Source organism: Salvia splendens, chromosome 11 (genome assembly GCF_004379255.2).
Source record: "Salvia splendens isolate huo1 chromosome 11, SspV2, whole genome shotgun sequence".
NCBI classification, from domain to species: domain Eukaryota; kingdom Viridiplantae; phylum Streptophyta; class Magnoliopsida; order Lamiales; family Lamiaceae; genus Salvia; species Salvia splendens.
The window spans coordinates 16,965,157-17,037,245 of NC_056042.1; the positions used below are offsets into that span (position 1 = coordinate 16,965,157).

Consider the following 72,089-nt stretch of genomic DNA (forward strand, 5'->3'; position numbering starts at 1 on the left):
AATTGCCGCAGACTACTTATCACGAGCCCTGGGCAAGCTCATACTCGGCCAAACGGAGATGACCTTCAAAGCCTCCCGGAGATGCATCGAGATCAGCCACCTAGCCTATGCGGATGACTTAATTATATTTACACAAGCGGGGGCTTCACTAGAGGGGACTTCCCGTTCCTTTACTTGGGCGTCCCCATCTATCGCGGTGTAAAGTGCACGGACATGTTCCTATTCCTCCGTGAAAAGATTGCAAGAAGGGTTTCAGGGTGGGCGCACTGGCACTTATCTTTTAGAGGGAGGCTCACGCTTATTAAGAGCACTCTCGATGCGATCCCCATTCATATCTTCCAAGCCATCGAGCCTACCGCCGGCACTCTAAAACAACTTGATCAACAAATGGCCCGATTCTTTTGGGGCTCTACGAGTGAGAGGAAGCGGACACACTGGATTGGCTGGGATCAAATGTGCCTCCCCACCGATGAAGGGGGGCTTGGGATCCGCAAAACTAAGGAGGTTCTACGCGCCTTCAACATAAAACTTTGGTGGCGATTCCGGGAGCAAAACTCCCTGTGGGCGAAATATATGATGGCCAAATATTGCTCTAACTCCACACCTCTTACCGTGCGTACGCCGAGCAGGAGTAGCCCTACGTGGAGGAGGCTTTCTAGGGGTGGCTAGTGGGCCAAGGAAATATCTATTTTTGGGATGACATCTGGCTTGATAACGCCCCTCTTAGGGAACTCTGTCTCGAAGAAAGGGGGAGACCAACCACTGGGGTGTCGGAGTATTTTAGGAATGGCACTTGGGATGAACCCAAGCTCCAACTTCTTCATGATCAGGTCGGCCTCCCACAGCATATAATTGGTCGCATCCTCAACACCCCGATCCTTCAAGGCGCACAGGACATCCTGAGGTGGACCCTCTCTAAGCATGCAGAATTCACGGTGGCCTCGATGTGGGACACAATCCGAGGGCAGCATCCGCTCATTCAGGGACTGGGCGACGTCTGGAATGCGGGACTTACTACTTCCATATCCATCTTCATCTAGAGGCTACTCTCGAACCGGGTGCCGGTCGACACAAAACTCCAGTGGCGGGAGATTGAGCTAGCCTCCAAGTGCCAATGCTGCCCCCACCGACCGAGTATCGAGTCCCTCCAACACCTCTTCATCCAGGGGCATGGAGCCCGAAGAGTATGGAGTGAGTTTGACGCTTGGTTCACAGGCTTTTCCCCCCCGTCTCCATATCAATGACACAATCTCTACGAGGATTGAGGTCTGGGCGCGATGGTGCCAACAGTCGAACAAGAAGCATCTTAGCCGAGCCACCCCATACCTCATTCTTTGGTTTATCTGGTCGGAGAGAAATAGGAGTCGCCACCAAGGCACATAGTTTAAACCACACAACGTGGTATGGCAGGTCCACATGTTCATTCAGAACTCTATGGCCAATGGAAGCCTGAAGCCGAAGCATTGGAAGGAAGTTAAACTTGGAATCAGCATCCCTCAACAAGCGGAAGCTATTAGGGCGCTACCTCTAGCCATGGCGATCAAATGGAACCTCCCGGACCAACCATGGATAAAACTTAACACGGATGGCTCTTTCAATGAAGCGAACGACAAAGCAGGGGGAGAGGAATCGTACGAGATCATTGGGGCAAGATGCTCGTCGCCTTCAGCACGCCCCTCGAAGCACACTCGGCGTTAGAGGCAGAGCTTTTGGCCATGATCCATGGGCTGAACGTAGCCAAGGAATTCGGCCTACCAATCTGGATTGAGTCGGATGCAGAGCAAGCAATCAAATTGGTCAATGGAACAGGATGGGGCCCGGCACTTGTTCGGCAAGCGGTGGCGCAACTGATCTTGCACAAGCTCCAACTCAAATTTCAGGCCACGTTCATACACCGAGAGGGGAACAAAGCGGCGGATTTCCTTGCGAGAATGGGGCTAGAGCATGATAGCGGCCTACGAATGCAACATAATTCAGCACCGAGTGAGCTCTTGGACTTTATCCGATTGGACGAGATGGGAGTTCCACACATCCGAAACCTACACGGGGACGGATACTAGAGTCGGCAATGAGAAGATGGGAGACTATAGTGCCTTGTTTTTCGGTTGATTGTACTTTTGAAGGGAGTATGATGAGGTCCGAACCTTGTGGGATCGGACCGCATACTACTCTTGGCTTTTGTTATGGCACACCACTTTCGGGTGTGGCCGCGCTTTGTAATTATCTCATTTTGATATATAGGGAAAGGTGTTAAAAAATGGCACCGAAGACAAGACCATTTTTGTCAATAGGACCAGAAGAGCTAAAAACCGCACAGACTGCCCCAAGAATGCTCAATGCCATTGTCCGAATGGACGAGATGGGAATCCCCAACATTCGGGTGAGAGGAAGACCGTGAGTAACACAAGGGACGGGGAAGGACCCACTGATCTTGACCTCACTGGACACCGTAGAGTAAGCAGGTGTCGAGCCATTTCTGGCATGTCCCCTCCTTCCTCTTGTGGTGGAATTGTTCTAGAATGTTTTGCTTTTTTAATTTTATTCACCTAGACATAGATTGATGATCGGTCTTGTTGTAATCCTTAAATTGTAACCGCCTTTTGAGATGCAATATAGGGATGAGGGACCCACGAACCCTCCACCGTGAAGGTGTTTAATTAAAAAAAACATATTCTTGTTCAATATGAGGATATTGCGGATTATGCTCGGCTGCTTAGTGGTCCTAAAGGCACCTTGGTGTGGCTTGTTGATCGCCACCCTATGAGAGTTTTCAAATGGTCCCCGGATTTTGACGCATATTGTGAGTCCTCGATTGCGGAGATTTGGTTCAACCTAATTGGCCTCCCCATCCACCTATTTGACCAATCGGCTTTATTTCCCATTGGGAAACTCCTAGGCACACCGATCCAAGTCGATTGCGGTACAACCAACAAGACAAGACTATCCTTTGCACGTATTTGCATCGAGATCGACATTACAAAGCCACCCCCGAGGAGATCATTCTTGATATTTGCGGGCGCGAAACAATGCAACAAGTGACAGGGGATAAGATTCCAGCCTATTGCAACAAATGTAGGCATGTGGGGCACAAAAACGAGGTCTGCTATGCGGCGGGCAAGGCGGTGTGTCCCCCGAAAAGGAACTATAATTCTGCCACGCCGAAACAACCACAACATGGGGCTCAAGGATCGCATGGAGGAAATGACCTACCGAAACAAAACATGAACAACTAAGGTTTAAACACCTCTGCTTTAATTGCTGTTCGTGATAAAAGACACCTAGAAAAGGGTTAAACACCTCTGCTTTAATTGCTGTTCGTGATAAAAGACACCTAAGGTTTCATGATTCTTTATTAGGGATTGTAGAAACTAGTCTTTGTGCTGGACCAATTTATTTTAGTTGCTTTCCCAATTTTGTGTTGTCTTTAACAGACATGACCTTAATACATGCTTTATGCTTAGATATTAGAACCGAAGGGTTTAATATGGCTAGAGAAGCAAAAAATGTTATCCTTACATATAGGATACATTATAAGGTTAACAGCTGAGCTCATCCACCAGCAATCATGGGTATTTCTCGGGATTCTATGCACAAGAGGCGTGCTACTGGAGGCAAGAAGAAGGCATGGAGGAAGAAGCGAAAGTATGAGCTGGGAAGACAACCTGCAAACACGAAGTTGTCCAGTAACAAGACAGTTCGCAGGGTCAGGGTTCGCGGAGGCAATGTGAAGTGGCGTGCGTTGAGACTTGACACTGGAAATTACTCCTGGGGGAGTGAGGCTGTGACCAGAAAGACCCGAATTCTTGATGTTGTATACAATGCATCCAACAATGAGCTGGTCAGGACCCAGACTTTGGTGAAGGGTGCTATTGTTCAAGTGGATGCTGCACCATTCAAGCAGTGGTATCTTCAACATTATGGAGTTGAAATTAGTCGCAAGAAGAAGACAGCTGCAAAGAAGGAAGGAGAGGAAACTGAGACAACTGTGACTGAGGAGGCAAAGAAGAGTAACCATGTCCAGAGGAAACTAGAAAAACGTCAGCAGGACCGTAAGATTGACCAACATATCGAGGAACAATTTGGCGGTGGTCGCCTCTTAGATCGCCTCACGCCCTGTTAGATTGTCCAACTGTGAGTGAGGAGGCACAGAAGGAAGGAGAGGAAACTGAGACAGCTACAATCGCCTCTCGCCCTGGACAGTGTGGGCGATGTGATGGTTATATCTTGGAGGGCAAGGAGCTGGAGTTTTACATGAAGAAACTTTAGAAGAAGAAGGGAAAAGGTGCAAGCACCGCTTGAGTTTTGTAATGATAAACTAAAAAATTTCAGTCCAAATTTATCGATTTATTTTGATGTTGTTCTGAACAAATTTGTCAAGATGCTGTTTCTGCATCACAGTATCAAGTTCGTAGGACGGAGAGCTTTTTTGGTTATCTTTTTTAAAAAAAATTAAAAAAAAAGAAAAAGGATACATTATAAGGTTATGAATTCTATTTTCCCAAGATGTAACGAAATTCCTTACGAATCAGGAAAACATACTACTCTTTTTGTCACTAATTTAGAAAAGAGTAATGTTAAAATTCCCTAGACTATTACTTGGGATCAGGTTAAATTACCTGAAAATTGGCTCCTTGAAGAAGCCATAGAACCGGAAAAACCGGAACCAAGAAAACTTGAAGACATAATAGAACACTCAAATGGTGATGTCGAAATCAGGTTTTCTGATACAAGAGTCGCTCGTCTAAATATGAGACAGCCAAGTAGAGTTTCTACCTCTTCCGTTCCTTTGTCTAGCTTTGAAAAGGAAAACATAAAAGGAACGTGTTTTTCACCTTCAGGAATAAATCATCCTGAATATAAGGTAGAAATTCCTTCTTCTAGTAATACTAGAAGAACCTCTCCTACCCCCTCGTAAATGGGTTATAGCGATTTTTCTATCAATGTCTTAAGTAAAGGTGATAGAGATTTCGATTCCTTTTTTCGAATGAAAGTGATTTAAAAAGAAAATGGTTTTCTCTTAAAAGTGAAAAAAGTCAAAACAAATGGTTTTCTCTTTATAGAAAATTTTTGAGAAAAACTAACGGAGAAAATACTCTCGATTTCTTTGAATTTCTTAGGAAAATGTATGCTCTATAGAAAAGAGATTTTCCCGATTTCAAGGACGAAAGGGTCATCTCTACTCTTGAGACTTCACTCAATGATTTCAAAACTGTTTCTGGAAAAATTATCCATCCCCCAGAAATGAATCTTTCTATTAAAACATTAGAAGGGGAAATTCTTGCCTCTCCTTATAAAGGAAGCTCAGCAAGAAAATTCGAGGATATTGTTTCACAGAACAATTTTACAAATCTTTATCTCAAAACTTTAGGAGACCAGATGAATAGGATTGAAAAGGTATCTCAGAATACCGAAGTTGAAAACTTCTGTTTAAACTTCGGTCCCAAAAGGGATAGCAAGGTTTTATTCAAACCTATGCCTTCTGATAAGTTGGACATAAATTTATGTCCCAACGTCTCCTCTGAAATGATTGGAGAGATTGCAAAAAGGTTAAATAACCTAAAAATTAATGATTGCGCTCCTCTTAATAAAGGAGAAAAATCATGTGAATCGGAAGAGTCCGATGACTCATAAAATTCTGATCAAAGTTTGGGTGAACTCGAAAAACAATTCGAAAAAATGAGGATTGAGGATGATCCCTTAGAGGTCAATAAATTGTCTTCTTCCTATAAAAAGAAGATGGTTTATAATATCCCTGCAAAGCCCTATTATCATAGGCCTACTCCGGTAGATCTCCAATTAGAGCAGTTTAGTGAATATAATGCTTGCTCTTATGATGGGAAATCCATTAATGAATGGAATATTGATGGTCTTTCTGAATACCAAATACAAGCTGTCATAAATTATATGACAATGTATGCCTCGGCCCATAGGGTCAATGGCACTGCAGATCCTGTTATTGCAAGAGCCATAATTCAAGGCTTCACTGGCCAGCTTAAAGGTTGGTGGGATTTTTGCTTTAACGAAGAAGTAAAAAATCAAATCCTTAATGCTGTTAAGACAGAAAACAGGGACAATGTTATTACACAAGTCCCAGACAGTGTTAATACGCTATTATATATGATAGCAAAACACTTTATCGGAGAAGCATCATTGCATCTTGATAAAACTCAAGAGCAATTGATGAACCTTAGATGCCACAATTTATCTCAATATAAGTGGTATAAGGATGTCTTTCTCTCTAAAGTCTTTACTAGAGAAGATTGTTACCAACAATTTTCGAAAGAGAAGTTCTTATCAGGACTACCCCATTTCTTTGCTGAAAAGGTCCGTAATAGGATAAAGCAAAAAAACAATAGAGAAATTCCATACCATTTGTACACATATGGAGACCATTCTTCAGAAATTATTTCTGAAGGAATCCTCTCTCTCATCCCTTAGCCTTTCTTGAACGCTTGCTCCAACGGTCGGTGGAGGTCTCCCCGTCGGACTAGACGACCGGAACCACCCAGCCTTTTGCGGGGAGCTGGACGTCGACCATGGATGATTCGGCTGCCGATGAGAGTGATGCAACGAGGGCCTTGTTCCAATCCGCCGGCGATACCATTACAAGTGCGAAGGCGAGCTAAAAAGAGGCCCGTCGAAGTGTAGGAGACCGGCTGAAAATGAGGAAGTCCACTCCGAGGCCGACAACGAAAGGTAACGGGAGGAAAAGATACAATGCGTCTCCCTCCCCGACGACAAAACCGGAATTCAAGAAGGCTTTTGCCGAGGACGACGCCGGGGAGGAGATCCGTACAAGCGGCCTCAAGAAAAACCTTATTGAGGAGCTTGACATGGCGGCGGGAAGCGCGGAAAGACAAGGAAGAGAAGGTAGCCATGGCCGGTCAAAGGAGAAGGTACCGGAAGAAGTGATACCGATTTGCATAGAGAGTGTTGTCTTCTCCGAACTCCCAAAGGACGGAATTGGTGGTGAGGAAAGGCCTCTCGAGGTAAGTAAAACAGAATCCTGAGCGTTGGAACTACCCGAACAGCTGGAATCTTTGAATTCCGACTCCACATTGGCTTCGGTGGCGGCGCAACCCTCAGCCGGCGACGATATGACCGTTGCTATGGTGGCTGACAAGATGGTACACTCTAGGGAGCTAGCTTTCTTGATTGGAGTGGAAACAAGACAAACAAAAGGTACTATGGTCAACTTTCCGGATATGGCAATAAAGACAAGTTTCATTGGTGAAAGGCAATTGGTCTCATTCCCAAACCTTGACTCACGTGATTGCTGCATGGAAGAGTCACATGTGCAGCCAAAACAATCCCTTTTGCAACTAGCTAATCTCGATTCCGCCGAGGCCTTGGACTGGATTTCTTCACAACCCCTCCAACAAGTCGACGCTGACAACAGGCATGGTTCGGGTGGGCCTCAAGCAATTATTGGAGTCGAGTCTCATAACGCCGAACTAACCGCGGAGCAGGCTAGGAACCTTGGCCCGAACCAGGAGTATCTCGAGCACTTCCCCCCTCTCGAAAAGGGCCGAACCAAAAAACTTTGTATCTCGTTTGAAACAGGGGAGGCTTCACCATGGAAGGGAAGGCCAAACCACGGGCAAAGCTCGGTCGGTGGGGTTCAGCACGAGGTCCTGAACCCGGTGGAAAAGGCGCCTTGGGGGGAGCCTCATCCGACTAGAAAAGGCCCACATCTCAATCCGAGTAAGGACCGAGGGCCGCAACCACAACCGACGATGGCGGATATCCTTCGCAACTAACCGGACCCGAAAGGCCATCACATATTTGAGCCGGAGAAAATAAAAAACATGGGGTTCGCTTCGTCGAGCAATGGCGTCCCGACGATCTATTTTTCCGGAAGTGAGACACAACAATTGGCCGACACGTTGGGATTTGCTATTGTAGGTAAGTTTTCACATTCCATTCCGGCTTCAAGCCAAATTCATAAAGCCTTAGACAATATGAAGTTTGTTAGAGGTTGGAATTGGAAATATATTAACGCAAAGCATGTGCTAATACAACTAGATGATCTTAATGACTATGCGAGGTTGCTTAATGGTCCGAAGGATACCCCGGTGTGGTACGTGGATAGACACCTAATGCGAGTCTTTAAGTGGACTCCGAACTTCGACGTTTATTGCGAGTCACCGATAGCAGCCATATGGTGTAACCTTATTGGCCTTCCTATCCATCTCTATGATCATTCGGCCTTGTTTGCGATTGGAAAACTCTTAGGAAACCCGATCCAAATTGATCGTGCAACAGCTAATAAAATGGGACAAGATACCTGCGTTTTGTTTGGAGTGTCGGCACGTGGGCCATTCGGCCGTAACATGTTATGCCTCGGGTAAGAATGAGAAGCCTCCAAAGCGGAACTACAACATCCCGATGGCGAGGAGGAACTCGGAGACAAATCACAATACGGCTGGAAAATCGCTTCACCATAATGGAAACAAGGTAATCACGGAATGGCATCGTCCGGAAAAGGAGGAGGCAAGTATACAGCCCATTCCCACGGCCCTGGTTTCGGTAGTTCAAGAGGTCCCATCTTACTCAGACACATGCATTCCGGATGTTCTTGAGCCGAGACAATGGGGGGAGAGAGGTCCTCATAATGGGGCCGGTGGATCGAGTAATAAGGGGAATAGGTGTTGGCAACCTCGTGGACGCTCCGCACGCAAGGCCTCAAGCGGACCTTCATCTCCAATCAAACGAGGCACCCCGGCTAGGGGTCAAGAGGAGGATGGATCGATGGCATCCGAGGGGGACCTAGGAAACTTCATGAGCATTAATCAATACCATGCACACTCATGGAGAAAGAAGCCTATGAAACGGATCACCCCGAGGAAGATGAGGTGATTGGAATGGAAATTGTGGTGCAATCTATCCTGAACACGGGGGAGGATGTAACCTCTTGCCTCGGCGAGAATTCAAGGCACAAAAATGATCGGAAGATGGATGTAACAGGGCGGTCTTCATCCCGCTCGGGTAAGTCATCATCCAATTAATTATGTCTTGTAACCTTTTGTTTTGGAATGTGCGGGGTTGTGAAAACCTCGGCCCGCAACGTTATCAAAAGACTAATTGTTGTTCATAATATTTTCTTCATGGCAATAATGGAACCTCTCACCGCGCCAAACCCGGAGTTGTATTCAAAGCTTTTCGGACTCAACTTCAAAGGCGCTAACACGTCGGGGAAAATTTGGATCTTTACTAGAGAGGGAGTTCACTTTGATGTTATTGATGACTCCGAGCAAGCTCTCCACGATATTCTTCGCTTGGAGGCATGCAGCCAACCTGTGGCGGTCACGGCTATCTATGCTAAGTGTACTCGCGCGGAAAGATATCCACTCTGGGACAAATTGCGGGATCTTGCGGACAACTTGGAGAGTCGGTCGTGGATTATTGGAGGGGACTTAAACACCATTCTTAACCCACGAGATAGGTCCGGGAGCGAGTCTAATAGGCAAGCAGAGATGTTGGACTTTGCGGAATCAATCGAAGATTGTAGACTGGTCGATGTGGGCTTTGACGGTGCACCTTTCACTTGGGCAAAGAACAACCTATTTGAGAGGCTTGACAGAGTTTTTATAAATGAGCAGTGGACTAGCGTTTTCGAGGCAACAAGAATCACGAACCTGCCTCGCGTCGCCTCGGATCATGGTCTTATCCTGGTTCGATGCAAAACAGAGGTGACAGGGGAGCAAGGTAGGAACTTCCGATTCCAGAACATGTGGTTGAGACACGAGAGGTTTCGAGGAGTCGTGGAATCCAGTTGGAGCCAACCCACCAAGGCCGGAGGACTACTTAATTTGCAAATCAAGCTCGCAAGGCTTAAGAAAGTCCTTAAAGAGTGGAATAGAGCGACTTTTGGAAACCTCCAATCTAACCTTAAAGAGGCTGAGGCAGTTATCGTAGAGGCCCAGCAAGCCTTCAAAGCAGATGCATCCCCGACCAATAGATGCTGAGCAAATAAGGCTATTGCGGACTACATCCTCTTACTAAAAATGGAGGAGGATTTTTGGAGACAGAGGGCAGCGGTACGGTGGATCAAGGAGGGGGACAGAAATACGAAGTTCTATCAAAGTTGGGTCAAACAAAAGAGAGCTCGTCTTTGAATCCATGGCATACTAGCGGGAGACCGAACCATTACTGACGAAAGAGAGATCAAGGACTCGGTGTCTAACTTCTTTCAAGAGTTACTTGCACCATCGGCTCTCCCTCTGGCCGATCCAGATTTGAACTTGATTCGGCGACACCCACAGGCCTCGGACTTGGAGAGCCTCACTACTTCCCCCAATGAAGAGGAGATCAAATGGGCAGTATGGAGCATTTCGGCTGATAGCACACCGGGCCCCGACGGATTCACCGCGTCCTTCTATCATAGTTGTTGGGATATCATTGGTCGGGATGTGGGGGATGCGGTAATACAATTTTTAACGGGGCTTTTCTCCCACGGAGCATCACCCGCGACAATGATTGTTCTAATACCAAAGAAGGATAACCCGACATCTTGGTCGGACTATCGACCAATTAGTCTTTGCAAAGTTTCAAACAAGATCATCACAAAATTCCTTGCCTCAAGGCTGGCTCCCGTCCTCCCTAAGGTAATATCCCTGAACCAAAGTGGTTTTATTAAAGGGAGGCTTCTAAACGACAACGTCATCTTAGCCCAAGAAATGTTTCACGAGTTATATAGAAGGAGGCCCGCGTCAAACGTTGCAATCAAGATTGATATGGCAAAGGCTTATGATCGGGTACAATGGCCTTTCTTGATCCAAGTCATGCGCCGTATGGGATTCCCAGAGACATTTCTTAGTCTCATTGGAAGATGCATTGGATATTGTTGGTTCTCGGTGTTAATCAATGGAGCACCGGCTTGTTTCTTCAAATCCACTCATGGCTTGCGGCAAGGGGATCCTATCTCTCCTTCATTATTCATTATTGCAGCGGAATATCTATCAAGGGCGTTGGATGAGCTTATTTTGGGAAAGATGGAAATGACCTTCAAGTCTAACGCGCATGCTCCGAGGTTAGTCATTTGGCCTACGCTGATGATATTGTTATCTTTACGCAAGCGGCCAAGGAATCCATCCAACGGGTTAGAGCTTGTTTAGACGAATATTCGGCCGTCTCCGGGCAGAAGATCAATCTATCAAAGAGCAATTTTTACATTACCAAGACTAACGGTGACAGTGTGGGCACGGTGGAAACGGAGGGTGGTTTTACTAGAGGTACATTCCTCTTCCTCTATCTTGGCGTACCTATTTATAAAGGTGCCAAAAGGACCGACATGTTTCTCTTCCTCCGAGAGAAAATTTCAAGAAGAATTTCGGGGTGGGCACACAGACACCTATCATTTGGGGGCAGGTTGACCTTGATCAAGAGTACCCTCGAGGCCATCCCAATACATGTGTTCCAAGCGATCGAACCAGCAAAAGGAGCCCTTAAGCTCTTGGAGCAACAACTGGCAAGATTCTTCTGGGGCACTGTGGAGGGCAAACGACGTACACACTGGATTGCTTGGGAACAGATTTGCCTCCCCACTACGGAAGGAGGCCTAGGGATTAGGAAATTTGAGGATGTCCTGAAGGCCTTCAACGTCAAATTGTGGTGGCGCTTTAGAGAGCAAAACTTCTTATGGGCCTCGCACATGTATAGCAAATACTGTGCCTCAAAATCACCGTTGGCTCGACTGAACTCGGGTAGGAGCAGCCCGACGTGGCGACGACTCGCGGCCGCTTGGCCCCTGGCCCAGCCAAACATCCGTTGGATCATTGGTGATGGACGAGCCCTGTTTTGGGACAACATTTGGCTCGGGGATAGACCAATCAGAGATCTGTGCTTAGACACAAGGGGTGACCCCACGACAAGGGTTGCGGATTTTTGGATGAATGGACAGTGGGATGGGGCTAAGGTTGGCACCATATGCAACCAAACGGGTATGCCGCCTCACATGGCTGAGGCCATCATGAGCATCCCTATCCTCCCTGACAGCCCCGATGTCCCGAGGTGGACTTTGTCTCGAGGAGGAAATTTCTCTCTGTCCTCGGCATGGGACTCTAACAGAGCTAGGCGGCCCCGTATCCCGGCTCTTGGAGACATATGGCACGGTGGCATCTTAACAACTATCTCGGTTTTCATGTGGAGACTTATTTCGAATAGAATACCGGTTGACGTAAAACTACAATGGAGGAACATCTCCTTGGCATCTAAATGCTAATGTTGTCCTAGGCAGCCGGGGTTGGAATCCATTCAACACCTTTTTATTAATGGACAAGGGACGAGCATGGTTTGGAGACTTTTTGATGAATGGTTTGATGGTGCGAGCCATCCCCTTCGGCCATCGGACTCCATTCCATCTAGACTCGAATCTTGGGCTAAGAGAATCAACCGGTCCACACAGGACCACATGGCTCGGACCCTTCCTTGCATCATCCTTTGGTATTTGTGGGCGGAGAGGAACAACAGCCGACATAATGGGGTTTGCTTCAGGGCTTATAACGTGGTACGGCAAGTCAGGCTATATGTCCAGAAACTGGTGGAAAGTGGACGAGCACGGGCGAAGCACTTCAAGGATGTCCATTTTGAGGGGTTAACACTCCCCCCCCTCGGCCGAAGGAACCAACAAGAAGGGCCGTGGCTATCAAATGGCAACCCCCGGATGCTCCATGGCTCAAGTTAAACGTCATGGGCAGATACGATGTGTAACATCCCAAACTTTTGTGACCCTTTTGATACGTTATTGGAATTTTAGAAACGTTTGCTTCTATGTGATTTAAGTGACCTTACGTGGAATGAATTATCGTGTTTAATGTGATTGATGAGCTGGAGTTTTATACTTTTCCAATGAAGGGAAATAATTAATAAGATCATGCGTTTATTTCTTTCTCGAGTCGATTCATTGAAATATACGGCCTTCCTAATTATTGAAATAGTACTTCTTTTTGTGGATTTATTTAATTGTTTTGGGACTTTAATCCAAATTAAATCCAAACTAATGACCCCTAAATTGTACTACATGAAATTCGAACTCCATTTTATTTTTCCTTGGGAGTTTCGAAAATCTCCAATAGGAGATTGGATTATTTTCCTTTGATTTAATTGGTGCTATATTGACTTCCATCCTTTGAATTTAATCCAATTAAATCATGTGATAATTTATTTCTTCACCCAGAATAAATAGAGAGTTTGGATATTTCCTTGACTATTTAGCCTAGCAATTTTCTGCCCTCTCCAATAAATTTTGGAGAGTATTTTATTTGTTTCCTAATTTGTGGAATCCCTCTTTATTCAAATAAATTCCTATGCCAATTTAATTGGGGATGTGAATATTTTTCTACTACTTCCCTTCCATGTCACACGCCCCATACTATTATTTTCCTTGTGGGAATTTAATTGATTGTTACCTATTTTATGGGAGTCTTTTTCCATAAAAGAAATTACCAAATTTAAATCCTATTCTATTTAATTGGGGATTTAAATAATTTCCTTGTGCAAAGTCCTTGAAATTTTGGCCCCCACCATAATTTTCCTACTTGGAAATTTAATTTAATTGTTTCCTTGTATTCATTATTTTTATTTCCCAAATTGTGCATTTATTTCTCTCCAAGTAAGTATCAAATAATCCCTTATTAATTTGCAGCCATAATTTTCGAAAATTAGGCTCTTTATAATTGTGGGATTTTTATTCATTGGCCTATATTTTAATTCCCCACAATTTATTTATTTAATTCATTCATGGACTTAAACCTAGCAAATAAATACAAAGTTATCAAACCCTAGCCCCCATTCCCCAAAATTTTCGTCCACTTCACTCTCTCCCTCTCCCACACGGTTCTTCATCTCTCCCACTCTCCCCATCTCCAAAAATCCTCCATCCAACCCTTGTTCTTGCAATCCGTTGAAGTTATCTTCGAGAACCTCCGACGAATCGCTCCATTCTACGTTTCTACCGATTCGTTTTGTCAAAGGAAGGTATATTCGCACACTTTTCCTCCTCCTTCTCTTTTGAACCATGTTTTGAGGTCCTACATGCATGTAGAGAGTGTAGGTTTGATAGATCGCAAGTTTTAACGGGAGGGAAATTGTGTGTTCGTAAGAACTTGTTTGATTTTTTCATTGTTGGTTGAAATCATGGGTGTTGGATCGAAAAATTTGTGATTGATATGTGTTTGTATGCAAATATGTGAATGAGGAACGTGTGAGCATGAATGTGTGTTCTCGAGCATGAAGAATCGGTGTTTTGTTGTGGATGTTTTAAAAACCCTATTTTTGAACTTGAACCAGAAATCTGTGATGCACGACCAGTGACTTATGATCTGTGTTCGACCCATCAAACGAACGAATTTTGCTACGAAATTTATACTGAGTAAACTTCAAGGTGTTTTCTGTGTCTCGTGTGAATTTCAGCCTGTTTTAATCAAAAATTGAATTTTAAATAAATTTTTGAAGTTGACTGCGCAAATCTGCCAGAAACGTGAGTTCTCGCCATGAATGTTTCGTTTTCTGTTTGACTGACAAAATGACCTCCGATTGATGTGATTCTTGAACTATATGAAAATTTGAAGTGTCTTCTGAGTCGTGTTAATTTTCAGCCTTTTTGGGCATCGTATGAATTTATGGTGAATTTTTCAAATGAACTGCGCAATACTGTCAGAAATTGTATGTTCCGACCAGAGAGTTCAATATGTGATATGACTGACTAAATGACGTGATTTCGATATGAAAATTTTCATGGATGAACTTGAATGTGTCCTCTGTATCGTGACCAAAATTTAGGCATGTTTTGAGGTCAGATGAATTTAAAGTGATTTTTACAAAACGGTCGCGCAATTCTGGCCAGTTTTCTGCCTTGATTAAATGACACTTATTTCTTCAAGTTTAAAAGTATTGTATGATGCATGTATGTCCAAGGAATGTGCCTAAATGTTGAAATCACCTTGTGATAAGTTGAAATGTGTTACGTGTGTTTTACACCTTTGAGATGTATGTTGGGTTTGGGAAATTGAGGAAAACGATAGGACATGCATAGTAAATAATGTTGTGTGAGGCTGACTTGTTTGTCGTTGACAGGGTGTTGGGTACTCGTGAACTCGAGGATCGAGAGTTGCTAAGTTGGGTTGTGATTTGCTAAGAGAACGAGGTTGGGCTTTCTTTTCAAACCTCTTTACTTTTCCAAAAAATATTATGTGGAGATATAAGGGTGGTTTAACTGTTATGTCATGCCATGGACTGTTTTGTTATGAGATTGTGTGCCTGATGCCTAGTTCGTATGAGTTTACTCCGTTAGGCTATATGGCTGTTTTGTGAAACGAATTCGGGTCCGAGTAGGGCCGTAAACCCTATCGGGCTGTGTACAGACTGGTGGGATCGTGAGCCGCCCTTGCAAGTCGGCCGGTCTCGTGGGCGAATAGTGTGGCCACACTTTCGTCGCACCGTGATATGTGATATGATGATTGTGATTGATGGATTGATGTGAAAAGTGGGGAGATTATTTGACTGGCCAGTCTATGAAACATTTTTGGTGTTCTCGTGATAATTTCTTTACTTGCGTATAAAAACTCGAGATCACTGGTATGGATGACATAACTTGATAAATGTTTTCGGCATGAGCCCATTGAGTACAACAAGTACTCAGCCCTGCATTTTCTTTTAAAAATTTTGCAGGTTGAGCGGGATGTTGCGGTGGATGTTGAGCTGGCTAAAGACCCTAGGATACGTTGTGTCGTCATACATAGGCGTGATCCTTGACTCTCTTGAAACCTTATTTATCCGCTGCTATGTTTTAATTTATGTCTTAAGAGCTTAAGCTTTTCGTTTGGTGTTGGAACATGTATGGTGGTGTTAGGATTTAAACGTGCATCTACGTTGTCTTTTGAAAATGGTATTCTCCGAGATTTAAGTTAAGTGCTTGTTCTACTTTAGTTTTTAGTTATTATATTTCTTAAGTCTAATTTTTCCCATTGTCTTTTTTTAAAAGTATTTTATCTTATGTCTTTTCAAAAAAAAAATGACCTTAAAATCTTTAAACTAAGTTGTTTTCCTTTCTTCAAATTAATTAAGTTGTTCTTTTTAATTTGTAATCCATGCATGTCGGTCACGATCGCCGCGTTTGTGGTACCCCTTGCATGGGCGGTCGTGACAGAGTGGTATCAGAGCTTTGTTCTTTCGCTCTGGTCCGAGAGTCTTCTTTCACTTTAGGTCTAAGTTAGTGAACCCTTATTTGACTAGAAGTGTCACGAAGGCTCAACATCCAAGCATCACGCTCAACCGATGAAAGTGAGGTATGTTTAAATTGTTGAAAGTATGCAAGATAGATGCATGAAATGGATGATGATATGATATGACGTTGACAAGTTTATGCATGTGAATGAATGATATGCATAAGGATGAGTCGTAATGGAATGATTATATGAGCATGATCGGTAAGATAATTTAAGCATGCATTATGTGCGTAAATATGATGTTGTAATAGCATGATTGCGTGGAATACAAGTATGGTTGACATGACAATTAAGACATGTATTGTATGTACCAAATGTGATATCGAGATGGTATGAATACGTTAAGACAACAACAAATTTTCAAACCACGCGACAAACTTAACAACTTTTTCAAACAATAATACAATTTGGTGTTTTAAAAGAAAATTTTCGTCTCCACGTAGATGGTACGAACCAAACGAACCGCGCTTAAGAGCAGTCAGTATAGTGCCAGAATGCGACAAGCGATATACGATTACGACCACTATGAGAGAGAAGAAGGCAAAGCCTTGAGAGAGGTTGTTGCCCGTTTTGAGACCCTATGGCGAGATGTCTGCGGGTACCATGCAACGGCCTATGGGGGCATAAGAAGACTAATTGAGTTGATGCCCGACAATTGGGAGCCTTGGATGGAAACAACAGCCAGTCGGTTCACATGGTACGAACCAAGAAACCAGATGATGGCTGGCGACATGAAAGGTTTTCTAAAGGCCTTAACGTGTGCCTTGATCGACTCACGTTCCGAGCAACCACCATCGACAGAGAAAGAAGAAGATGAGACCTTTTGGGAAGACAAAGATGTGATCGAGGTTAAACCAACGGCAGTAAGAGAAGCCGTACCACAAGAAGGCATGGTCCCGGGTTTCAAAAATGACTACGTGGATGTTAACACGGATGATAGTATGGATGACGAAGAAGATCTCCGTATGATTGATGAGTACCACGTAGAAGAGGAAGAGGACCCGGAAGAGGAAGAAGACTCGGAGGAGGATATTAGCACTAGATAGATGGGTGATGTTGTTTCTTTTCCCTTAAGTTGTTAAGACGTTGGAAGTAGTACCCTTTTTTTTTCGAACGAATGCTTTTGTTTCCCTTTCCACGTTATTTATGGAAGTTCCCTTTTCACGTGCTTTTAAGTACTTGTGTTTTATCGTATCGTACGCGTGCATGAAAGCGATGATGTTTTATTAACGATGTACTCACAACGGTGCTAACCTGTGTTTTAGATCAACATGCCCCCAAGACGTAGACGTGGTCAGAATGTGGGGAACAATGTGGGGGAACAGACGGAAGGAAGTGTCGGGAATCCACCCCCGCCTCCACCACCACCTCTACCCCAACCAAACGAAAGGGAGTACATCAAAGCCTTTCGCAAAGAGAACCCACCCAAGTTGGATGGGTTGGGAGAGCCCCCGAAGGCGGAGGCATGGGTGCGCGACATTGTGCGTATCTTTGAGTTTATGGGATGCACGGACAGAGAACGCCTGGCTTGCGTGACCTATCAGCTGACAGGACCCGCTGACTTTTGGTGGGAAACAAAGAAGAGAACCATGGACCCCGCTCGCCGTGAGGCGCTTACTTGGGAGGATTTTAAGGAAGAGGTTTACAACAAGTATGTCCCGGAAAGTTATCGGCGGGCGAAGGTAGTGGAGTTCCACACGTTGAAGCAAGGAAGTATGACGGTCACAGAGTACGACCGCACCCTATGTGAGATGACGCGTTATGCACCAGAATTGGTGGATACAGACGAGAAGATGGCTGCGAAGTTCCATTCCGGCCTTAGGACAGAGATAAGGGTAGCAGTGGCTAGTCGGAGGGGAATTCCTTATTCCGAGGTGTTGGGCTGTGCCTTAGATGTGGAGGAAGCACTGCCCAAGAATGAGAGGACAACAAACCCTACCCCACCTGCACCCCAAGCGAAGTTTAGAGACAAGAGGAAATGGGAGGGAAACCGAGCTCCTTTTGACAACAAGAGGCGTTTCTCCACTTTTCGGCAACCGCAGAATCATGGGCGCCAAATTATGCCACATCAGAGGGGAAACCCGCAGAGAACACCCTACTGTAATCGGTGCTCCAAGCATCATGTTGGGGAGTGCCGAGTTGGAGGCATTCGGTGTTATGCATGCGGTGGAAACGGGCACATGTCTCGAGAGTGCCCAAACAACAACAAAGGTGGAGTGAAGAATGGGCAGGGACAGAAACCACCACAACAGCCTCAACCAATCCGACAAGTGGCCCCACAGCAAGCAAGGGCTTACGCACTCAAAGGAAACCAAGGGCAGGAACCCCAAGCCAGCAAGGGCAAGGAGAATTTGGCAGGTATGGGAAAGCTCCAACAACTGCCTATTATTGTGCTGTTTGATACGGGTGCTTCGCATTCTTTTATTTCCATGTCATGTGTGAATGCCTTCGAACTCCCTACTGCAATGCTTGAATCGAATTTGAATGTGTCTTCACCGGTTGGAGGATTGATTGACATTGTGAGAACTTGCTCGAACATAGAGTTTGTGTTAGGAGAACTAGAAGTAGTGGCCCAACTTTTGCACGTTATGCCTTTGGAGAATGTAGATATAATCTTGGGAATGGATTGGCATACCGAGAACCACGCAACGATTCACTGTAAAGAGAGACAGATTTCTTTTCAAGCCCCAGGCGAAGAGCCGGCTATCTTATATGGGATCTCCATGAACAGACGAACCTCCATAATCTCTGCTTTGCAAGCAACTACGATGATAAGAAAAGGGCGTCCGGCATATCTGGTGTACTTAAATGGGGAGGAAAGGAAGGAGTTGAAAGTGGAAGACGTGGAAGTAGTGCGAGATTTTCCCAATGTGTTTCCCGAAGCTTTGCCAGGACCGCCACCTGACAGACAGGTGGAGTTCACTATTGATTTGGAACCAGGGTCGGAGCCAGTGTCAAAGGCACCATACCGAATGGCCCCTAAGGAGTTGGCCGAGTTGAAGGTACAGTTACAAGAACTGTTAGACTTGGGTTTTATTCGACCCAGAGTATCACCATGGGGAGCGCCAGTTTTGTTCGTTAAGAAGAAGGATGGAACGATGAGGATGTGCATCGACTATCGTGAGCTTAACAAGATGACCTTGAAGAATAAGTACCCACTGCCAAGAATTGACGACTTGTTTGACCAACTTCGAGGAGCGGGCGTATTCTCGAAAATGGATTTGAGATCAGGGTATCATCAACTAAAGGTCCGACGAGAGGATGTGCCTAAGACTGCTTTTCGCACTCGTTATGGCCATTATGAATTCGTCGTGATGCCATTTGGGCTGACCAACGCCCCAGCCGTTTTCATGGACTTGATGAACCAAGTTTTTCACTAGTATCTTGACAAGTTTGTGTTAGTCTTTATCGACGACGTGTTGGTATACTCGAGGAACGAAGAGGAGCATGGACAGCACCTACGAACAGTGTTGGAAACGTTGCGAAGGGAGAAACTTTATGCCAAGTTTAGTAAGTGTGAGTTTTGGTTGACTCGAGTGAACTTTCTTGGTCATATTGTGGCGGCAAATGGGATTCAAGTAGACCCAGCGAAGGTCGAGGCCGTACAGAATTGGAAATCGCCGAAAACGCCAAGTGAAATCCGCAGTTTCTTGGGATTGGCGGGATGTTGCGGTGGATGTTGAGCTGGCTAAAGACCCTAGGATACGTTGTGTCGTCATACATAGGCGTGATCCTTGACTCTCTTGAAACCTTATTTATCCACTGCTATGTTTTAATTTATGTCTTAAGACCTTAAGCTTTTCGTTTTGGTGTTGGAACATGTATGGTGGTGTTAGGATTTAAACGTGCATCTACGTTGTCTTTTGAAAATGGTATTCTCCGAGATTTAAGTTAAGTGCTTGTTCTACTTTAGTTTTTAGTTATTATATTTCTTAAGTCTAATTTTTCCCATTGTCTTTTTTTAAAAGTATTTTATCTTATGTCTTTTCAAAAAAAATATGACCTTAAAATCTTTAAACTAAGTTGTTTTCCTTTCTTCAAATTAATTAAGTTGTTCTTTTTAATTTGTAATCCATGCATGTCGGTCACGATCGCCGCGTTTGTGGTACCCCTTGCATGGGCGGTCGTGACAAGATGCGACAACGGACAGAGCCAGTGGAGGTGGGATCATCCGAGACCATCTCGGTAATATGGTGGGGGCTTTCCATACGCCGATCGGTGCACACTCCGAGCTAGAGGCCGAGCTCGAAATCATACACCGAGGTATGGCATTTGCCGAGAGGCGAGGCGCATTGATTTGGGTAGAGTCAAGTTCACATCAAGCTAGGGCAGCTATTGAGTCAAGGGATTGGGGACCGGCAGCATGTCGACACACAATGGTACGAATCCAAGGCATTATGAGGGAGGGTAAGTTCATAATCAACTATGTTCATCCGGAAGGCAACAAGGTGGCCGGGTACTTAGCTAAATTGGGAAAGGAATCGCCGCATCATCAAGAGATAAATATAGAGGCCGCTCCTAGGCTACTAACATCCATGGTTCGCCTTGAACGGCTTGGAGTGCCGAACATCCACTGGGAAGAAGACGACAATGGATAGGCAGGAAATTAGACCAAAGTTGTTAGGTTTTGGATAGTCGTTTCATTGTGTACGAGGTATAGATGGGTGTCCGTCACATTGGGTCGTGACATTGATCTATTCCTTACATGTCACTTTTGGGCATGAGTTTGTAAATTGTCGTTCAATGATATATAGGGATGAGGGGCCCACGAACCCTCCACCGTAAAAGTGTTTTTTAAAAATAAAATAAAAAAAATTTATTTCTGAAGGAATCAACTTGTGTAATGAAATAAAATTACATAAACAATTTCGAAAAGAAAAGGTTATGGGAAAGATGGTCGTTGGAGACTTCTGTGAGCAATTGGGCTTACAAACTTTTCCCCATCAAACCTCTGAAAAGAAGAGAAAGGTTTATAAATCTTCCAAAAATCCTTTCAAAAGAAAGAAAAGAAAATCTTTTCATAAGTCATCCTTTAGGGATGAAGAAAAATCCAAAGGAAGAAAACCCCCTGTCTGCTACAAATGTCACAGACCAGGACATTACGCTAATAAGTGTAAAATGAAAAAGAAAATCAATAGTCTATCTATTGACAAAGGATTAAAGAAATCCCTTGAAAAGATTCTTATATCAGAATCTGATGAAGAGCTTTTTTTTTTAATCAAACACCTTCACGGTGGAGGGTTCGTGGGTCCCTCATCCCTATATATCAACAAAAAGCCATTACTTGATTACAAGAGGACCAATCTTTCTAAAGCTAGAGTGACAAAAACAATTTACACCACACCCTATTACAAAAACACCACAAGAGTAAATAGGGGTCAATCCGGGGATGGACCGACACCCACATACTCTACGGCGTCCGGTATAAAGCAAGATCGGTGACCACTTTCCGTGCCTCGTGCTACTCTCGTTCATCATCTCTCACCCGAAGATTGGGGACTCCCATTTCGTCCATCCGGATGATGGCTCTAATCCTTCTTGGAACATTTTGTGGGGACATTTGTTGAAAATTATCTTGTTCCACTCCCATTTTGGCGAGCATATCAGCCGCTTTGTTGCCCTCCCTATGAATGAAGGTGGCCCGGAAAATATGTCCACGTTTGAAGCCATGCAAAAGGGCCATGACGCGGCGAACTTGTGCCGGGCCCCAAGTCGTGCCATTGAGCAACTTAATAGCTTGTTTCGCATCTGATTCAATCCATATGGGTAAGTTGAACGCCTTCACTACCTCCAACCCATAGTGTATAGCCATGAGCTCGGCCTCAAGAGCCGATTGAACGACGAGGGGGGTTGCAAATGCTGCAAGTAATTTCCCATTGTGATCCCGAACAAGACCCCCTCCGCCACCCTTGTTTGTTGCCTCAAAGAACGCCCCATCCGTGTTAAGCTTGATCCATGTGCGTTCCGGGGGTGCCACTTAACCGGCATAACTAACGGTCTCGGCCCCCTTGTCTCGGGGTGATTCGGAGGGCTCATTCCGAGTTTCACTCCCTTCCAATGCTTCGGCTTGATGTGACCATTGGTCATGTTGTTGTGGATGAACATGTGAACCTACCAAACAACGTTGTACGGTTTGAACTGAATTTGCTCATGTCGACTCCTGTTCCTCTCCGCCCAAAGGAACCACAGAATGAGGTATGGAATGACTCGACTAAGGTGTCTCCTATCATGCTGTTGGGTCCTAGCGGACCACACTTGCAACCTGTCCGGGATGGTGTCGTTCACCCTAAGAGATGGGGCCGAGCCTTCGAACCAACCGTCGAACTCCCTCCAGACACATGCTGCTCCCCACCCTCGGATGAAGAGATGTTGAAGGGACTCGGTGTTAGGCCTCCGTGGGCAACATTGGCACTTCGACGCAAGCTCAATCTTCCTCCATTGGAGCTTGGAGTCAACCGGTATCCTGTTTGACAATAATCGCCAATTGAAGATTGCAATAGATTTTGTTAGGCCAGCCCTCCAAATGTTGTCGAGACCTTGGATTCTCGGCCTTTGCGTACGGATAGTCCCCAGGTCGTAGTGAGCGAGAACTCCCCGAGCAGAGAAAGCTTCCATCGAGGGACGTCCGGTTCTCCCGCGACGATTGGGGTATGGAGGATTTGTGTGATAACCTCTTGTGGCATTCCAGCCTGGTTGTGAAGTTGACGTAACTTAGCCTCATCCCAAGTTCCACCCCCAATGTAGTCCGAGACCTTGGCCGATGAGGCTCCCCTATCGTCAAGGCAGATCTCGCGAAGAGGAGATTCACCAAGCCAAATGTCATCCCAAAAGTAGGCATCGCCCTGACCGATCACCCATCTAATGTGCGGATTTGCTTGATTTCACACTTTCATTAGCCGCTTCCATGTCGGGCTACTTCTCCCCGAAGGGGAGGTCGCAAGGAGGGAGTTTTTATGACAATACTTGGCCTTCATGTATCTAGCCCAAAGTGAATTTTGCTCCCGGAACCTCCACCAAAGTTTGATACTGAAAGCCCGGAGGACTTCTTTGGTCTTACGAATGCCGAGACCCCCTTCAGGGGTGGGGAGGTAGATCTGATCCCACCCAATCCAATGTGTCTTTTTTCTCTCTGTTGACGATCCCCAAAAGAATCGGGCCATCTGCTGATCCAATTGCTAAGGGCCCCGGATGTTGGTTCAATGGCCTGGAAAATATGCAGCGGCACCGCTTCAAGTGTGCTTTGGAGAAGTGTAAGCCTACCTCCAAAGGAGAGGTGTCGATGAGCCCACCCCGAGATTCATGCAACAATCTTTTCCCGAAGGAACATAAACATATCTGTACGTTTGACACCACGATAAATAGGAACTCCAAGGTACAAAAATGGGAAAGTACCTCGTGCGAAGCCTCCTTCATTTTGTATAATGTTGGCGCACCCTTCATGATGTTTGGAAATGTAGAAGTTGCTTTTTTCCAAGTTAATCTGCTGCCCGGAAACCCCGGCATATGTCTCCAAGCAAGTCCGCAGCCGCCTAAGAGGTCCCTCCGCTGCTTGTGTGAATATCACAATGTCATCGGCGTAGGCAAGGTGGCTTATTTCCATGCAGTGGCGAGTAGCTCTAAAAGTCATCTCTTTCTTTCCCAAAATGAGCTTGTCTAATTTTCTCGAGAGGTACTCAGCTGCAATTACGAAAAGTGTCAGAGATATTGGATCTCCCTGTCTGAGGCCGCGGGTGGACTTAAAGAACCCGGAGGGGGCGCCATTGACCAGCACCGAGAACCAACACGAGCCCACACATCTCTCAATCAAAGAGACCCACGTGGCCGGGAAACCCATCCGGTGTAGCACTTTCAAAAGGAAGGGCCATTGTACTCGGTCGTAGGCCTTAGCCATATCAATTTTTACCGCGACATTAGGGGCCGGCGCACATCTCGAGAGCTCATGGAACATCTCCTGTGCCAAAAGGACATTATCATTGAGGAGCCGTCCCTTCACAAATCCACTCTGGTTTGGTGAGATAACCATAGGGATGAGCGAAGTCATTCTCTTCGACATTATCTTTGTGATAATCTTGTTGACGACGTTGCACAGGCTAATGGGGCGGTAGTCGCTCCACGACTCCGGCACAAGCTTTTTTGGGATGAGGACAATGTTTGTGGCCGTGACGCTACGTGGGTGGTAGGCACCCCCGAAGAATTGGCCAATAGCCGCCACCACGTCCGGCCCAACCGTCGCCCAACAAGCCTGGTAGAACAAGGCCGTGAAACCATCCGGCCTTGGGGCACTATCCCCGGAGAAGTCAAAAACAGCCTTTTTAACTTCCTCTGCGGATGGGGGGTCGGGAAGAGCAGCCACTTCATCCAAGGGTGGGAGTTGATGGATCAAATCAAGGTCTGGCTCGGACAAAGTGAGAGGCCCCGGGGCCAGGAGATCTTGGAAGAACTCCACCGCCGAACTTCTAATCTCCATTTCGTCCGAGATCTCCCGACCGCCCACATTGATCTTGTGGATGCGCATGCAGATCCTTTTTTGTTTGACCCAACTTCGGTAGAATTTAGTATTCTTGTCGCCCTCCCCTAGCCATCTTAGGGTAGCCTTTTGTCGCCAGAAGACCTCCTCCATTTTAAGGAGTCGAATGTACTCGGCAATGCATCTATTGATCTCTGTCCTGTTCTCCGGGGTTGACCTTTCTTCGAAATCGCTTTGGGCCAGTGCGATTTTCACCTCCATATCCCTGAGGTTGTTATGGATGTTCCCAAAGGTCTCCTTGTTCCACACCTTTAGGATTCTCTTTAGTCGAGCAAGTTTGATTTGGAAATTGAGGGGGCCTTCGGACTCCGTCGGTTGGCTCCAATCTCCCCGAACAAGGTCCTCAAATCCCTCGTGCCTAACCCACTTGTTTTGGAACCTGAATGGCCTACCCCCGCTGTTGTTGCTTGTCACTTTGCATCTTACCAACACAGGCCCGTGGTCCGAGGCAATCCGGGGCAGGTTCGTCACCCGAGCAGATTCCAAGGTTTGTGCCCATCGTTCGTTCACAAGGATTCTATCCAATCTTTCAAAAAGGCCATTCTTGGCCCACGTGAACTCCGACCCATCAAATCTAGGGTCTAGTATCCTGCAGTCCTCAATGGCCTCCGCAAAGTCCACCATTTTAGCTTGGCGGTTTGTGTCACTCCCTACTCTGTTTCGCGGATGGAGAATGGTATTGAAGTCCCCTACAATCATCCAGGGTGTACCCTCCAAAAGTGTAGAGCACTCCCTCAATTCATTCCATAAATGAAGTCGTTCGGTACTCGTGCATTTTGCGTAAACCGCCGAGACACACAAGTGGCTAGCAAGGCGAGGAGATCCAAAGCGGCCGGATAGGGCCTGATCCGTGTCTCTCTCGGCCACGAAGCTGGCCCTTTCCTCAACAAACACCCAGATCTTCCCATTTCTATTCGAGCCTTGGAAAGCCAGCCCAAAGCCTTTGAGAACTTCTCCGGGTTAGTGCTTGTGAGCTGCTCCATTATTGCAAGAAAGTGAATATTAGGAGTCTTAATTAATCTTTTAAGAACATTTTGGGTAGGCGCGTTAGCAACTCCCCTAACGTTCCAAAACATAAAGTTGACAGACATGATTAATGGGGAAGTATCTTACCCGGTGACCGTGAGAGGTCCCCCTGAAATTCCACCATTCGTAGTCGGTCTTCTCCTAGGCATTCCTCCTCATGCATGAGCATGGGATCTTCCCCATCGGCTAAAGGGATGGTTCGGGGAATCCCCTCTTTTCTCCCTCCCCCTCCAGTTCATCATCATCTTCTAAGAAGTCTTCATTCTCCATGAGAGAATAGTATTGATTGGAGCTTAGGACGTTTCGGGCTGCTTGAGACCCTCGGCCCCTTGCCGCTCCCCGTGCGTCCCCTCTCCAACAAGTGAACGCTCCTCGTCGTGAGGGCGTGTACCCGTTCGTGGCTCCATGGAATTCACCACCACGATGGGTAGAGCTAGCAAGCACTCTGACGGTTTTAACGAAGGTTTCTCGGCCATAGGAACTCTCACCACCTTCATGGACGCGTACAACCGGAGCCAGGTCAAAGTTTCCATGCACTTTGCCCATGATGTCCGGACCCGACCACTCCCTCGGCTCGGAGCCATTAGCCGATGATCCGGCCTTTGGCTGCCCCTTCGACCCTTTGTTTTTCTTTTGATGTTTCCACTCGTTAGTGCTAGCCATTTCCTTTGGTTGTTCCGTTTTGTCCCTTCCCCTTTGACTCTCATGGTGTGGCTGTCTCGGTGTTACATTATTGAGGAGGCCTTCGGACTCCGTCGGTTGGCTCCAATCTCCCTGAACAAGGTCCTCAAATCCCTCGTGCCTAACCCACTTGTTTTGGAACCTGAATGGCCTACCCCCGCTGTTGTTGCTTGTCACTTTGCATCTTACCAACACAGGCCCGTGGTCCGAGGCAATCCGGGGCAGGTTCGTCACCCGAGTAGATTCCAAGGTTTGTGCCCATCGTTCATTCACAAGGATTCTATCCAATCTTTCAAAAAGGCCATTCTTGGCCCACGTGAACTCCGACCCATCAAATCCCGGGTCTAGTATCCTGCAGTCCTCAATGGCCTCCGCAAAGTCCACCATTTCAGCTTGGCGGTATGTGTCACTCCCTACTCTGTCTCGCGGATAGAGAATGGTATTGAAGTCCCCTCCAATCATCCAGGGTGTACCCTCCAAAAGTATAGAGCACTCCCTCAATTCATCCCATAAATGAAGTCGTTCGGCCCTCGTGCATTTTGCGTAAATCACCGAGACACACAAGTGGCTAGCAAGGCGAGGAGATCCAAAGCGGCCGGATAGGGCCTGATCCGTATCTCTGTCGGCCGCGAAGCTGGCCCCTTCCTCAACAAACACCCAGATCTTCTCATTTCTATTCGAGCCATGGAAAGCCAGCCCCAAAGCCTTTGAAAACTTCTCCGGGTTAGGGCTTGTGTGCTGCTCCATTATTGCAAGAAAGTGAATATTATGAGTCTTAATTAATCTTTTAAGAACATTTTGGGTAGGCGCGTTAGCAACTCCCCTAACGTTCCAAAACATAAAGTTGACAGACATGATTAATGGGGAAGTATCTTACCCGGTGACCGTGAGAGGTCCCCCTAAAATTCCACCATTCGTAGTCGGTCCTCTCCTAGGCATTCCTCCTCATGCATGAGCATGGGATCTTCCCCATCGGCTAAAGGGATGGTTCGGGGAATCCCCTCTTTATCTCCCTCCCCCTCCAGTTCATCATCATCTTCTAAGAAGTCTTCATTCTCCATGAGAGAATAGTATTGATTGGAGCTTAGGACGTTTCGGGCTGCTTGAGACCCTCGGCCCCTTGCCGCTCCCCGTGCGCCCCCTCTCCAACAAGTGAACGCTCCTCGTCGTGAGGGCGTGTACCCGTTCGTGGCTCCATGGAATTCACCACCACGATGGGTAGAGCTAGCAAGCACTCCGATGGTTTTAACGAAGGTTTCTCGGCCATAGGAACTCTCACCACCTTCATGGACGCGTACAACCGGGGCCAGGTCAAAGTTTCCATGCACTTCGCCCATGATGTCCGGACCCGACCACTCCCTCGGCTCGGAGCCATTAGCCGAGGATCCGGCCTTTGGCTACCCCTTCGACCCTTTGTTTTTCTTTTGATGTTTCCACTCGTTAGTGCTAGCCATTTCCTTTGGTTGTTCTGTTTTGTCCCTTCCCCTTTGACTCTCATGGTGTGGCTGTCTCGGTGTTACATTATTGAGGAGGCCTTTGGACTCCGTCGGTTGGCTCCAATCTCCCCGAACAAGGTCCTCAAATCCCTCGTGCCTAACCCACTTGTTTTGGAACCTGAATGGCCTACCCCCGCTGTTGTTGCTTGTCACTTTGCATCTTACCAACACAGGCCCGTTGTCCGAGGCAATCCGGGGCAGGTTCGTCACCCGAGTAGATTCCAAGGTTTGTGCCCATCGTTCGTTCACAAGGATTCTATCCAATCTTTCAAAAAGGCCATTCTTGGCCCACGTGAACTCTGACCCATCAAATCCCGGGTCTAGTATCCTGCAGTCCTCAATGGCCTCCGCAAAGTCCACCAATTCAGCTTGGCGGTATGTGTCACTCCCTACTCTGTCTCGCGGATAGAGAATGGTATTGAAGTCCCCTCCAATCATCCACGGTGTACCCTCCAAAAGTATAGAGCACTCCCTCAATTCATCCCATAAATGAAGTCGTTCGGTCCTCGTGCATTTTGCGTAAATCACCGAGACACACAAGTGGCTAGCAAGGCAAGGAGATCCAAAGCGGCCGGATAGGGCCTGATCCGTATCTCTCTCGGCCGCGAAGCTGGCCCCTTCCTCAACAAACACCCAGATCTTCCCATTTCTATTCGAGCCTTGGAAAGCCAGCCCCAAAGCCTTTGAGAACTTCTCCGGGTTAGGGCTTGTGTGCTGCTCCATTATTGCAAGAAAGTGAATATTATGAGTCTTAATTAATCTTTTAAGAACATTTTGGGTAGGCGCGTTAGCAACTTCCCTAACGTTCCAAAACATAAAGTTGACAGACATGATTAATGGGGAAGTATCTTACCCGGTGACCGTGAGAGGTCCCCCTGAAATTCCACCATTCGTAGTCGCTCCTCTCCTAGGCATTCCTCCTCATGCATGAGCATGGGATCTTCCCCATCGGCTAAAGGGATGGTTCGGGGAATCCCCTCTTTATCTCCCTCCCCCTCCAGTTCATCATCATCCTCTAAGAAGTCTTCATTCTCCATGAGAGAATAGTATTGATTGGAGCTTAGGACGTTTCGGGCTGCTTGAGACCCTCGGCCCTTTGCCGCTCCCCGTGCGCCCCCTCTCCAACAAGTGAACGCTCCTCGTCGTGAGGGCGTGTACCCGTTCGTGGCTCCATGGAATTCACCACCACGATGGGTAGAGCTAGCAAGCACTCCGATGGTTTTAACGAAGGTTTCTCGGCCATAGGAACTCTCACCACCTTCATGGACGCGTACAACCGGGGCCAGGTCAAAGTTTCCATGCACTTCGCCCATGATGTCCGGACCCGACCACTCCCTCGGCTCGGAGCCATTAGCCGATGATCCGGCCTTTGGCTGCCCCTTCGACCCTTTGTTTTTCTTTTGATGTTTCCACTCGTTAGTGCTAGCCATTTCCTTTGGTTGTTCCGTTTTGTCCCTTCCCCTTTGACTCTCATGGTGTGGCTGTCTCGGTGTTACATTATTGAGGAGGCCTTTGGACTCCGTCGGTTGGCTCCAATCTCCCCGAACAAGGTCCTCAAATCCCTCGTGCCTAACCCACTTGTTTTGGAACCTGAGTGGCCTACCCCCGCTGTTGTTGCTTGTCACTTTGCATCTTACCAACACAGGCCCGTTGTCCGAGGCAATCCGGGGCAGGTTCGTCACCCGAGTAGATTCCAAGGTTTGTGCCCATCGTTCGTTCACAAGGATTCTATCCAATCTTTCAAAAAGGCCATTCTTGGCCCACGTGAACTCTGACCCATCAAATCCCGGGTCTAGTATCCTGCAGTCCTCAATGGCCTCCGCAAAGTCCACCAATTCAGCTTGGCGATATGTGTCACTCCCTACTCTGTCTCGCGGATAGAGAATGGTATTGAAGTCCCCTCCAATCATCCACGGTGTACCCTCCAAAAGTATAGAGCACTCCCTCAATTCATCCATAAATGAAGTCGTTCGGTCCTCGTGCATTTTGCGTAAATCACCGAGACACACAAGTGGCTAGCAAGGCAAGGAGATCCAAAGCGGCCGGATAGGGCCTGATCCGTATCTCTCTCGGCCGCGAAGCTGGCCCCTTCCTCAACAAACACCCAGATCTTCCCATTTCTATTCGAGCCTTGGAAAGCCAGCCCCAAAGCCTTTGAGAACTTCTCCGGGTTAGGGCTTGTGTGCTGCTCCATTATTGCAAGGAAAGTGAATTTATGAGTCTTAAATTAATCTGTAAGAACAGTTTTGGTAGGCCGCGTTAGCACTTCGCCGTAACGTTCCAAAAACATTAAAGTTGACAGACATGTTTAAGGGGAAGTATCTTACCGGTGACCGTGAGAGGCCCCTTGAAATTCCACAAGATTGTTAACATTCAGGAATCTGGTAACTTCAAACTAGTTCATCTTGCACATGGCTCTGTTTACCGAGCTAAGGTTAGAGAAATAGATTCAGTTAATCTACAAATTTTTAAATAACAAATTATATGTTGTCGTAACACAAAAATCAAAATTAGGCATTGCTGGGATGTGATGGAGTGAATTCAATGGTGGCAAAATGGATGGGGCTCAAGAGTCCAATCAGCGCTGGGCGAGCAGCCATCAGAGGCTACGTGGTGTATCCAGAAGGCCATGGCTTCGAGCCGAAGCTCTATGCCTACTTTGGTGGAGGCGTGCGCCTTGGTTTTGCACCTTGTGATGACAAGGGCGTATACTGGTTCTGCACTTTCACTCCATCACTATTCAAATGTGAGTCACTGATTTCCTCTAATTTGTGTCTCTTCATAAACTCATGGTTTGGTTTTGGCACAGATGATGAGAGCGAGCGTGATCCGTGAAAATGAAGCAGTTTGTGATGAGTAAAATCAGCACTGCACACAACCATGTGTTGGATGTAGTAGAGAGGACGGAGCTAGATAGCGTCTCATTGGCGCATCTAAAGTTTAGATCGCCATGGGACATTTTGTTTGGAAACATTGTGAAGAAGGGTGTGTGTGTGCTCGGGGATGCCTTGCATCCGATGACTCCGGACTTAGGTCAAGGAGCATGTTCTGCTATAGAGGATTCCGTGGTTCTTGCAAGGTGTCTGGGCGAAGCTCTATCTGAAGTGGGTGACGAGGAGGACTACGTGAAAATGGAGAAAGGGTTGGACTGGTTCGGGAGAGAGAGGAGATGGAGAAGCTTTAGTCTTGTCAGTACAGCATATGTTGTTGGTATCTTGCAAGAGACTGATAACAGATTTGTGTCCTTTTTCAGGAAGATGTTTTTGTCCAAGTTTACTGTTGAGCCTTTTGTTAGAATGGCTGATTTTGATTGTGGAAACTTACATCTTACTTCTACTTAGATTTTCGCCCATATTGCCATTTTTTCTTTGGCTGTGTGCATTGGACATTATAATTAATTAAATAAAGTGAACATCTATGCCAACGCGTTTGATATAGATGTCTTATTTATGTTTCACGTTACCTTTACAAACATTTGTAATTTGTAATTCGCATGCTACAAACAAACTTGATTTGAATTATTTATGGTCTCATAATTAAAATTTTAAGTTACATTATTAAAATTTTAAAAACAACTTTCAAAATAAATTAAAAAAGTTATAAATCACTAAAATCCTTATCCACTCTTGGGTCATGTCATCATTTATTTGGACCATTGTAGAATTAATGTTGAACTCATGTCCATCATCAAATTATGAATATGACTAGTCGAGGTTCCTTTGAAATTAATTGATTCATGTATTTAAGATTAGTCAAATATATTAATTAATTCAAAAAATTTTGAGCTCAGTAGAGTTTTGGTGATATTTACAATACTATATAATTTAAATTAAGACTTAATTATAAAACTAGTATCCACAAAATGAGATTTGCACATTTTTAGTACATCTCCATCCGTGCTCTTGCCAAAGAGTACGGATGTGGGTCTGGACCCACTTTTATTACTTTTTCACTCCCTACTCTTAGGCAAGAGCACAACACTCACATCCATGCTCTTCCGCAAGGACATGCTCAGAGCATCAGCAATGGAGGCGTCAAAACCGCGACGCCGGTTCTGACGCCGAACCATTGCGACCGGCGTCGGCGAAATCGGCGTCAATTTCGGCGCACCCATGTCGATTCGTGTGGTGACGCCGATTCTAACGCCGATCCTCTCGGCGCCATTGTAGGCCCCGGATCGGCGTCAGAATTTGATTTTTAATTTTTTTTTCCGAAAACACTATATATACGCGCTTTGAACGTCATTTTCATTGGCACCACTTGTTTTAACGAGTACTCTCTCTATCTTTCTTTCACTAGATCAATAACGAGCAATGGAGAACAACTACGCAGGAACTCCAGTGACTCCCGGGGATGGTCTAACACTCCCCCGACTCCCGGGGTAGGGTCTCAGACTCCCCCGACTCCCGGGGTAGGGTCCCAGACTTTCCCGACTCCTGGGGGAGGTGGTTGGCCTCCGATGACCGGGTACTACAACATGTACCCGTGGCAGCAGATGATGCCGGGGTGGGCACCCGGCATGCAGCCCCCTATGCAGATGATGCCGGGATGGGCACCCGGGATGCAGCCACCGACGCAGCAGATGATTCCACCGCCGCAGGGGACGCCCATGGGGGACAACGCCTATCGGCCGACTTTTGATTTTTCCACCGGTTCTTCACACACATCGACCCCAACGGATGCACAGTATACGGAGACCTTCTCCTTAGCGGACTTGAGTTTTGATATTAACGAGGTTCCGGAAACTCTCATTCAAAGCCAGGGAGTAGGGCGGGGTAAGAAGAAGGGCAAGGCCAAGAAGGTCGGCGAGTCGTCGCAGCCGGAGGAGGATAGCCGGGTCTGGAGGAAGTGGACGGAAGCGGAGAACGTTGCGCTTGCCAAGGGGTGGGCCAAGATAGCCGCAGCCTACAGGGCATTTTGCCCTGAAGGGAGACCGCGCACGGGGGAGGAGTGCCGGAAGTGCTGGGACCGAATCAGGTCTGGCGTCTCTCGATTTTCGGGTTTGTACGCCAACGCCCTCCGCATGCAGACCAGTGGCCAAACATAGGAAGACTGCAGGAGGATTGCGGAGAGAGCCTACCCCGATCCGCAGAAGAAGTACTATGAGTTCACCTACTGGAACTGCTACGTTGTGCTCAATGAGTGGGAGAAATTCTGGGCAGGTGTCGACGTTGGCTGGCCGAAGAAGCAGAAACTGAACTATACCGGAGATTATAGCGGCAGCAGCAGTGGTTCGACAGACCTCCCCGAGACGGCCCAGGAGGTCCCGACCCTCGTTCGTTCGGTCGCATACCTCGCCCGTTGGCCAAAGGCGGGCGCAACAGGTTGCAAGGGAGGGCACCCGAGTTCCCAGGGGGTCCATTCGGCATCCCCCTCGGCAGGTCTACCGAGGAGCTCAAATTCTTCGCGCGCCAACAAACGCGCGCTCAAATGGTGAAGACCTTAGCCGACTTCCAATCGGCGGTGGACTCCGAGGTGAAGGATTATCTTCGTGTATTGCTCCATAGCCAGCGTGAAGAATTGGAGGTGATGAGGAGGGAAACCGGTGGGAATAGCCGCGGCGTAGGTGGCGACAGAGGCGGCGGCGATGACGGTGAAGATGGCTGGGCGACGACGGAGACGAGGACGACGGCGAGGAGTGATTTTTTTTACTTTTTTAATTGTACTTTTAATTGTACTTTTAATTTTTGTACTTTTTTAAAATTATTGTACTTTTTTTTAAAATTAATGTACTTTTTAAATTTTAATAGTATTATTCGAATTTCCCGTATTTGTCTCGTAAATTAAATTCCGTATGTTGATACGATTGTAAATTAAATTATATAATTGTTATTAGTGATGTGGATAGGTAGTGGGAAGGCTATGTGAGGGCTATTTGATGTCCAGTTGATGTAGCAAGCTGATGTGGCAGGAGAATTTTAGTGCTGATGATGTGGCAGTGTGAAGGCTATGTGAGTGCTGTGTGAAGTCCAGTCTCATTGTGGATGCTCTCAAGGATCCTATCATTATATTATTCAATTTAAATAAAAACATTTTCACAATATTAAAATGCATTAAAAATACCCGAATACTATTACAAATTATAAAAAATTAAAAATTACATAATTAAAATCCTAAAAATTAAAATTTACATAAATAAACTCCTAAAAATTAAAAATTACATAATTAAAATCCTAAAATTAAAAATTACATAATTAAAATCTTAAAAAATAAAATAAATAATTAAAATCCTAAAAAATAAAAATACATAATTAAAGGCTAAAAATTATCCTCGTGGAAGACTATTCCTCTGGCCCTATCCCCAATGTTCTTCGGAGACCCCGTATCATTGCCAAATGTGAATCAAGTTGCACAGGGGGTCATATTTGACCTATCGGCCAAATTGAGTTGGGCCAAAAGGGTCCACAACGAGTTGGTGGGGGTTGAGGTGGTACAAAGGCAGCAGGGCGGATGGAGTCGCTGCGCGACGGTGGTTGGCCGTCGTCTTCTTCCTTCCTTGCGGTCGGCGTTGGGAACTGCTTGGGCCAGCTTCGGGGCTATCCAAGTTAGTTCCGGCAAGCTGGCTAGCCACCTCATCCTCACCGGCGTTGGATAGGGATACCGACCTCGACCGTTTGCTGGAGGAGCTGGAGGAGGATGATATGTCTCCCCTATACTTCGGATGCACACGCTCCTCCTGCCAAGCGCTGAGGTACTTGAACGGTTTGTAATTTAGGGATTGGTAGGTCGCCAAGGCGGCACTGATGATGTCGAGCTCGCTCCTGCCGCTCCCCGCCGACCGCTCTTCCTGGAGGTAATACCCCTGGAACTTTTGGATTTCTTCATTGGCTCTGAATATGGCATTGCGCACCATACTCTCATTGCGCTCGATGGTTCCAGCCGGGCGGTTTTTATTGTATCGGCAAGAGACGCGCCACCAAAACATATCCCCGCTTTGGTTCGTGCCTATCTCCGGATCTTCGGAGATAATCAAATAGGCTTTGAATAATTGATTCATCTCCGCCGGAGTGTACGGAGTGCGGACACCACGAGGAGTGGGAGTAGGAGTATGAGTAGGAAGAAGAGGAGTTTGAGAGCAGTCGCTCCCTCCCGATCTGGGTTCGGGTGCCCACCCGTATCGCCCATCGAGGGCATCTTGGTTGTCCACCGGGTAAGGCCGGTAACCACTCGAAACTTGAGAACCTTTGGTTTGAGGAGAGGCCGAAAATTACGTTTCCGGACTAGGGAATGGTTGTGAGCCAAACCATTCGTGATTCCAACCGAGGGAGTCGGAGGGGTGATCGCCGGAGCCGGATATTTTTTTTGTAAGAGTGAAAGATTGAGAATTGATAAGAGAAGATGAGAGAATTTAGATGAGAATTTGTGTAGTGTGGTGTGGAAGTTGGGGTATTTATAGATGAAAATGTGAATTTTGGGGAAAAAATTGAAAAATAAATTAAAAGTGGGAAGAAAACGGATATAATTTATTGCGAGGGGAAAATATTTTTTTTTATTTAAAATTAATTTTTAAATTAAATTTGATTTAAAAAAAAGAAAAATAAAAAATGCCAACGGCTTTGCCGTTGGCCAATCAGAACGCGCCACGTCAGCCTGCTCAGCGGCAAGGACGTGCTCGATGCATCGAGCAGTGATGAATCGGCGAATTTTTGATGGTGATGAATGCTGGTAGAGAATAAAGATCACGACACAGAGAATTTACGTGGTTCGATTTACTGAGGTAAATCTACATCCACGGGAAGAAAAGAGGGCAGAGTTGTATTGCTTGATCTGTTTTCTACAGCTTACAATACAGACTTGCTATTTTGTATTTTATCTCTAGAGATCGAGAGAATGTATAGAACTTAACCCTATCTATCTGATCTAGGTTCTATTTATACATTGAACCTAGATCGTGGCATGCAGCCATTTACTAGGTAGTGGATGTCGTGGAGATCGTGGCGATCTTGCATGGGTCCACTATCCTGCATGAGTTAATGACTGCTTGACACCACTAAATAGATCGTGGGTGGTGGAGGTGGAAATCCTGTATGAGTCCACTATCTCCTAGTTCGGTCGAATACTGAGACCGAACTGCTGAATTATGGCCGAGCAGCTTTTGCCGATCTGAGAGTAGAGCTTGATGCCGACTTGAGAGCAGAGTTTGATTGGTTGGCTTTTACCGAGCTGTAGGCTGGGGCCGAACTCTTTGGTTGTGCCGAACTGAACTCTTTAGTCATGCCGGACTGATACTCTTTAGTCATGCCGAACTGATACTCTTTCTTGGGCTTTAAGCTGATGGGCTTTACTGCTGTTGGGCTTGTTTAGTACGTACTCCATCACTACCCCCCCCGGAAAGCGAAGTGAATTACTTCGGCATTCTGGATAAAGGTACGGGGTAAGTTGATGTTTGTCCTCGGTCTTATGAAGTGAACTCTTCTTTGACCGGACTCGTCTTTGGTCTGATGAAATAAACATCTTTGACCGGACTCGTCTTTGGGTTGATGAAATAAACATCTTTGGCCGGACTCGTCTTTGGTCTGATGAAATAAACATCTTTGATCGGACTCGTCTTTGGTCTGATGAAATAAACATCTTTAACCGAACTAAGCTTGTGTCCTAATTTGGCGAGTTTTATCGCTCGGATCGAACTTTCCGTTGTCCTAATTTGGGGATCGGACTTTCCCTTGTCCTAATTCGGCGAGTTTTATCGCGTGGATCGGACTTTCCCTTGTCCTAATTCAGGCAAGTTTTATCGCGAGAATCGGACTTTCGTTGCAGTTCGTTTCAGACGAAGTGCTTGATTCTTAAGCTGAATTGTGGTCTTGTATCCTCTTTAGAAGCTTGGACTTCACAATCGTTGGCTTATTGCAGCTCGTTTCAGACGAACTGCTTGTTTAAGCTGAATTGTGGTCTTGTATCTTCTGTAGAAGCTTTGACTCACAATCGTTGGCTTGTTGCAGCTCGTTTCAGACGAACTGCTTGTTTAAGCTGAATTGTGGTCTTGTATCTTCTGTAGAAGCTTTGACTCACAATCGTTGGCTTGTTGCAGCTCGTTTCAGACGAACTGCTTGTTTAAGCTGAATTGTGGTCTTGTATCTTCTGTAGAAGCTTTGACTCACAATCGTTGGCTTGTATATGTTCTAAGAAGGGGATCAGCCTTCGAAGAACAAGATACCTCAGTAACATTTGTAAGAGACGACACGCACATAGACAGACAAAACGCATATAGACAAAATAAAAAGCACATAGAGACAAACAAAGACCAAGCAAACCAAATAAAGCACATTGACCGAACAGGACTCAAGACTGACTGACCGGACTGTCTCTTACAAATGGAACTTTTTGAGGTTGGAAATGTGCCATGATCGGGGTACCTGTTCTCCTGACATGTGAGCCAATTTGTAAGACCCTTTGCCGAGGACTTCTGACACCCGATACGGACCTTCCCATGTGGGTTCGAGCTTGCCCAGCTTTTCTGCTCGGCTTACTTCGTTGTTTCTCAAAACGAGATCTCCCACTTGAAATTGCAGCTTCTTCACCCTTTGGTTGTAATACCGGGCTACTTGCTCCTTGTACTTGGCTGCTTTTATGCATGCCAATTCTCTTCTTTCTTCGGCAAGATCTAGCTCGGCTCTCAGTCCGTCGTCGTTCATTTCTGAGGAGAAATTTAGAGTTCGGGGACTGGGTACGCCGATCTCCACCGGAATTACGGCTTCAGTGCCGTACACCAGACTGTACGGAGTTTCACCGTTGGAGGTTGTGGGTGTAGTTCGGTAGGACCATAGGACTTGAGGGAGATTTTCTACCCATTGTCCTTTGGCTTGTTCTAACCGAGCTTTTAACCCTTTCACCAGGATACGATTTGTTACCTCCGTTTGTCCGTTTGCTTGTGGATGAGAGACCGAAGTGAACCGCTGTTGAATATTCAGCTCTTGGCACCAATTCTTGAACGTCTTGTCGGTGAACTGAGTCCCGTTATCCGAGATGAGGATGTGGGGTATGCCAAATCGGCACACTATGTTCTTCCAGACGAAGTCCAATGCCTTTGAGCTCGTTATCGTAGCTAATGGTTCAGCTTCCACCCACTTCGTAAAGTAGTCCACGGCAACGATTAGGAATTTCATTTGCCGAGGAGCTTGAGGAAGTGGTCCCACTATGTCTATGCCCCATTGCATGAAAGGCCAAGGCTTTGCATAGTGGATAGATCGGTCTGCGGCATCCTTGGGATATTTGCATGGATTTGGCACTTCGGGCATGTCTTGACGAGCTGCACTGCTTCTTGTACCAAGGTTGGCCAATAATATCCCCATCTTAGAACTTTTTTAGCTAAAGCTCTAGCTCCGATGTGGCTGCCGCACGATCCTTCATGAACTTCTCTGAGGATGTAGTCCGTCTCTTCTGGTCCTACGCACCGCAATAACGGCTGGAGGTAAGACTTTCTAAAGAGGACTCCTTCATGAAGTTCGTACCGAAGTGCTCGGCACGTGATCTTCCGAGCTTCTCTCTTATCCTCGGGCAATTGTCCTTGATCCAGATACTGCAAGATCGGCGTCATCCAGTTCGGCGAGCTGGATACTGAATGTACCTCGGCTTCATCAATGCTTCGATGCATTAATTCTTCCGCCTTTGAGCTCGGATCTGAGGCCAACTTACTTAAGGTATCTGCTCGGCTATTTTCCGCTCTGGGAACGCGGATTGTCCGAAAATAGGAGAAACTTCGGCTGATGCTTTGCGCTTTGTCCAAATACTTCTTCATTCTCTCGTCACGAGCTTCACTTGTACCCAACATGTGATTTACTATGACTTGTGAATCACAATGGACTTTGAGAGATTTGACGAGCAGACTTTGCGCTAACTGGAGTCCGGCCAGGAGGGCTTCGTACTCGGCTTCATTATTAGTAGTGGGAATAGGAACCGAAGTGAGTAGGTTACCTCGTGTCCGTCGGGAGCGACGAGTAAAATACCAGCTCCACTTCCCATCTTGTTTGAAGCTCCATCTACGAATCCGCTCCAGCAGTCTGGCGGCTCTACTTCGGATTCCGAGGACTGTGTTAGTTCGGCATTGGTAGAATTTTTCTGTTCGGCAATGACAGGGATTGCTTGATCGAACTTGGCCTCTGCAAGAAAATCTGCCAAGGCTTGTCCCTTGATGGCTTTCCGAGGTAGGTACTCGATTGAGTGTTCTCCCAGCTCTATGGCCCATTTGGCGATTCTGCCTGATGCTTCTGGCTTGGTCAAAACTTGCCGAAGAGGCAGATCGGTTAAGACGCATACCTTGTGAGCATAGAAGTATGGCCGCAGTCTCCTTGCTGCATTTACTAACGCCAGAGCAATTTTTTCCAGAGGTTGATACCTTGTTTCTGGACCTCTTAATGCTCGGCTTGTAAAGTAGATGGGAAACTGCTTTAGGCCTTCTTCTCGTACAAGCACCGCGCTGATGGTTTGATCTGATGCCGCTAAGTATAAGAATATTACTTCGGCTTCGGTTGGAGCAGAGAAAATAGGAAGCTCGGCTAAATAACTTTTGAGCTCGTCAAAAGCCTTTTTCTGCTCTATGACTTCAGAGACGATTTAGTCTTCCCGGCAGGGAGAGCGTCAATAGTTAGGATTACTCCATCATATTGCGGCTCGTTGTCGTCTTCGGGATCCTGTTGCCTTTTCGGATCCTGAGGAGCGCAGTTCGCACCTCCCTGCTTTTTGTTCTTTTTCGGCTGCTTGCTTTGGTATTTTTTTAACGTCCCTGCTTTCACAAGGGCATCAATACCTGCAGCCAAATGTCGGCACTCCTCGGTATCGTGACCGTAGTCTTGATGGAAGGAGCAATACTGATCCTGAGGTCGGCGCGCAGCCGATTTCGTCATCCGCCTTGGTTTTTCGAACATATCGGAATGTAGTTCGAAAATTTCCGCTCTTGACTTGTTTAAGGGTACGAACTGAGCGGGCGGCTTCTCAGGATTGAGACGTGGTCCCAATCTACCTTGTACCGGTGCCCTTTGAATTCTTTCAAAAGGAGTTCGGCGAGGAAGCCTCTGATCGCTATGATCGGGCTTCTTTTCGTCTCCTCGGGATGAGCTGTCTAAAGACCGTTTTCGACGGTCTGCCTCATCCGCACGGAAAACTGGTCCGCAATGTCCCACATCTCTGAGCTGTTTGCGGACTGCATTCCACGAGCTTTCTGTAGAGAGCTCCGGGCAGGATTCCATTTTGGAATGCCGAAATGACAAGTAGATCGTTGAGATCATCTACTTGTAGGCATTCCTTGTGGAATCTCGTCATGAAGTCGCTGATCTTTTCGTCGCAACTTTGACGTATAGAAAGCAGCTGAGCCGAAGTGCTTCGGGCTTCCGCTTTCTGAAAGAACCTCCTGTGGAAAGCATCCATTAGATCTCGGTAGGATCTAATGCTGCCTTGAGGAAGGCTGTCGAACCATCTTCTGGCGTTCCCGATAAGAAGCTCGGGGAACAGCTTGCACATATGGACCTCATTGAGACCCTGGTTCGCCATATTATACTGATAGCGTCCCAAGAAGTCATGAGGATCCACTAGCCCGTCATAAGTCATTGACGGTGTCCGGTAGTTCCGCGGTAAAGGAGTTCGGGTGATATCGTCCGAGAACGGAGTCTTTAATGCTCCGTACATGGCGAACCCGATATTTCTTCGGTACGGAGGAGATGGAGTTCTCCTGTGGTTCCGGTACCGAGGAGGAACAGGAACATGTCGGGGTTGAGGATTCTTTCTCCTGGAAGACACGTCACTACTGCGGTAGTGACTTTCATGTCTGGATGAGGAGGGAGGATCCGCCGTTGTCTTCTCCGGCTGTTGGCTCTTCTGCAGGAAGGTTAAGAACTCCTCCTGCTTCTCGGCCAAGAACAGCTTGACAGCTTCATTTAAATCGGGCTGCTGGAAGACTCGGTGCGATGACTCCTGGAGTGGCTTGTGCCTTCTTCGTGAGAACCGGAGGTAGATGTCTCCCGAGGCCGTTTTTCAGACCTGCGAGCTGGACTAGCTTCCTCACGGTTATCACGAACGGTATTACGGGTAGTGTGTGATCTGGTATGCATTTTTCTGGGGTGGAAAAAGGGTCAAAAATTCGCTTTATCACAAATTTGGTTCTCTGTTTCCCACAGACGGCGCCAGTGATGAATCGGCGAATTTTTGATGGTGATGAATGCTGGTAGAGAATAAAGATCACGACACAGAGAATTTACGTGGTTCGATTTACTGAGGTAAATCTACGTCCACGGGAAGAAAAGAGGGCAGAGTTGTATTGCTTGATCTGTTTTCTACAGCTTACAATACAGACTTGCTATTTTGTATTTTATCTCTAGAGATCGAGAGAATGTATAGAACTTAACCCTATCTATCTGATCTAGGTTCTATTTATACATTGAACCTAGATCGTGGCATGCAGCCATTTACTAGGTAGTGGATGTCGTGGAGATCGTGGCGATCTTGCATGGGTCCACTATCCTGCATGAGTTAATGACTGCTTGACACCACTAAATAGATCGTGGGTGGTGGAGGTGGAAATCCTGTATGAGTCCACTATCTCCTAGTTCGGTCGAATACTGAGACCGAACTGCTGAATTATGGCCGAGCAGCTTTTGCCGATCTGAGAGTAGAGCTTGATGCCGACTTGAGAGCAGAGTTTGATTGGTTGGCTTTTACCGAGCTGTAGGCTGGGCCGAACTCTTTGGTTGTGCCGAACTGAACTCTTTAGTCATGCCGGACTGATACTCTTTAGTCATGCCGAACTGATACTCTTTCTTGGGCTTTAGGCTGATGGGCTTTACTGTTGTTGGGCTTGTTTAGTACGTACTCCATCAAGCAGCGCCGTGCCAGCGGCGACAGCGGTGCCGCGCCAGCGGCACGGACGCAGTCCGTCCCAGCGAGCACCGCTGCGGATGCTCTTATTACCGAACATTTACAGAATCACATTTTCAGCCAAAAAATTTACAAATCCAAAATTCAATCCCGATTTTTACTATTCTATTTCTACCATTTAGCCCTTGAGGGGTATATTTGTCCATTTAGTTTGATTTGAGAACCAAACTTGTGATTTTTGAATGTTTATGCACTTCTTTTGTGATTTGTTAAGCACCAAAAATCTTTGTGGTATTATTAAATTTTTGTATATTTATCTCAAAATAAATTATTTAAATCTTTGTAGTGTTATATAAAACTAAATTATAAATCTTTGTAGTATAATTTAAATTATTGCATTACAATCGGGAAATTAATATGCATTTGTAGTATTATTTAGAAAATATTGTATGGTTATTTTTAAGCATTCATTTTTAATGCTTGATTGCAACAATAATTTATAATTTGTTAGATACTATTTTTCTATATGAATCAAGTTCTAATTTATTTTAACTTAAATTGAATTGAGGTGTAGTTTATAATTGAATTGACTTAAATCAAGTTCTAAATATGAATCAAGTATCATTTCACTTTTATCGTAAATGGTAAGTAGGTCTTACATTCACTAACTCACTTCATTCACATTTTATTATTGAACTAATATAAAAAGTGGACCCCATATTCCAATAACTTTTCCAATCCACTATTTTTTACATTTTTTAAAATATGTGCCTACACCCAATGTGACTTCTATTGTGGGACGGAGAGAATATTGATTTTTGTTAGCGAATTTGTACACTGTACACCGACCGTTTACGTAGAAATTATTTTGCAATAATGTTCTAGCCTGCCATTGAGAATGTCAAAAGTTTTTTTAATTGATACGGTCAATTCTGCCATAAGTGGGGAAGTCAGGAAGTTTTTTTTCTTGATACATAAATAGTACCTGATCATTCATTTTCACTCTCCATTTAAGTCATTTATTGGTCCCTTCGTCCCTAAAGAATATGTATTTTAGGTTCGGCAGGAGTTTTAAGACAAAATTGGTAAAATAGGAGAGGTGTAGAGAAAAAAAATAATTAAAGTATTGTTAGCGAATAATGAGTCTTACCTCATTAGAGAAAAAAAGAGTTTTCAAAACTAAAAAGTGTATATTTTTGTAGGATGAACTAAAAATGAAAGAGTGCATATTCTTATGGGACGTATGAAGTATCATTTTTTCTAAAACAAGTGTGAAAAATAAAATGTGATAAATTTGTAGGGAATAGAGAAAATATTTATTTGGGTTAGTGAATGTTGGGCGGGGTTATGCTTAGCAAATGGGATTCCGACCGAAAATGTTTTGCTTAATCGTAGGTGATTCTATTGATCCTTTGAACAAATAATTTTCGACGGAAAATGGTATCACAATTTCTTCTTTTTTTTTCTAATGTTGTGTTTTTATATAGTATGCATACTTATTCAATTAAAAATTTATTGATGTTTATTTTCTATTTTCTACCATCCTTTTGAATACTTGTCATTCTTTGAGAAAATTACGGCTGCACTATTATTACGCTCTCCATCCACAAAATATTGTCCAAGTTTGATTCGGCACGGGTTTAATAAATGTACATAAAAGTGAGTTGAAAAGGTTAGTGAAATGAAGGTCCCACATTTATATATTAGTTTTATAATAGAATGTGATAGTAAAGAGTTAGTGGAAAGTGGGGACTATTTACCAAAAATAGAAAAAAAAAACAAAAACAAGTGGACAACTTTTCACGGACGGACTGGTAAAACTGGACAACATTTCAAGGACGGAGGAAATACAATAAAATCTCAAGGACTAATATTGAGGAGACAACACCAAGTACTGAAATAAAATTTCGCAACTATGTAGTTTGAATAGATTATTCAACTGTGATTAAATTACACAATGCTTATTTCGCAACAGTGATCTACATCCTAACAATACTTCTGAGTCATCAAAAGACCGGTGAAAGAGGAAGGACATGGGCTGTTGTGACTAAAATAAAGAGTACGTGAGGCTGAGATGGAAGATGCTGACGTTGACAGCGAGGTGATAGCGGCATCCGAAAGAACCAACTACTAGCAAGAAATCTTAAAGAAACAAGAATACAAAGTTAATATGAAGAAAAATCATCGAGTCGTGCAACACATGGGGTTGATACTAGTAGTGATAGAAGGCTAGTATTTGGTAGCCTATCTATGATCGTATATTTTGTATATTGTTTGATTGGCCTTTTTAGTTAAAAAATCTTTAGGAGCTTTCGGCTTATTCATCTTCACTCACTTAGCTCACGCATTTGATTTCATGGGCGATTCGGGGTAGTGTAGCGTGGTGTGTTTGTTCTGTTGGAAGTGTAAAACCATCCTGATAAGGGCAAAGAAACTATCATTTACTTTTTCCACACGTACTTTCTCTCACCGACTTCCTTGCCGGAAGTTCGGCGACTGTTTTGTGACTCATTTCGCAGTTCTTATGGTTAATCTAGTTCTATTTCTCGCTTTCACTCTGATTTGTGATGTTCTGTGTTTACTTTACTGATTTGGACGCTTTTCGCAATTGAATGATCATTTCAAGTTGAGATCGGAGAGATATGAGTTGATTTGTGGTTGTTGGCTTGATTCGGAGTTGAATCGGGAGTTGGAAGTTGTAGATCTGGTTTTGTCGGTGTTGAATCTGATGGATCTAGTGTAGATTTCCTTTTAATGTTTAAATCTGAGCACGTACTTTTGGATCTGCATGAAATTTTCTGTTATTGTTGATTTGCTTGACCTGGTAGATTAGAACTGGTGATATTTAGCTTAATCGTCTTGTTTAACGTTCGATTTGAAGTATGCTCTGTTCTATGCTCTGTTTTCTAGTTCGTGTTTGCTTACTGAAGAAGATGAAGGTAATCGGTAGTTAAGTCAGATCCGCTTTGGTTTGTTTGCCGCAGCTTTCTTGTCAGTAGCTATTTAGGGAAATCTATTATGTTGCTTTTCTTACGCTCTGTTGTCTGGCTGTTTTAGGAAACTTATTTGCTTGACACAGGAAATTTGGTGAATGATCTAAGTTAAATTCAGTTTCGAATCATGCATGCATTTATATTTCACGCATTTTCCATTCTCTGGACCTAGTAGATAGAATAGATTAAGTTTAATTTCCCATGTCTAGTAGTTAAAACTCAACCCTTTCGTTGCGTGGCAGCAGCCGAACCCTCCCAAGTTCTCTTAATGCATTCCAAACCGTTCCGTCCTCGTGGATTCGATCCCGACTTCCCTATACTAGCCAATAGCATAGAGGGTTGAGGTTTTGAAGCGGGATTGTTGTGACAACGACTGAATTCTGAGAGTTCATGATCTCCTAGACCCTGTGCTCTAGTGAATCCTCTAGACCTAAGAATTTACTTTTACATAGCAATAATCAATTCCCCGTAGGCTTCAACACACCATACACAAAATACGCACATTACACGCACACTCGGTAAACCAAATACACACACTATACATTATACAAAAAAATACAGACAACTACACACTATGCACCAAATATACATATGTACTAAAATTTCATGCCTGACACACACTATACACAAAATAAGCGCACTGGACACACGTTATACACAAAATACAAGAACTATATGCATAAATACACACATATATACACAAATATATATGCACAACACACACTTACACAACCTATAAACAAAGTTCAGGCACTATAAGCACAAAATAACAATGCGCTACACACACTACAAAAATTAAACAGTACACACACTTACCTAAAATACACACTACACACAAACATAAAACACATGCACGGTAAATACACATAGATGGAATTACACAAAATACACACGTACAAAAAATATAAAGACAGGGTACACACATTTTAAACGTACGCTATACACAAAGCATAAACACACAATATACACTGCACACACATTCACAAAACAAACAAACTTAATACACACTATACACAATATGCACAACATACACAATGCACAAAGTAAACATTACACACAACACTTTACCACATAATATATACGCTACACTTTCTACCCACACTATACAGAAAAAACACATTACACACGCTATATACAAAATACACACTTTAAACACACCTCACACAAATCACCAATGCTATACACAAAATTTAGACACTTCACACACTGTACACACAATACACTCTATACACACAATACACACTGCATACATTCCACAAGCACTGCGCTACACAAACACTATAAACAAAATATATATACAACATACACACCGCACTCACTATACAAATACACTTTAAACAAGAAAATATACAAAGGGAAACTGCACATATTACACAATAAACACAAACTATACGTATTATATACAAAATACACACATTCACAAAGTACATGCACCGGAAACACACACTACATATGCAACACGCATTTCAAACTCACAGTACACTATGCACAAAATATATACTATACACAAAATACATATACTCCAAACACACATAACAAAGTGTATGCTTTGTAAACACTATATAAAAAATAAACACACTACACACGTGCAAAATACGCAAATTACACATACATTATTTATACAAAATACTCTAACTAAACAAACATGCATAAAATATATACTAAACACACAATTCTCAATGTGTAATTCACTACAAACATTTTGCAAAAAATACAAACAACTACCCACAAAATACACATATTAAATATGCTTAAAAAGCACACCTCATACACAAAATATACATAAACTGAAAATAAGACATATAACACACACTATAAACACACTATATGCAAAATACACACATGACACAAACTACACTCAAAACACACACATTACACACACTAGACATTACGCTAAAAATACAATCTACACACTATACACCAAATATACATGTACCTACACATATAACACACACTATACAAAATACACGCACTGTATACAAGTTAAACACACAAAATACACGCACTGTATACAAGTTAAACACAAAATACATGCACTATACACAAAGTATATACAAAATACTCCCACTTCACATATCATACACTAAACACAAAATAACACAATATATTGCAATCAAATATACCAATACACAAAACTCTCATACACTTTACACACACTATGAACAAAATACACAAATTACACATGCACTGTGAACCAAATATACACTATATACAAAATACACGCACTAGACATTCATATAGAAAATAGACACGCACAATCTACAACGGAAATGTCTTTAACTTGTTCATTAACCGTAGCACAATCTACAACATGGGCAAGATATGCTTCACATCCACTTTGAATCAGTTGAAAAGCCGTTGTAGCAGATATAAGACAGGAGGGAACAATCTGTCGATTGCCGTAGAATATCACTCGATCTCGTCCTGGTGACTCTATTACCTCTTCTTTAGCATAACAATCTATCTTAGCCTGGTGACGTGACAACCAATCCATACCCAAGATAATATCAAACTCATGTATGAACAAGGGAATCAAATCTGCCAATAGTTCTACTGAATAGATTCTCACCGCACAATCTCGATATACTGTATATACTAAAATAACTTCACCCAAGGGTGTGTATACACCTAGTCTCTGATCTAGAGGTTCAGGTTCTTTATGCATATGTGGTGTGATGACAGGTGATATAAATGAATGAGTAGATCCTGGATCTATCAATGTAGATATCATAGCAACAACTAAATAAAGTGTACCAGTAATGACCTCTGGTGCTCTAGATGCCTCCTCCTGTGTCATAGCAAACACACGAGCATGTCCCTGGGGTGTAGATCCATGTGCCACTGACTGTCCTCGCCCTCGACCCATAGGTGCACTCATGTTTGTCCTCCTCCACGACCTCGATTAATACTTGCACTCGATGCTGCAGGTCGCACATTCTGTACTGTTGGTTCCGTTGCTGCTCTTCCACTTGATATTATGTTAGACCCCAGTGGGCATTCTCTATAATAGTGTCCTTGCTGTCCGCTGTGAAAACAACCTCCTGTAATTATTCGATATTCCCATGTATGTGGTCGTCCACAGTGCACGCATAAAGGTCGTGCACGTGCTGTCATACCAGATCCTCGTCCCCACTCATAACTGAAAGGTGGTGCATGTCTGCCTCTTTGACCCAATGGACCTCCTCTACTGAAACTCGATGCCGAAGAAAAAGAACTAGGCCTTTTTGAAATGCTCGAGCTTGATTCACCCCTATACTCTTGTGGTCCCCTCTTTTGTGTTTGAATATACACATGGCTTTCTTTCACTAGTCTCTCTGCTCGTATAGCTGCTGCACGTAGATCATTATAAGTACGAAGGTCTGAAGGTGTGATTTTGCTTCTTATCTCATATATCAATCCTTCTTCAAAACGTCTACACTTATCTTGTTCTGTAGGTAGCAATGCCGATGCATAACGAGAAAGCTGAGTAAACTTCACTTCATAATCTGCAACTGACATAGATCCTTGTTTAAGGGACAAAAACTCTCTTTGCTTCTCATCACGATACACTGGTGGCATATACTTATCACTGAACTCTCTCAAGAAGTCATCCCAACTGAGTACTGGAGGATGTATTATAGCTCGTGGGACAGTCTCCCACCAATAGTAAGCATCGCCCTGAAGAAGAGACACTGCGTAATAAAAACGTTCTTCTGCAATACAACCCATCTGATTAAACACACACTCTGTCCTCTTCAACCATATCTCAGCCTCGGCAAGGATCAGTAGTCCCAACAAAGTCAACGGCTCCCATCTTTCGTAGTTCTTTAAAATTTCTACCCCTTGGTCTCATTTCTAGTCCATGTACTTCTTGTTCAACCCGCCTATGTATTGGCTGGCTACCCCCAGATGATGCAACAGGTGAATGAGATGCTTCTGCAGTTAATGAATTATGCGGGGCGGCTGACCCTTCTCTCCTCGATGACATATGTTCAGGAATATCCATGTTCCTGATAATTCAAATGCAAATGCAACTTATAACCAATGCGTATCATATGCAATGCATGGATGCAATGTCCCAGCGGGATCCTTATCCCTGCTCTGATACCACCTAAACTGTCACACCTCAACCCCTCTGACGTATACTCTTTTAATAAATAAATCCCTTAACATAAAAACAATCAATACACGTGTCTAATTCATAGAACACTCATATTATATAAGTTCAAGCAAACACTTATCCGATACATATTTCAAAATATCCTGTAAAGTAGTGGAACCCTCTCACCACTCTATATACTATACATTTATATACATGCAAAATGATGAGGAGGAGAAGGTTGCCAATATGCGTCAGCCGCCGAACCTGATAACACGAGGAGTTCCTATGACCCACGTCAGTCAAAACTTTACTGTTATCTTATTCCTGAAAAAATTTAGTGGTTTATATGAGCCACAACTCAGTATATATAAATTTCCACCTTTAATCTCACATGATACAAACATCAAGCATATTCTTTTATCAATACATATAATCAGAAACAATATATAACATAATTTAAAAACAAACCAGTTCATATTCATATGCATATGCCACTCTATTCAGTTTATTATTCTGTAATAGTCAAGCCTGGTATCTGCCCGGGATTCCTCTATGACCCGAAGGTCTCTCTGTAATTGGACTCATAGGTCCATTTGTATTTGACCCGAAGGTCCCTCTGTAATTGGACTCATAGGTCCTCTGTATTTGACCCGAAGGCCTCTCTGTAACTGGACTCATAGGTCCCTCCATATTTTAGATCCAGTACATGGCTGTCACAGATCCTCTTTAATCACATGATTCATGTACTTTCAATATCATATGTAAAACATCAATTACATATTTCTATCATATAATTCATTTACGTCATCATATTCGTTTCACCAATCATATTCAAATCATATTCCATCAAATTATCCAACATATCTAAACAAACATGTCCATTTCAGCAATCAAATATTCATATCATATTCGACCATCAAAATCAAATAATTCACTCCAATTCAACATATAACAATCAATCACATAACTTATGTAAAACTAAAAGTGTGATTTATACATACCTGATTAAAATAGATAATTTAATCAAAACCTGATTCAGTCTCCTACTATACCATCCGCATCCTCCTCAACTCCACTTCCACCATTTTTCTTCTATTTTTCCTTCCCCTTTTTTCTTCTATTTCTTTTTTTCCAAAATTTCACTACGAAGCTTATTTATATTCCTCCCAAGTCGGCCAAGTCATAACTTTAATATATACATCCTTTTTTTTACTACTTTCAAGAGTTGTGGATATTAACCAAGTTAATATTTCTAATTTATCACATTACACGTACGCATGCATGCACTATCCTAATAACTCCACGTGCACACACATTTTTCCTCTAGTCACCAAGACAACTTCTTATTTTACTATTATGCATGTTACATTTACACTAATAAGACTCGCATGTAATTGTATAATATTATAAAGAATTTTGCTTTATTGTGATCAATATACACAAGTATAATATATAGGTTTATATAAATCCTAATTTATTTTATATTTTTCATGTATCTTTTACACTTATATATAATATACATGTGTATTTATACCTATAAACTCACTATTTGCATTTGTAATTATATTAATCCCTCACAAAACTATATATATTGAGTTATAGAATAAGCAAATTAACACATATTTTGGGTTAGGAATGTCACAACTCCTAAACTGTCATCTTAACAAATAATAAATCCTCTATGACACACTTAACATCTCTATACTAAAAATGACAATATAATATGTAATGACAATAAAATATGCTAATATGCAAAATAATGCATGTTTCGGGTTAGGGATGTCACAATTCTTCCCCTCTTTAAGAATTTTGTCCGCAAAATTCGCTTTCCCCACGAGTTAATGCATCCAATAAAATCACTAACCCGTAAACAGATGTGGATAGTTCTTTTTCATTTTTTCTTCAGTTTCCCAAGTCGCTTCTTCGACTCCGTGATTTTACCAAATAACTTTTACCATTGGAATCTTTTTTCTTCGCAATTGTTTAACCTGTCTGTCTACAATATTAACTGGTTCCTCTATGTAACTTAGATTCTCAGAAATCTGTATATCAGGATCTTTCAGAACATGGGAAGGATCAGATCGATAACGTCGAAGCATACTGAGGACTCAGCTTACCTTTATGTCCAAATCGCATTACTCCTTTCCAAGGTGAGACTCGCAAGAAAACTTTATCTCCAACCTCATATTCCATCTCTTTCCGATGCTGATCATAATAACTCTTCTGTATGTCTTGTGTCGCCTTCAGTCTGCTTTTAATGATATCAATCTTAGAAACAGTTTCCTGGATAATTTCTGGTCCTTCTAGAATCTCCAAGCCTTCTTTGTCCCAATATACTGGACTTCTTCATTTTCTGCCATACAATGCTTCATACGGTGCCATTCCAATACTGCTGTGATATTGGTTGTTGTAAGCAAACCCCATTAGCATAATATACTTATCTCATGAACCCTGAAAGTCAATAACACAAGCACGAAGCATTTCTTCTAATGTCTGAATAGTTCTTTCTGACTGACCATCTGTCTGGGGATGAAAAGTAGTACTAAAATGTAGTCGGGTTCTCATGGCTATCTGAAAACTTTCCCAAAATCGGGATGTGAATCGCGGATCTCTGTCTGATACAATGGATATCGGAATACCATGCAAGCGTACTACTTCCCTCACGTACATTTCAGCCAACTGGTCTAACGAACAACCCCATCGTATAGGCAAGAAATGTGCTGATTTAGTTAATCTGCCTACAATAATCCAACTGGCATCATTCCCTTTCTGTGTCCTCGGTAAACCCGTTACAAAATCCATCGTGATACGCTCCCATTTCCAAACTGGAATAGATAAAGGTTTCAATAAACCGGCAGGTGCTTGATGTTCTGCTTTTACCTGTTGACACGTCAAACACTTTGAAACAAATTCTGCCACTTCTTTATTCATCTTTGGCCACCAATAATGTTGCCTCATAGTATGATACATCTTTGTTGTTCCTGGGTGCATTGCATAAGGAGCATTATGTGCCTCATCTAGAATCTCTCGCCGAAGATTATCGACATCTGGTACACACAGTCTAGTGCCAAACATCAATGTATCATCTTGTAGAATGAACGGTGTGTCTTTACCTTTTCGTACCTCATTAATAAACTCTACAAACTTTTCATCTTTCATTTGAGCATCTTGAATTCGTTGTCTCAACACTGGTCGGATTTCAAGAGTGGCTATTAACCCTTCACTCCTATCTAGTTGTAATCTTACATTCAAACTTCGAAGAGCAATCAATTCTGACAATGGGGTCATCTGCATGTGTGCTACCATACTGCTTGACTTCCGACTTAACGCATCTGCAACAACGTTTGCCTTCCCCGGATGGTATTCAATGGTACAATCATAATCTTTAAGCAACTCTATCCACCGTCTTTGTCTCATATTCAACTCCTTCCGACTCATTAAATACTTTAAACTCTTGTGATCTGTCAAGATTCGAAAAGTTTCTCCATATAAATGTGACGCCAAATCTTCAAAGCAAAAACAACAGCGGTCAATTCCAGATCATGAACAGGATATGAAACTTCATGTACTCTTAGCTGTCGTGACGCATAAGCAACAACCTTTCCATTTTGCATCAAAACACAACCAAGTCCCTGCCGAGAAGCGTCACTGTACACAATGAATCCTCCTATACCTGTCGGAATAGTCAATATAGGTGCTGTAGTCAATCGATGCTTCAACTCATCAAAACTCTTCTGACATTCTTCACTCCATATGAAAGGGGCATTCTTCCGTAACAATTTTGTCATTGATCCCGCAGTAATCGAGAATCCTTCCACAAAACGTCTATAGTATCCAGCCATACTCAGGAAGCTTCGAACCTCTAACTTGTGATTTTTGAATGTTTATGTACTTCTTTTGTGATTTGTTAAGGACCAAAAATCTTTGTGGTATCAGTAATTTTTATATATTATCTCAAAATAAATTATTTAAATCTTTGTAGTGTTATATAAAACTAAATTATTTAAACTCTTGTAGTATTATTTAACTTATTGCATTACACTCGAGAAATTAATATGCATTTGTAGTATTATTTAGAAAATATTGTATGGTTAGTTTTAGGCATTCATTTTTAATGCTTGATTGCAACAATAATTTATAATATTGTATGCTTGATTACTATTCTACCCTTTAGCCATTGAGGGGTATATTTGTCCATTTAGTTTGATTTGAGAATCAAACTTGTGATTTTTGAATGTTTATATACTTCTTTTGTGATTTGTTAAGGACCAAAACTCTTTGTGGTATTATTAAATTTTTGTATATTTTCTCAAAATAAATTATTTAAATCTTTGTTGATATAAAACTAAATTATTTAAATCTTTGTAAGTATTTTTAAATTATTGCATTACAATTGGGAAATTAATATGCATTTGTAGTATTATTTAGAAAATATTGTATGGTTATTTTTAATCATTTATTTATAATGCTTGATTGCAAAAATAATTTATAATTTGTTAGATACCAATTTTTTCTAAATGAATCAAGTTATTATTTTGACTTAAATTGAATTGAGTTGTAGTTTATTTTATTTAAATGATTTTATTTAAATTAGGTACAACCAAGCAATAAACTAATAATGAATCCTTTAAAAACAAATCATTCAATATATTTTAAATACTACAAATACATATTAATTTCCTGATTGTAATGCAATAATTAAATAATGCAACAAAGATTTAAATAATTCATTTTTTACAAAGATTTAAAATATTTGTTTTGAGATAATATACAAAAATTTAATAATACCACAAAAAATTTTTATCCTTAAAAAAATAAAAGAAGTACATAAACATTCAAAAATCACAAGTTTAGTCCTCAAATTAAACTAAATGGACAAATATACCCCCTCAAAGGCTAAAGGGTAGAATAGTAAAAATCGGAACTGAATTTGGAATTTATGAAACTTTTTGACTGAAAATGTAATTTTGTAAATGTTGGATACTAAAAATGTGCAAACCCTATTTTCTGGGTACTAGTTTTGTAGTTGACTCTAAATTAAAAGTTACTCCGTCCGTCTCATTTAAGACGACACACTCTCATTTTTAGCTTGTTCCAAATAAAATGACACATTTCTACTTTTGGAAACTTTCTCTTTTCAATTAATACACTCAATCACATTTTTTCTCCCCTATTAAACATTTAACTCTCTTTCTCTCTCCATTTAATACTTATACTCACATTTTCTCTCTCCAATTAAACACGTTAACCAACAACTCTTAAAATCTCGTGCCAATGAAGAAATGTGTCATCTTAGCCGGGACGAGGAGTGTATAATATAATTAATACTACCATTGTCCCACAATAAGACTCACATTTTGCCATTTCGATCAGTCACGCAATAAGAGTCACATTTCACTTTTACTGTAAATGATAAGTAGGTCTCACATTTTATTATTAAATTAATAAAAAAAGTGGATCCCATATTTGACTAATTTTTCTAATCCACTATTTTTTATATTTTTAAAAATACATGCCCACGCCAATGTGACTTCTATCGTGACGGAGAGAATACTGATTTTTGTAGTGAATTTGTACATTGTACACCGGAAGTTTACGTAGAAATTATTTAGCAATAATGTTCTAGCCGGCAATTGAGAATGTCAAAAGTTTTTTTAATTGATACGGTCAATTATGCCATAAGTGGGGAAGTCAGGAAGTTTTTTTATTCAAATGATCAATAAATGGAGAAACTTGAAAGGTTTAAGAATAAATGGAGAAAGTGGAAGGCTCTAGAAAAAGATTTGATGCTTTTATTTACACTATAAATATATGGTAACGATATATTTATGGCAGTGAAAAACCCATTCATGCTTTGCCAAGACAAGACTCCTGATTTATTTTTAGGCCTCAATCCATCTGACTTATATTTTTAGGCCTCAAGTGGTGTAGCCAGATAAAGCTACAAAATAGAACATCAACCTTTTAACTTTCGTGTCAATTCTGATGCGACTATTTATGTGTATATTTTTAATTTATTTGATATTTTACTTACTTAGAATATATTTTATTTTTAAGTTTTAAGTTTCAATAACTATATACAATGTTGTTGTTCGACTAGTTGTACAATCGATCAACCCAATTAAACTTTGAACCAATAGCCTTCTCTGATTGATCACCAATTTGGTCTTTAATACATTAGGAAAGAGAGACAAAGGGAATAAAATTGCGTTTGTAGCAACCCTAAAATGATGAACTGTATTTAATGGGCCGTTGAAATCAGTTAAAGACTATTGGGTTAGAAAACTTGGCCCATCCAATTGAGTTGCTGTAAGTTATTTTTCTTACTCTATTCGTCCCTGAAAATCTGTTATATTTAATTTTCTGCACTCGTTTTAAAAAAATGATACTCCCTCCGTCCCAACTTAAGAGTCGTAATTAGTTAAGGCACGAGTTTTAAGAAATGTAAAGAAAAGTGTGTTGAATAAGTTAGTGGAATACGAGTCTCACTTATATATATTACTTTTTATAATAAAAAGTGAGTGAAATAAGTTAATGGAATGTGGGGCAGATACGATCATATCTCTTATGATCTTCCAATTATTTAGTTTTCCGTTATTCACAATATCTTTCCCATATTTGTTTAGATATTTGTTTCTTGTTCATTAAGTTAGGGTATTAGTATTCTAGTATTATAAATAGGAGAGATTATATCATTGTAATCAATCAATGAATATAATATTTTCCCTAAACTTATCTGGAGCAACAAGAATATTATCTTTCATTTCCTAATTGTTGTTCGTCGGAGAACGTCCCAAAACCAGCAATTCGAGGTCTATCTTTCGAGAACGTCGAAGGTCAGATCGCCAAATCCATACGAGAAGTCTGATAACTGGTCTCGTTGCGGAGCACGTCCGTAACAACTGGTGCTTTCATCCCGTGCTCATCCTCCGTCTTCGTTCATCTGTATCAGTGAGGAAGCTAAGTCCAGCTCGCCAGGTCTGAAAGAAAAACTGGCCTCGGAGAGACATCTACCTCCGGTTCTCACGAAGAAGACACAAGCCACTCCAGAGTCATCGCACGAGTCGTCCAGCAGCCGATTAATGAAGCTGTCAAGCTGTTCTTGGCCGAGAAGCAAGATGATTCTTAACCTCTCCTGCCAAGAGCGCCAACAGCCGGGAAGACAACGGCGGACTCCTCCTCACCGACATGAAAGTCACTTACCGCATTAGTGAACGTGCTTCCAGGAGAAAAGATCTCAACCCCGCCCCGACAATGGTCCTGTTCCCTCCTCGGACCGAACACAGGAGACTCCATCTCCTCACGTACCGAAGAAAGTATCGGTTCCCCAGTGTACGGCAGCATTAAACTCAGTTCTCGGACATATCACCCGAACTCCTTTGCCGCGGAACTACCGAACTCCGTCGATAACCTATGACGGACTCGTGGATCCTCATGACTTCCTGGGACGCTATCAGTATAATATGGCGAACCAGGGGTCTCAATGAGTCCATATGTGCAAGCTGTTCCCCGAGCTTCTTATCGGGAACGCCAGAAGAATGGTTCGACAGCCTTCCTCAAGGCAGCATTAGATCCTACCGAGATCTAATGGATGCTTTCCACAGGAGGTTCTTTCAGAAAGCGGAAGCCCGAAGCACTTCGGCTCAGCTGCTTTCTATACGTCAAGGTTGCGACGAAAAGATCAGCGACTTCATGACGAGATTCCACAAGGAATGCCTACAATAGATGATCTCAACGATCTACTTGTCATTTCGGCATTCCAAAATGGAATCCTGCCGGAGCTCTCTACAGAAAGCTCGTGGAATGCAGTCCGCAAACAGCTCAAGAGATGTGGGACATTGCGGACCAGTTTCCCGTGCGGATGAGGCAGACCGTCGAAAACGGTCTTTAGACAGCTCATCCCGAGGAGACGAAAAGAAGCCCGATCATAGCGATCAGAGGCTTCCTCGCCGAACTCCTTTTGAAAGAATTCAAAGGGCACCGGTACAAGGTAGATTGGGACCACGTCTCAATCCTGAGAAGCCGCCCGCTCAGTTCGTACCTTAAACAAGTCAAGAGCGGAAATTTTCGAACTGCATTCCGATATGTTCGAAACCAAGGCGGATGACGAAATCGGCTGCGCGCCGACCTCAGGATCAGTATTGCTCCTTCCATCAAGACTACGGTCACGATACCGAGGAGTGCCGACATTTGGCTGCAGGTATTGATGCCCTTGTGAAAGCAGGGACGTTAAAAAAATACCAAAGCAAGCAGCCGAAAAAGAACAAAAAGCAGGGAGGTGCGAACTGCGCTCCTCAGGATCCGAAAAGGCAACAGGATCCGAAGACGACAACGAGCCGCAATATGATGGAGTAATCCTAACTATTGACGCTCTCCTGCCGGGAAGACTAAATCGTCTCTGAAGTCATAGAGCAGAAAAAGGCTTTTGACGAGCTCAAAGTTATTTAGCCGAGCTTCCTATTTTTCTCTGCTCCAACAGAAGCCGAAGTAATTTTCTTATACTTAGCGGCATCAGATCAAACCATCAGCGCGGTGCTTGTACGAGAAGAAGGCCTAAAGCAGTTTCCCATCTACTTTACAAGCCGAGCATTAAGAGGTCCAGAAACAAGGTATCAACCTCTGGAAAAAATTGCTCTGGCGTTAGTAAATGCAGCAAGGAGACTGCGGCCATACTTCTATGCTCACAAGGTATGCGTCTTAACCGATCTGCCTCTTCGGCAAGTTTTGACCAAGCCAGAAGCATCAGGCAGAATCGCCAAATGGGCCATAGAGCTGGGAGAACACTCAATCGAGTACCTACCTCGGAAAGCCATCAAGGGACAAGCCTTGGCAGATTTTCTTGCAGAGGCCAAGTTCGATCAAGCAATCCCTGTCATTGCCGAACAGAAAATTCTACCAATGCCGAACTACACAGTCCTTGGAATCCGAAGTAGAGCCGCAGACTGCTGGAGCGGATTCGTAGATGGAGCTTCAAACAAGATGGGAAGTGGAGCTGGTATTTTACTCTCGTCCCCCGACGGACACGAGGTAACCTACTCACTTCGGTTCCTATTCCCCACTACTAATAATGAAGCCGAGTACGAAGCCCTCCTGGCCGGACTCCAGTTAGCGCAAAGTCTGCTCGTCAAATCTCTCAAAGTCCATTGTGATTCACAAGTCATAGTAAATCACATGTTGGGTACAAGTGAAGCTCGTGACGAGAGAATGAAGAAGTATTTGGACAAAGCGCAAAGCATCAGCCGAAGTTTCTCCTATTTTCGGACAATCCGCGTTCCCAGAGCGGAAAATAGCCGAGCAGATACCTTAAGTAAGTTGGCCTCAGATCCGAGCTCAAAGGCGGAAGAATTAATGCATCGAAGCATTGATGAAGCCGAGGTACATTCAGTATCCAGCTCGCCGAACTGGATGACGCCGATCTTGCAGTATCTGGATCAAGGACAATTGCCCGAGGATAAGAGAGAAGCTCGGAAGATCACGTGCCGAGCACTTCGGTACGAACTTCATGAAGGAGTCCTCTTTAGAAAGTCTTACCTCCAGCCGTTATTGCGGTGCGTAGGACCAGAAGAGACGGACTACATCCTCAGAGAAGTTCATGAAGGATCGTGCGGCAGCCACATCGGAGCTAGAGCTTTAGCTAAAAAAGTTCTAAGATGGGGATATTATTGGCCAACCTTGGTACAAGAAGCAGTGCAGCTCGTCAAGACATGCCCGAAGTGCCAAATCCATGCAAATATCCAAGGATGCCGCAGACCGATCTATCCACTATGCAAAGCCTTGGCCTTTCATGCAATGGGGCATAGACATAGTGGGACCACTTCCTCAAGCTCCTCGGCAAATGAAATTCCTAATCGTTGCCGTGGACTACTTTACGAAGTGGGTGGAAGCTGAACCATTAGCTACGATAACGAGCTCAAAGGCATTGGACTTCGTCTGGAAGAACATAGTGTGCCGATTTGGCATACCCCACATCCTCATCTCGGATAACGGGACTCAGTTCACCGACAAGACGTTCAAGAATTGGTGCCAAGAGCTGAATATTCAACAGCGGTTCACTTCGGTCTCTCATCCACAAGCAAACGGACAAACGGAGGTAACAAATCGTATCCTGGTGAAAGGGTTAAAAGCTCGGTTAGAACAAGCCAAAGGACAATGGGTAGAAAATCTCCCTCAAGTCCTATGGTCCTACCGAACTACACCCACAACCTCCAACGGTGAAACTCCGTACAGTCTGGTGTACGGCACTGAAGCCGTAATTCCGGTGGAGATCGGCGTACCCAGTCCCCGAACTCTAAATTTCTCCTCAGAAATGAACGACGACGGACTGAGAGCCGAGCTAGATCTTGCCGAAGAAAGAAGAGAATTGGCATGCATAAAAGCAGCCAAGTACAAGGAGCAAGTAGCCCGGTATTACAACCAAAGGGTGAAGAAGCTGCAATTTCAAGTGGGAGATCTCGTTTTGAGAAACAACGAAGTAAGCCGAGCAGAAAAGCTGGGCAAGCTCGAACCCACATGGGAAGGTCCGTATCGGGTGTCAGAAGTCCTCGGCAAAGGGTCTTACAAATTGGCTCACATGTCAGGAGAACAGGTACCCCGATGGCACAATTTCACACCAACCTCAAAAAGTTCCATTTGTAAGAGACAGTCCGGTCAGTCAGTCTTGAGTCCTGTTCGGTCAATGTGCTTTATTTGGTTTGCTTGGTCTTTGTTTGTCTCTATGTGCTTTTTATTTTGTCTATATGCGTTTTGTCTGTCTATGTGCGTGTCGTCTCTTACAAATGTTACTGAGGTATCTTGTTCTTCGAAGGCTGATCCCCTTCTTAGAACATATACAAGCCAACGATTGTGAGTCAAAGCTTCTACAGAAGATACAAGACCACAATTCAGCTTAAACAAGCAGTTCGTCTGAAACGAGCTGCAACAAGCCAACGATTGTGAGTCAAAGCTTCTACAGAAGATACAAGACCACAATTCAGCTTAAACAAGCAGTTCGTCTGAAACGAGCGCAACAAGCCAACGATTGTGAGTCAAAGCTTCTACAGAAGATACAAGACCACAATTCAGCTTAAACAAGCAGTTCGTCTGAAACGAGCTGCAATAAGCCAACGATTGTGAAGTCAAGCTTCTAAAGAGGATACAAGACCACAATTCAGCTTAAGAATCAAGCACTTCGTCTGAAACGAACTGCAACGAAAGTCCGATCCTCGCGATAAAACTTGCCTGAATTAGGACAAGGGAAAGTCCGATCCACGCGATAAAACTCGCCGAATTAGGACAAGGGAAAGTCCGATCCCCAAAATTAGGACAACGGAAAGTTCGATCCGAGCGATAAAACTCGCCAAATTAGGACACAAGCTTAGTTCGGTTAAAGATGTTTATTTCATCAGACCAAAGACGAGTCCGATCAAAGATGTTATTTCATCAGACCAAAGACGAGTCCGGCCAAAGATTTTATTTCATCAACCCAAAGACGAGTCCGGTCAAAGATGTTTTATTTCATCAGACCAAAGACGAGTCCGGTCAAAGAAGAGTTCACTTCATAAGACCGAGGACAAACATCAACTTACCCCGTACCTTTATCCAGAATGCCGAAGTAATTCACTTCGCTTTCCGGGGGGGGTAGTGATGGTACGTACTAAACAAGCCCAACAGCAGTAAAGCCCATCAGCTTAAAGCCCAAGAAAGAGTATCAGTTCGGCATGACTAAAGAGTATCAGTCGGCATGACTAAAAGAGTTCAGTTCGGCACAACCAAAGAGTTCGGCCCCAGCCTACAGCTCGGTAAAAGCCAACAATCAAACTCTGCTCTCAAGTCGGCATCAAGCTCTACTCTCAGATCGGCAAAAGCTGTCGCCATAATTCAGCAGTTCGTCTCAGTATTCGACCGAACTAGGAGATAGTGGACTCATACAGGATTTCCACCTCCGCTACACCGACGATCTATTTAGTGGTGTCAAGCAGTCATTAACTCATGCAGGATAGTGGACCCATGCAAGATCGCCACGATCTCCACGACATCCACTACCTAGTAAATGGCTGCATGCCACGATCTAGGTTCAATGTATAAATAGAACCTAGATCAGATAGATAGGGTTTAAGTTCTATACATTCTCTCGATCTCTAGAGATAAAATACAAAATAGCAAGTCTGTATTGTAAGCTGTAGAAAACAGATCAAGCAATACAACTCTGCCTCTTTTCTTCCCGTGGATGTAGATTTACCTCAGTAAATCGAACCACGTTAATTCTCTGTGTCGTGATCTTTATTCTCTACCAGCATTCATCACCATCAAAAATTCGCCGATTCATCACTGCTCGATGCATCGAGCACGTCCTTGCCGCTGAGCGGCCTGACGTGGCGCGTTCTGATTGGCCAACGGCAAAGCCGTGGCATTTTTTATTTTTCTTTTTTTTAAATCAAATTTAATTTAAAAAATTAATTTAAATAAAAAAAATTTTTCCCACCTCGCAATAAATTAATATCCGTTTTCTTCCCACTTTTAATTTATTTTTCAATTTTTTCCCCAAAATTCACATTTTCATCTATAAATACCCCAACTTCCACACCACACTACACAAATTCTCATCTAAATTCTCTCATCTTCTCTTATCAATTCTCAATCTTTCACTCTTACAAAAAAAATATCCGGCTCCGCGCGCACCCCCCGACTCCCTCCGACTGCCCTCGAATCACGAATGGTTGGCTCACAACCATTCCCTAGTCCGGAAACGTAATTTTCGGCTCTCCTCAAACCAAAGGTTCTCAAGTTTCGAGTGGTTACCGGCCTTACCCGGTGGACAACCAAGATGCCCTCGATGGGCGATACGGGTGGGCACCCGAACCCAGATCGGGAGGGAGCGACTGCTCTCAAACTCCTCTTCTTCCTACTCATACTCCTACTCCCACTCCTCGTGGTGTCCGCACTCCGTACACTCCGCGGAGATGAATCAATTATTCAAAGCCTATTTGATTATCTCCGAAGATCCGGAGATAGGCACGAACCAAAGCGGGGATAGGTTTTGGTGGCGCGTCTCTTGCCGATACAATAACCGCCCGCTGGAACCATCGAGCGCAATGAGAGTATGGTGCGCAATGCCATATTCAGAGCCAATGAAGAAATCCAAAAGTTCCAGGGGTATTACCTCCAGGAAGAGCGGTCGGCGGGGAGCGGCAGGAGCGAGCTCGACATCATCAGTGCCGCCTTGGCGACCTACCAATCCCTAAATTACAAACCGTTCAAGTACCTCAGCGCTTGGCAGGAGGTGCGTGTGCATCCGAAGTATAGGGGAGACATATCATCCTCCTCCAGCTCCTCCAGCAAACGGTCGAGGTCGGCATCCCTATCCGACGCCGGCGAGGATGAGGTGGCTAGCCAGCTTGCCGGACTAACTTGGATAGCCCCGAAGCCGGCCCAAGCAGTTCCCAACGCCGACCGCAAGGAAGGAAGAAGACGACGGCCAACCACCGTCGCGCAGCGACTCCATCCGCCCTGCTGCTTTGTACCACCTCAACCCCCACCAACTCGTTGTGGACCCTTTTGGCCCAACTCAATTTGGCCGATAGGTCAAATATGACCCCCTGTGCAACTTGATTCACATTTGGCAATGATACGGGGTCTCCGAAGAACATTGGGGATAGGGCCAGAGGAATAGTCTTCCACGAGGATAATTTTTAGCCTTTAATTATGTATTTTTATTTTTTAGGATTTTAATTATTTTTTTTATTTTTTAGGATTTTAATTATGTAATTTTTAACTTTTAGGATTTTAATTATGTAATTTTTAATTTTTAGGAGTTTATTTATGTAAATTTTAATTTTTAGGATTTTAATTATGTAATTTTTAATTTTTATAATTTGTAATAGTATTCCGGGTATTTTTAATGCATTTTAATATTGTGAAAATGTTTTTATTTAAATTGAATAATATAATGATAGGATCCTTGAGAGCATCCACAATGAGACTGGACTTCACACAACACTCACATAGCCTTCACACTGCCACATCATCAGCACTAAAATTCTCCTGCCACATCAGCTTGCTACATCAACTGGACATCAAATAACCCTCACATAGCCTTCCCACTACCTATCCACATCACTAATAACAATTATATAATTTAATTTACAATCGTATCAACATACGGAATTTAATTTACGAGACAAATACGGGAAATTCGAATAATACTATTAAAATTTAAAAAGTACATTAATTTTAAAAAAAAGTACAATAATTTTAAAAAAATACAAAATTAAAAAGTACAATTAAAAAGTACAATTAAAAAAGTAAAAAAAATCACTCCTCGCCGCCGTCCCGTCTCCGTCGTCGCCCAGCCCATCTTCACCGTCATCGCCGCCGCCTCTGTCGCCACCTACGCCGCGGCTATTCCCGCCGGTCTTCCTCCTCATCGCCTCCAATTCTTCACGCTGGCTATGGAGCAATACACGAAGATAATCCTTCACCTCGGAGTCCACCGCCGATTGGAAGTCGGCTAAGGTCTTCACCATTTGAGCGCGCGTTTGTTGGCGCGCAAAGAATTTGAGCTCCTCGGTAGACCTGCCGAGGGGGGATGCCGAATGGACCCCCTGGGAACTCGGGGTGCCCTCCCTCGCAACCTGTTGCGCCCGCCTTTGGCCAACCGGGCGAGGTCGGCGACCGAACGAACGAGGGGTCGGGACCTCCTGGGCCGTCTCGGGGAGGTCTGTCGAACCACCGCTGCTGCCGCTATAATCTCCGGTATAGTTCAGTTTCTGCTTCTTCGGCCAGCCAGCGTCTACACCTGCCCGGAATTTCTCCCACTCATTGAGCACAACATAGCAGTTCCAGTAGGTGAACTCATAGTACTTCTTCTGCGGATCGGGGTAGGCTCTCTCCGCAATCCTCCTGCAGTCTTCCTATGTTTGGCCACTGGTCTGCATGCGGAGGGCGTTGGCGTACAAACCCGAAAATCGAGAGACGCCAGACCTGATTCGGTCCCAGCACTTCCGGCACTCCTCCCCAGTGCGCGGTCTCCCTTCAGGGCAAAATGCCCTGTAGGCTGCGGCTATCTTGGCCCACCCTTGGCAAGCGCAACGTTCTCCGCGTCCGTCCACTTCCTCCGGACCCGGCTATCCTCCTCCGGCTGCGACGACTCGCCGACCTTCTTGGCCTTGCCCTTCTTCTTACCCCGCCCTATTCCCTCGGCCGAATAGGCGTTGTCCCGTTGGGTCAATGGGCGTCCCCTGCGGCGGTGGAATCATCTGCTGCGTCGGTGGCTGCATCCCGGGTGCCCATCCCGGCATCATCTGCATAGGGGGCTGCATGCCGGGTGCCCACCCCGGCATCATCTGCTGCCACGGGTACATGTTGTAGTACCCGGTCATCGGAGGCCAACCACCTCCCCCAGGAGCCGGGAAAGTCTGGGACCCTACCCCGGGAGTCGGAGGAGTCTGAGACCCTACCCCGGGAGTCGGGGGAGTCTTAGACCATCCCCCGGGAGTCACTGGAGTTCCTGCGTAGTTGTTCTCCGTTGCTCGTTATTGATCTTGTACAGAAAGAAAGATAGAGAGAGTACTCGTTAAAACAAGTGGTGCGAATGAAAATGACGTTCAAAGCGCGTATATATAGTGTTTTCGGAAAAAAAAATTAAAAATCAAATTCTGACGCCGATCCGGGGCCTACAATGGCGCCGTGAGGATCGGCGTTAGAATCGGCGTCACCACACGAATCGACATGGGTGCGCCGAAATTGACGCCGATTTCGCCGACGCCGGTCGCAATGGTTCGGCGTCAGAACCGGCGTCGCGGTTTTGACGCCTCCATTGCTGATGCTCTGAGCATGTCCTTGCGGAAGAGCATGGATGTGAGTGTTGTGCTCTTGCCTAAGAGTAGGGAGTGAAAAAGTAATAAAAGTGGGTCCAGACCCACATCCGTACTCTTTGGCAAGAGCACGGATGGAGATGTACTAAAAATGTGCAAATCTCATTTTGTGGATACTAGTTTTATAATTAAGTCTTTAATTTAAATTTATAGTATTGTAAATATCACCAAAACTCTACTGAGCTCAAAAATTTTTTGAATTAATTAATATATTTGACTAATCTTAAATACATGAATCAATTAATTTCAAAGGAACCTCGACTAGTCATATTCATAATTTGATGATGGACATGAGTTCAACATTAATTCTACAATGGTCCAAATAAATGATGACATGACCCAAGAGTGGATAAGGATTTTAGTGATTTATAACTTTTTTAATTTATTTTGAAAGTTGTTTTTAAAATTTTAATAATGTAACTTAAAATTTTAATTATGAGACCATAAATAATTCAAATCAAGTTTGTTTGTAGCATGCGAATTACAAATTACAAATGTTTGTAAAGGTAACGTGAAACATAAATAAGACATCTATATCAAACGCGTTGGCATAGATGTTCACTTTATTTAATTAATTATAATGTCCAATGCACACAGCCAAAGAAAAAATGGCAATATGGGCGAAAATCTAAGTAGAAGTAAGATGTAAGTTTCCACAATCAAAATCAGCCATTCTAACAAAAGGCTCAACAGTAAACTTGGACAAAAACATCTTCCTGAAAAAGGACACAAATCTGTTATCAGTCTCTTGCAAGATACCAACAACATATGCTGTACTGACAAGACTAAAGCTTCTCCATCTCCTCTCTCTCCCGAACCAGTCCAACCCTTTCTCCATTTTCACGTAGTCCTCCTCGTCACCCACTTCAGATAGAGCTTCGCCCAGACACCTTGCAAGAACCACGGAATCCTCTATAGCAGAACATGCTCCTTGACCTAAGTCCGGAGTCATCGGATGCAAGGCATCCCCGAGCACACACACACCCTTCTTCACAATGTTTCCAAACAAAATGTCCCATGGCGATCTAAACTTTAGATGCGCCAATGAGACGCTATCTAGCTCCGTCCTCTCTACTACATCCAACACATGGTTGTGTGCAGTGCTGATTTTACTCATCACAAACTGCTTCATTTTCACGGGATCACGCTCGCTCTCATCATCTGTGCCAAACCCAAACCATGAGTTTATGAAGAGACACAAATTAGAGGAAATCAGTGACTCACATTTGAATAGTGATGGAGTGAAAGTGCAGAACCAGTATACGCCCTTGTCATCACAAGGTGCAAAACCAAGGCGCACGCCTCCACCAAAGTAGGCATAGAGCTTCGGCTCGAAGCCATGGCCTTCTGGATACACCACGTAGCCTCTGATGGCTGCTCGCCCAGCGCTGATTGGACTCTTGAGCCCCATCCATTTTGCCACCATTGAATTCACTCCATCACATCCCAGCAATGCCTAATTTTGATTTTTGTGTTACGACAACATATAATTTGTTATTTAAAAATTTTGTAGATTAAACTGAATCTATTTCTCTAACCTTAGCTCGGTAAACAGAGCCATGTGCAAGATGAACTAGTTTGAAGTTACCAGATTCCTGAATGTTAACAATCTTGGAAGAATATCTCACACTCTCCCGTGGCAATTCTCTCTCTAGAAGTTCCAGTAAATCTGTTCTTTTCACACATCTGCTCTCAAACTGGCCACTACATGTAAGTAATTATTATGCCTAAGCATTAACAAATAGGAGTACTAATTAAACAGGACTAAAAATAAAAAAGGAGACAAGGAGTTACAGCTTGAAATCTGTGTGGGAAGAGCTGGAATCCAAGCAACCGACTTGAAAACTAATAGCAATAGTAGAAAAAGAAGAAAATGAGCAAGATGATATGAGAGAACTAATAGAGTGAGAGGCACACCCTTGAATTGGGAGAGATTTGGCCCTCATGGCGTCCCCGATTCCAAGAGCATCTAGAGCTATCCACGCATTCGTCCACATGGTGAGGGCGAAGCCCGTGGATCTTAATTCATCAGACGACTCCAAAACCAGACTCCGGATGCCCAACCTACCGCAGCATGAAAGGATCATTTTGTCAACCATCAAATTGAAACGAACAAGAATTACCTGTGCAGGCCAAGAGCTGTAGTAAGCCCAGCAATGCCGCCTCCAACTATCAGAATATCTTGCTCCTCGATCCTACCTTCCACTTCCATCTTAACATGGGAGGATTGGATGTGTGTGGATCGCTTTTTATTTTCTATAGCGGAAGACAAAACCAAATTGGCTTCCGCATCCAACTTGGAACGCACTTTAAGATTTGAATATTTCTTTATTTATTTAACTTTTTATTATTCCCATACCGAGTTTTTTATTACATGATTCACTATTAATTAGCTTCAGTTTTTAGATTGTAAATAACTTTTCGTTTAATAAATATAAATACAATTTTTTATAGGGTGAACTATATGAATGTACCTTATCTTTCATTCGCCTACTTGATATTTATTTTATACTATCTTTTTAGTACTCCATAATAAAAATAACTCTAGGTATCAAACATATAATATTTTGATTATAGAGAATATTTTTAGAAATTTCAATTAACTAGTACTCTCTCCGTTTCTTGTTAATAGAGACATTTCTTTTCAACACGGAGTTTAAGAATAATGTGTTAAATGTATGTTGGAAAAAATAAGAAAGAATAAAGTAAAAGTGATAATTATTTTTTGCCAAAAATAGAAATGACTCAATTAACTTGAAACTTTCTTAAATAAAAAAATAAATCTATTAACATGGAACGGAGAGTACCATACATGTGCTTTTTTTCCTTCCTTTCTTATTTCTTTTTTTCTTCTTTAGTTTCTTCTTTTTTCTTTTTTTTTTCTTCATTTTCTTCTTTCTTTTTAGTGTTTTATCTTCCTTTCTTAGTTCTACATAGTTTATGTTTCCTCTTTTTTCTTCTTTTTTTTCGTATTCGTTTTAGTGTTTTATACATACATCTAATTACATTCATAATATAAATCAACAACACACTTAATTAAATTAATTATTTGAAGTAATTAAATCAATTGGATGTTTTTTTATTAAATTATTTTATACTCATTTTAGGGTTGAAAGACCTAGCAAGAAATATTCAACTTTTTAATTAATTTAATATAAAATAATAATAATGATTATTATTATATAATTATATGATTTATAATTTAAATAATTATATTATAATTATTTATTAATTAGTACTAGTTTTTAGTATTATAATAATAATAATATTATCATCATGATTAAATATAGTTATAACTATAATTATAATCGTGGAATGATCCACTGTGAGCGCCTCTCCTATACAATTCGCACTCTCTTTTTCTGTATTTTTTTATTCACAATTCTGCGTTTTCTCCGTCTCTTTTTCATTAAACAATTTTCAGTTTCAATTCTATGCCTATTTTCTCTTGCTCAATTCTAATTTTCTCTCAATAATGCTTCTGTCAATTGCCATTCACAGCTAACTTTGAACCCCTAAGCTGAATGCCAAATTTATTCTCAAATTTTTACTCTTTCAATTTTTGAAACTATTAGCCTCTGAATTTGAATTTGATACTTTAGCATGGATTTCTCACAAAAAAGTTCTCAGATTTCTTAGAGATTACAAGCATAGAGATTTCTGTGTTGGAGAAAAAAAGTTGTGGAATCTCAATTTCTCTTATTCATATCTCTTGTCTTCCGATTCATCGTAGAATTTGAGTTGGAGAAAAAAGTTGTTGAATCTCAATTTCTCTGCGTGGGGTTTTAATCTCTTGGCAAATTTGAGATTTTTGAAATAGTAATAGGAGTGAGAACTTACAAGCAGATGTGTTGTGGAATTTGAGTTTGGAGAAAAATACTTTGTGAAATTTCAATATGGAGAAGAAAACGATGTAGGGAGAATTGAGCTGATATGTTATGCATTAAAAAGCTTTTGCAGATGAATAATTTAAATCGCTAGTGCTCAAGATTAGATTTGTCCAGAAAGAGGAGAAAGTTTAATGGAGTAATAAAAAACTGAAAAATTAAATGAAAAAAGGAAGTGGCGCTCAATGTAATCGCCCAACAGAATATTAAAAAGTAAATTAATTATTAATTTATAAAATCAAAATAATAATATTAATATTGATTAATAATAATAGTATAAAGAGTGAAGAGAATGAGCAAAGATATTAATATATCATTTTGATACTAGTTTTGTATATGCTCAAAATATCTTCTATGACATAAACGGGAAAATGTATTTGTTTAGAAGACATTTTAGGGTGAAAATCGTATCAGGTACCAAAAATGAGATTTATAAATACAAAAATCGATATAAAATAAAGATCAGATAACATTTATGTACGAAAGTGAAAGATCAGATACTTCCTCCGTCTCATTCAAGATGTCCACCTTACCTTTTTAGTTTGTCATATTCAAGATGTCCACTTTTTATATTTGAAATTAAATCTCTCTCTCATCTTTCCTCATTAAAATATTCTATTACTTTTTCCAATCTATTTTATCACACACAACTATTCAACCTAAAACTCCATGCCACTCAAGAATGTCGCAATCTTGAGTGAAACAGATAGAGTACCATTTATGTAGTTCACTCTTTATTATATTATGAGTTTTTTTATTTTCAAATTTCTTGTATATAAAAGTGAATTTTATTTGTATAAATGTTGGCTCATATAAACTTAAAGATGATTTCAAAATAGCAATTTATAAATACAAATTAATAAACAAATCGAGGAATAGATAGCTTTTCGTTATTGAAATAAAACCATAATACAATATAACTGATAATAAAAGATTAAAGAACTTAAAAATTATTTTTATACTATTGACTTAAACAACAAAAAATAATTAATATATACCTTTGTTTTTAATCAAATATGATTAACTTGAATCTATAACAACTACTAAAATGTTTGAGCATTCAATGGATCCTCTCACATAACTTGCACCATAATATTAGAATTAATTCTTACATAATGATGTCAATATAATATATTATCATGCCCTAATTATTTTTGTTATTACAACTAATCATAAATATATATTCTAAAAACAAATAAATAAACAAATTCGAATACAATCAAAATTAAAAATATAATTTGAAAACATAGCTTGACATTAAATAAAATACACCACTTTTTGAATTTTAAAGCAAATAGAATGTATAAATAATTAATCCATAAAATTAATTGTTGTTAAATATAAGGGTCTCAATATGTAAAACATAACAACTAGCTACAAAATTAAGGTATATACCGTAAAATATAAATATAATTATATAGTATAAAATATATTTTAAACTATAAAATCTATTGTGAAATATAAATATATTTTGTATATTTTATACATTTTTAAATTATAAAATCTATTGTGAAATATAAATATAAAATATATTTAATATATTTTTTAAATTATAAAATAAATAATATTCTAAAAATTCAAATAATCTATTTTCATTGATGTTAAAAGTCAGGTATACCGCAAAAATATGATATACCGAACTTCGGTACAGTATACAAAAATTTTTGGTAAGGTAAAAGTATGATTTTTCGCATACCGAATTTACGATAAGGTATACGATATGGTGGTTTTGGTAAGATATAACGTACCTACCGACTCCTAAAATTTATAATCTGTTTGTTCCCATCACTTATCTCATGTTATCATTGTAAGATCTCGACCATTAAAGGTTATATTTTATTTTATTATTAAATCCCAACCATTAAATGTCATTTTAATAAAAAAAATTTGGATAAATGATTCTCAAATTACATTAAGTTAATCCATACATGTTTTATTATAAAAACAGAACTCACGTTTTTCACAAACTTAAGTTACATTTCTTAAAATTCGAACAAGGAATTTAGTCCTTTACAAATAAATCTCTACTTCTTTACTATTATATCGTTATCATGTGAAAAACATAGCATGAATCAAAGAAGTTTCCAGCCCAAGGAAAAGGAGGTACGGGATAGAATATGATGTTTTACACAGTTACAAAATGCGAGTCCTCTATTATAATATAGCCAGTTATCATTTTAATCAAGCATGCTGTACGGTGCCGCGCATCTAACACACACTCAACCTCACAAATTTCTCGTATGAAGGATAGCTAATAACGCTAATCTTCAGTAAGCACAGCAGCAGTCAGGCCATTTTCGTCAGAGAAGAATTCTCCAAATCTCGTCTCCTGCAACACGTTTCTCCAGAATTACTTGAGGTGATGAATCTGAAACAACCTATTACTACTTATGTTGCATAACATCAAAACCAGTCCCTCTACAAGCTGAAGCCTAATGCTTCAAGAAGCAACCCGCCAAATACATATATAACCGAGACCTACTGTTGAGATGTGACAGGGAAGATAGAAAATGAGGCATTATTAGGCCACCCGCAGCGCGTCACGCGGGTGGCTCGTAACCCGTCACGCCGGGACGAGACGGCGGCGAGACGCGTTGCAGCGTCCCGTCTCGTCCCCAGCCCGCCGAGCGTCCCGTCCCTCCGAGACGGATGGCGAGCCGTCTCGCCACGCGCCCGCCCGACATGGCGCGCTCCGGCGCCATGCGTGACGCCCACTCGCCGGCCCGCGAGTGGGCATCGTCACGCTGACGCAACAAATCATTTTTTTAAATTCGAATTTAATAAAATAATAAAAAATCAAAAACGGTAATATTACCGTTTTTTCGACCGTTTTTTCTTTTTAATTTTTATTTTTTTATTTTTTTTTATTTTTTACTCTATAAATTCTCCTAATTCATCCTCATTTCACACACAAATACACATCTATTCTTCCCAAATCATCTCCATTTCCTCTCTAATTTTCATATAACCTCTCATCACAAAATGTCCAGCGACGGAAACTCTGGCGGTGGCGGCTCCGGCAGGTTTGACATCAACGCGTTCGGCAACTGGGGGCATGTACAATGTCCTGGCTGGTGGTTCTGGTTTGTCGACGCCGGGCACCCAGGGTTCGTCGACGCCGGGGGTACCAACCACCCCATTTTGATGTGGATGCATACGCTCGTCCCTCCGCCCCGAGGTATTCGCAGGGATTATCCCAGATTCGGGAGGATTATTCGGTTGAACCCACTCCGGAAGGAGGCCGAGGCGGTGGAGGCTCCAGGGCGGAGGCGGACGAGGAGGAGGAGGAGGATCTAGGCCGGTATCCGTACAGCCCCAAGGAAACGCTGGCTGTGTACAACGCCTGGATCAGCGTCTCGTACGATCCCATCGTCGGGAATCAACAATCCTGGAAGTGCTTATGGGAAAAGGTCACCGAGGCCTACCATGAGATTAAGCCGAAGGGGTCCCGCCGCCGCACATTTAAGATGCTCCGCGCTCACTTTGATCGAGTCGACAGAGAGGTCAAAAAATTCTGC

At 43.0% G+C, this 72,089-nt stretch overlaps 3 protein-coding genes and 2 pseudogenes across 5 annotated transcripts; 3 read left to right on the forward strand and 2 right to left on the reverse strand.

Moving 5' to 3' along the window:
• The first annotated feature begins 3,554 nt into the window (after positions 1–3,554).
• On the forward strand, positions 3,555–4,299 carry LOC121754528 (annotated as a pseudogene).
• A 13,198-nt stretch (positions 4,300–17,497) lies between these two features.
• Positions 17,498–20,986, forward strand: LOC121754529. Its single transcript, XM_042149869.1, has 2 exons — positions 17,498–18,100; positions 20,981–20,986. The coding sequence occupies exons 1-2, from the start codon at positions 17,498–17,500 to the stop codon at positions 20,984–20,986; spliced, it is 609 nt and encodes a 202-aa protein (XP_042005803.1).
• An 8,930-nt stretch (positions 20,987–29,916) lies between these two features.
• On the forward strand, positions 29,917–31,406 carry LOC121754530 (annotated as a pseudogene).
• A 16,220-nt stretch (positions 31,407–47,626) lies between these two features.
• LOC121754531 lies at positions 47,627–48,460 on the reverse strand. The gene has a single exon (XM_042149871.1). The coding sequence runs from the start codon at positions 48,458–48,460 to the stop codon at positions 47,627–47,629; it is 834 nt and encodes a 277-aa protein (XP_042005805.1).
• Positions 48,461–65,203: 16,743 nt separating this feature from the next.
• LOC121754141 (monooxygenase 2-like) lies at positions 65,204–66,967 on the reverse strand. Of its 3 annotated transcripts, XM_042149486.1 has the most exons (6): positions 66,808–66,967; positions 66,602–66,748; positions 66,479–66,529; positions 66,223–66,388; positions 65,909–66,140; positions 65,204–65,845 (listed from the first exon to the last, which is right to left on the reverse strand). In XM_042149486.1, exons 1-6 carry the CDS (start codon positions 66,894–66,896, stop codon positions 65,313–65,315), a joined length of 1,218 nt encoding a protein of 405 aa, XP_042005420.1. In that variant the 5' UTR covers positions 66,897–66,967; the 3' UTR covers positions 65,204–65,312. The 3 variants fall into 3 exon arrangements, with proteins under 3 accessions (XP_042005420.1, XP_042005421.1, XP_042005419.1); XM_042149487.1 differs by lacking the exon at positions 66,479–66,529; XM_042149485.1 differs by having other exon boundaries at positions 66,479–66,748.
• Between the last annotated feature and the right edge of the window lie 5,122 nt (positions 66,968–72,089).

What these genes read in the sequence shown, in the direction of transcription:
- LOC121754529 (XM_042149869.1), top strand. Translation starts at nt 17,498, where the DNA reads ATGCCCCCAAGACGTAGACGTGGTCAGAATGTGGGGAACAATGTGGGG.
- LOC121754531 (XM_042149871.1), bottom strand. Translation starts at nt 48,460, where the DNA reads ATGGGTTGTATTGCAGAAGAACGTTTTTATTACGCAGTGTCTCTTCTT.
- LOC121754141 (XM_042149485.1), bottom strand. Translation starts at nt 66,896, where the DNA reads ATGGAAGTGGAAGGTAGGATCGAGGAGCAAGATATTCTGATAGTTGGA. An exon ending in GCTCTGTTTACCGAGCTAAG is followed by an intron (nt 66,141 to 66,222) that starts GTTAGAGAAATA and finishes AATCAAAATTAG; the next exon opens with GCATTGCTGGGATGTGATGG. An exon ending in CACTCCATCACTATTCAAAT is followed by an intron (nt 65,846 to 65,908) that starts GTGAGTCACTGA and finishes GGTTTGGCACAG; the next exon opens with ATGATGAGAGCGAGCGTGAT.